Source organism: Leptodactylus fuscus, chromosome 3, assembly GCF_031893055.1.
Source record: "Leptodactylus fuscus isolate aLepFus1 chromosome 3, aLepFus1.hap2, whole genome shotgun sequence".
Classification (NCBI taxonomy): domain Eukaryota; kingdom Metazoa; phylum Chordata; class Amphibia; order Anura; family Leptodactylidae; genus Leptodactylus; species Leptodactylus fuscus.
Genome location: NC_134267.1, coordinates 201,738,164 through 201,810,252, shown reverse-complemented (window position 1 = coordinate 201,810,252; position 72,089 = coordinate 201,738,164). Strand labels below are relative to the sequence as shown.

Below are 72,089 nucleotides of genomic sequence, written 5' to 3'. Positions count from 1 at the left end.
AAGCAGTGATCAGCCGAAATTTTTTTTAGAAAAAAGTAAAAATAAAAAAGTTTAAATAAGTTTAAAATAAATTAGAAATAAATAAAGCCCCAAAAATTCCTTTTTCCCCATATAAAATGTTTTATTGTGTAAAATAAAGAAAAAGAGAAAAAAACATTACATATTTAGTATCACTGCGTCCGTAATAACCTGAACAATAAAATGAAAACATTATTTAACCCAAACGGCAAACGGCGTAAAAAAAAAAACAAACGTAGAAAACTGCACAAAATAATGATTATTCACCACCTTTCCCTTACAAAATGTTCAATAAAAAGTAATCAAATGGGCAGATGAAAACCAAAATGGTACCAATAAAAAGCAGAGGTCTTCCCGCAAAAAATAAGTCCTCAACCAGCTCTGTCTACCGAAAAATAAAAATGTTATGCCTTTCAGAACATGGCGATGCAAAAATAATTGATTTTTTTCCCTACATTGAATTTTATTCTGCACAAATAGCAACGCATTAAAAAATAATATAAATGAGATATCGCCGTAACCGTACCGACCCGCAGAATAAAGGTAACATGTTACTTATGCTGTATGCTGCGCGGGAAAAAAATTAAATGCTAAAAAGCAATGCCAGAATTGATGTTTCCTTTTACATCCCACCCAGAAAGAGTTAATAAAATCTAGTCAATAAGTTACAGGCCCCAAAATGGTGGCATTGAAAAGTACATCTAATACGGCAAACAACAAGCCCTCATTTGGCCACATTGAGAGAAAAAAAAAACTAGCTTGTACAATGTCAAGACAAAAACCCCAAAAGTCACCAAATGATTAGGACATAAGTGGCTGCGACTAGAAGGAAATGTATAAGCTGTGCGAGCGTTTTCAGGGGACCTCCCATATTTAGAGCTTATGAGAGAGAAGACACCAGCGCTGATCCCCCAGAATGCCCCTCTTCCCCGTCCGTGTCATAGGAGCTAGTGGGAAAATAGAATGGGATTTGGTGTACCCAATTTACTCTGCACAGCTTACATATTCATTTCGGGGTTACTAATGCTACTACATCACTTGATAAATTCTTTGAGGGGTGCGGTTTTCAAAATGGGGTCACTTTCTAGAGGTTTCCACTGTTTTGACTCCTCAAGGGCTTTGTAAATGTGACATGGTTCCTGAAACTGATCACAGCCCGATCTGCCCTCTAAAAGCTCCTTGGCGCGCCTTCCCTACTGCGTCTCGCTGTGCGTCCATATATCAGTTTACCCCAACAAGTGGGGTACTATGGTAGTCCGGAGAACTTGCATAACAAATTGTGGGGGGCGTTTTCTCCTTTAACCCCTTGTGAATATGCAAATTCTAGGGCTAAACGAAAATATTAGTAAAATAAAATCAAATTTGAAAATTTCACCTCCATTTTGTATTAATTCCTGTTAAGCACTTATAGGGTTAAAATACTAGGTATATGTTGTTTTGGCTTATTTAAGGGGTGCAGTTTTGAAAATGGGGTGATTTATGGGGGGGTTTAATACAAGGGTCTTTCAAAATCCCTTCATAAATAGATTAGTCCCTTAAAAAAAATGAGTTTTGGAAATTTCTTGAAAATTTTGAATATTGTTGTTTCACTTGTAAACCTTATAATGTCTGTAAAAAATAAAAGGGTGACTAAAATTTGATGCCGACATAAAGCAGAGATCTGGGACATGAGATTTAGGATATAATTTTGGCGGTCTGTATGCAATGCACATCATTTAAAACTTTATAAAATGCATAGTTTTCAAAATTTCCAGCAAAATTTCCTATTTTTTTCATACTTAAACACAAAACATATTAACCAAAATTTACTACTAACATAACGTACAATGTGTTATGAAAAAAACAATCTCAAAATCACTTTGGTAAGTTAAAGTATTCCAAAGTTATTGCCACATAAAGTGACACATGTCAGTTTTGAAAAATCGAGCTTGATCAGGAAGTCAAAAAGTGCCATCGGCGGGAAGGGGTTAAGGGTTTCATTAAAGTGACTGGTGGCATCATCTTTATTCATAAAGTATCAACAAATTTTGCACATTAATAAGGAAGCAGCTTACACACAGGGTGTAGTCCCAGATACACCTGTCCTTCCAGTATTAGTTTGATACAGTACTATCTATACTAACAGTGCTATTTGCTTCATTCATACAAACACACAGCGTTAGGATTTGATGTCAGATCTTCCAGCAACAACTGTGAGAGATCTAAGAAACTAAATACTATTTCTGAGGTATGTAGAAACTGAGCTGTGGTGTAAAACCGCAAGATTGGTGATTGAAGATTTGTTACATAAAGCATATTTACCTAGAATGATGCACTCTATATTGATGACTATAGAAGAGTGAGGCTAAGGCATCATGTTGTGTTGTGGAAAATCTGCTTTTTTGTGCAATTTTTTGAGCTAAACCCAAGGGTGGCTTCAATAGGAATGGGATATATAGGAGAAGCTCTTATACAGTGGGGCAAAAAAGTATTTAGTCAATCACCAATAGTGCAAGTTCCACCACTTAAAAAGATGAGAGGCGTCTGTAATTTACATCATAGGTAGACCTCAACTATGAGAGACAAAATGAGAAAACAAATCCAGAAAATCACATTGTCTGATTTTGTAAGAATTTATTTGCAAATTATGGTGGAAAATAAGTATTTGGTCAGTAACAAAATTTCATCTCAATACTTTGTTATATATCCTTTGTTGGCAATGACAGAGGACAAACGTTTTCTGTAAATCTTCACAAGGTTGCCACACACTGTTGTTGGTATGTTGGCCCTTTCCTCCATGCAGATCTCCTCTAGAGCAGTGATGTTTTGGGGCTGTCGCTTGGCAACACGGACTTTCAACTCCCTCGAAAGGTTTTCTATAGGGTTGAGATCTGGAGACTGGCTAGGCCACTCCAGGACCTTGAAATGCTTCTTACAAAGCCACTCCTTCGTTGCCCTGGCGGTATGCTTTGGATCATTGTCATGTTGAAAGACCCAGCCACGTTTCATCTTCAATGCCCTTGCTGATGGAAGGAGGTTTGCACTTAAAATCTCACGATACATGGCCCCATTCATTCTTTCATGTACCCGGATCAGTCGTCCTGGCCCCTATGCAGAGAAACAGCCCCAAAGCATGATGTTTCCACCCCCCATGCTTTACAGTAGGTATGGTGTTTGATGGATGCAACTCAGTATTCTTTTTCCTCCAAACACGAAAAGTTGTGTTTCTACCAAACAGTTCCAGTTTGGTTTCATCAGACCATAGGACATTCTCCCAATACTCTTCTGGATCATCCAAATGCTCTCTAGCAAACTTCAGACGGGCCCGGACATGTACTGGCTTAAGCAGTGGGACACGTCTGGCACTGCAGGATCTGAGTCCCTGGCGGCGTAGTGTGTTACTGATGGTAGGCTTTGTAACATTGGTCCCAGCTCTCTGCAGTTCATTCACTAATCCACCCCCCCCCCCCCCCCGCGCGTGGTTCTGGGATTTTTGCTCACCGTTCTTCTGATCATTTTGACCCCATGGGGTGAGATTTTGCGTGGAGCCCCAGATCGAGGGAGATTATCAGTGGTCTTGTATGTCTTCCATTTTCTAATTATTGCTCCCACAGTTGATTTCTTCAATCCAAGCTGGTTGCCTATTGCAGATTCAGTCTTCCCAGCCTGGTGCAGGGCTACAATTTTGTTTCTGGTGTCCTTTGACAGCTCTTTGGTCTTCACCATAGTTGAGTTTGGAGTATGACTGTTTGAGGGTGTGCTCAGGTGTCTTTTTATACTGATAACAAGTTTAAACAGGTGCCATTACTACAGGTAATGAGTGGAGGAAAGTGGAGACTCGTAAAGAAGAGGTTACAGGTCTGTGAGAGCCAGAAATCTTGATTGTTTGTAGGTGACCAAATACTTATTTTCCACCATAATTCGCAAATAAATTCTTACAAAATCAGACAATGTGATTTTCTGAATTTGTTTTCTCATTTTGTCTCTCATAGTTGAGGTCTACCTATGATGTAAATTGCAGACGCCTCTCATCTTTTTAAGTGGTGGAACTTGCACTATTGGTGACTGACAAATACTTTTTTGTCCCACTATATGGCTTTTTTATTGGAACATTCACTCCAGACTTTGGCTCCAAAATTTACAGCAAAATCTGCAACAACAAAGCAGCTTTTATGCAATGTGGGGAACTCCCATGGAAGTGAATGGAACATATTATTATGATGATGATGATGATGATAATAATAATAATAGTAATAATGATAATAATAATAATAATAATAATAATAATAATAATAATATTTTTTAACCCTTAAGTACTATCATGGTGTCTATCATACACCACTACCATAGACATATCATTATGATAGAAACCATGATAGTACTTAAGTGTTAATGATAATCATTATGTTACTATTTACACAATATTTTAATTATAGTAAAAACTAATTTTGTTTTACCTGGTTTAGGTTCTGGCAGTTTTTTTTTTTTTTTATATGGACATCAGAACTTTTCACATGCTTTGTGCTTATTTATTCAAACAATTCTTTCCATCTTGTTTTCTGATAAATAAGGGTTCATGTTTGTGCTGTGTGTAATACGTATCTGCTTTATCAGCATTGTGTGGATCCATGAGTATAACAGGGTGCTTCACTCCGGGGTAGTCTAGTGTGACAGGTGAGCTGGAAGGGAGTGCAGAAGCAAAGTAACCCTTTTATGATTGCATCTAGGTTAAAGTGTGCGTGGTGAGTAAAGTGTATGGATAACCCAACAAATTGGTATACAGTGAGTGGATATTTAATGGCTGACTCCAATCTGTGACATGATGATAACATATGTTCAGCTTGCCTGCTCCCAGCTTCCATTTATCCACTTCCAGTGGATACATCTCATTCATGTGATGGATACACAGTTGCATTGCTCTTATTACTGTGCTGTGACTGTGCAGTTGCTGTGTACTTGTATGTCCATCACTTGACCATGGACTGTCTATCACATAAACATATCTTCAGATTGCCTTCACTTAGCCAAAACTAAATGTACTTTGTTTCAGTACAACCAGTGGCGTAACTACCGCCATAGCAGCAGAGGCAGCTGCCACAGGGTCCGGGACATTAGGGGCCCGGTGACAGCCGCTACTGCTGCTATCATTATACTCGGTGGTCTTTTCGGGCCCCCGAGTATAATAATTGGCGGACCGTGAGAGGTAAGAAACATAAAAAAACACTGTTACTTACCTCTCCATGATCCTGCCAGGCCTCCATCCTTACGTCCTGTCTGACGTCACATGAACCCGGCCTGCGTCCCTGGTCAAGTGACGTCCGACGTCATTGAACAAGAATGGCAACGGAGGCCGACAGCGTAGGAGCTGGGGGACAGGTAAGAAACAGTAGTTTTTTATGTTTTTATTCCTCTGGGTCTCTGATTATTATACTCTGGGGTCTTTTCAGACCCCAGAGTATAATAATTGTTTATGGGTGTCCATAGTGGGGCATAATACTGTGTGCAGGGGCCACTATTGGGGATAGTACTGTTTGCAGGGGCCACTATGGGGGATAATATTATGTGCAGGGGCCACTATGGGGTATAATACTGTGTGCAGGGGCCACTATGGGGCATAATAGAACGCGCAGGAATGCATAGGAGGGGGTCGGTCGAAGTCGTCGGCGTCGGTTGGGAGGGCCCATGTCAAAAGTTCGCCACGGGGCCCCGCCATTCCTAGTTACGCCACTGAGTACAACAGTACATCAGTTATTTCTATAAAAGATTTTTTCTCTGTATGTGCAAGACAAAAACAAAAATACCAAGACCACTAGGAGAAATAAATAAAAGAATTTCATTTTATTAGTACACCAGAATTACAACGCAACATATAATAAGGGGAGCAAACTATGCCATGATGGTGACAAGGAGGAATGGCGAGCAATCACAGCATAATAGTCAGGAGGAGGAGGCCACTATGAGCAGGACCCAGGCTAGGTAAGTGACGCCGCTGGCCCCACAAACACTATTGTTATACTCAGGGGTCTGAAAAGACCCCCTAGTTTAACTATTGGAGGCCCAGGGGAGGTGAGGGAACATAAAAAACAGTGTTACTTACCTCTCCAGGCTCTGGGCAGGCTTCAGGCCTACTTATGTGACGTCCCTGACATCACATGACCGGGGCCTACGTCCTTATGCGTTGAGACACAGGCCCCGGGTCACATGAAGTCCTTGAAGATGGCTGACATCAGCGGGGAGCGCAGCAGAGCCAGGGAGAAGTAAGTAACAGTGTTTTTTATGATTGTATTCCCTTTGGGTCTCCGATTATTATACTCTGAGGTCTGAAAAGACCCTAGAGTATGATAATGGTTCATGGGTGTCCACAGTGGGACATAATACTGTGTTCAGGGGCCACTATGGGCATAATACTGTGTTCAGGGGCCACTATGGGCATAATAGTGTGTGCAGGGGCCACTAGGCCATAATAGTGTGTGCAGGAGCCACTAGGCCATAATAGTGTGTGCAGTAATGCAGGTGGGGGAGATTCAGTCAGTTGGCATCTTCGGCATCGGTTGGGGGGCCCCATTTCAAAAGTTTGCCACAGGGCCGTGCCATTCCTAGTTACGCCACTCTACACACGTGTTTGGCATGGTATTGTTTCACATTGCAGACCTTGTGTAATGCTCTTTCAACCGAGCAGAAGAAGATAGATACACACACACACACACACACACACACCATCACCAGCTAATGCTGTGTCCTTTTTAGATTGCATATCAGATCTACACAATATGAAGCCACTGAGGTAAATATTTTAGGACTGGTCTTCATAATCCCTTCTCTGGAGGAGGATGCACCTGACTATTGATGACGGGCCCACTACTGATACTGAAGGCTAACCTGACTATGAGGATATATGCACATGCATCAGATTTGTTGCGATATTTCATATGAATGGATTTGCAGAAATTCTTGACTTTCACGCCCAATAGTCCAATCCACTAAAACAAATATGTCAGGAGTGGTGCCTGATCCTTTTAAAACTTTTAAAAATTCATAATTTTATCTGACCAGCCACTCTTACTATTAACCATTCATGTATATATGGTATATATCCGAACCTTCACTTAAAAATCTAGTATGATTAATACTAGATAATAGAGATGAGCGAACACTGTTCGATCGAATTGATATTTGATCGAATATCAGGCCGTTCGAGGTATTTGATTCCAATCGAATACCACGAGGCAAACGCACTAAAAATTTGTATCCCCTCCCACCTTCCCTGCCGCATTTTTTGCACCAATAACTGCGCAGGGGAGGTGGGACAGGAACTACGACAACGGAGGCATAAAAAAAAAAAAAAAAAAAAAGGAAAAAGTAATTGGCTGGCTAAATCAGGTGACCTCCAATTTATACGAATAGTGGATTTAACATTCAGTTAATTTGAGACTGTGAACTATGTGACTGTGAGACAGGGATAGATGTACAGGCAGGGTAAGCTAGGGATTACCTTTATTTAGGTGGGAATGTCACTCACACAGCTCTTTGGGGCTCTGTCTGGTCGGGATCCCTTTCAGCTTGCGAGCTGACTTTTTCCCAAAGGAATGCATTGACCAGCGTTGATTGGCCGAATGCCATACAGAGTACAGCATTCGGCCAATCAACGCTGGTTCTGCCGGAGGCTCGTCTGTGAGGAGGCGGAGTCTAAGATCGGACCAGAATGGAGACTGCTGTGGACCAATCTTAGACTCCGCCTCCTCCGGCAGTACCAGCGTTGATTGGCTGAATGCTGTACTCTGTATGGCATTCGGCCAATCAACGCTGATCAATGCATTCCTATGCCGAGATGTAGCAGTGCTGGCCGTGCGCTCAGCTCAGCTGCTCCAGAGATGCAAAATGACATGTCTCCTGTATTCTGTGTTTCATTATGATTCCTGGGATACCAAATTTATATAGTTTTATTTAAATTTTAACCCCTGAAAAAAATTCAAAACTGTGTTAAAAAAATTTTTTTTCTAAAAGTCGCCATATTCTGACAGCCGTAACTTTTTTATACGTCCATGTACGGGGATGAATAGGGCATCTTTTTTTGCGGGGCCGGGTGTAATTTTTAGTTCTACCATTTTTGGGAAATGCTATTGCTTTGATCACTTTTTAATTCAAATTTATATCAGAATCAAAACCATGAAAAAACGGCGGTTTGGCACTTTTGATTTTTTTCTCCCCGCTACGGCGTTTACCGTACAGGAAAAATATTTTTATAGATTTGTAGAGCGGGCAATTTTGGACACAGGGATACCTAACATGTATGTGTTTCACAGTATTTAACTACTTTTACATGTGTTCTAGGGAAAGGGGGGTGATTTGAATTTTTAATACTTTTTAAAAAAATGCATATTGTTTTTACTTTTTTAAAAAATATTTTGCATTTATTAGACCCCCTAGGGGGTCTTGAACCCCAGGGGGTCTGATCACTAATGCAATGCATCACAATGCTAATGCATTGCAATGCATTGCAAACTACCGGCACTTCTATTGCAGGCTATGTAGCATAGCCTGCTATAGAAACAATGTATTGACAATCCGGGGAGCCTTCACAAGGCTCCCGGCTGTCATAGTAACGTGACGCCGGCCCCGGAGCTTACTCCAGGTGCTGGCGATCACCAGGAAAATAGCGGCGCCCACACGCCACCAGGAAAATGGCGCCTCGGTAAGCTTTGACTGTGGTGCTGGAAGAGTTAATTCCTCCGATCAGTCCCACAGACATTAGCGCCAATTGTCTACTGCATAAAGCAGTAAACACCTGGCGGCGGGGCGGCTGCCATAGTTACACACCCGGCATTCACCGTACTAGTTAAAAAAGGTTTTAGTTAGAAAAGGTTAATACGACTTGACTGTGTACTTTTGTCTTATGCTCAATCCACTCCTGGCAGCAAAATCTGTAACAAAAAAGTTGAATTTCTACAATGTGGAGCCTCAACCTCAAGGGGGCACATTTATCAATACTGTCTATCTTTGCACTTGTCGTATGGACCTTTATAAATACGAATGGTTTCTAGAAGCTCCAAAGTTCTGACTCACTATGAGATAAATATTTAGGGTCCATTCACAGGAGGAAAATGGTGAGGAATTTGATGTGGAATTTTCCACATGGAAAAAAAAGCCTCCCATTGATTTCAATGGGTTCTGCTAGCTTTTTTTCTGCTAGTGGAATTTTCTGCTAGTGGAAAATTCCACTAGTGGAAAAAAAAGTTAGCAGAACCCATTTAAAACAAAGGGAGGCTTTTTTTTCCATGTGGAAAATTCCACATCAAATTCCTCACCATTTTCCTCTGTATGAATGGACCCTAAGGCTCAGGCCCCAAGGGCCATATCCGCAGCACTAAAGCACTACGGGAAGAAGCGCTGCGTGAATGCATTGCGGTTCTTTCCACAGCGCTTTTAAGAGAAAGTTCACAGAGTTTTCCTCTGTGGACTTTCTCTTAACATTATATCTAAGGGAAAGCCGCTGGCGTTTCCGTAGCTATAATTGACTTGCTACGATTTGCAAAGCCGCAACGGCTTTGCAAATCGCAGCGTGCCTGGGCTGCGATCTTTTCTGCAAAGTGGGGATGGGATTCGCATGAATCCCATTCACTTTGCCTGCACTGTACAACACCGCAATTTTTCCCGCAGTGTCTCCGCTGTGGGCAAATCGCGGCGTTTCCGGTCCATGGGGCCTTGGCCTTAGGCTGCGTTCACACAGAGTTTTTTGGTCAGGAATTTGGTCAGGAAAAATCCACTTCAGGAAAATTCATGAGGAGTTTTTTGAAGCGTTTTTCAGGTGATTCCGCCTGAAAAAAATGAATGAAAGTCAATAGGAGGTGGAAAATCGGCCTGGCATTTTTTGAGGCGTTTTTGCCTCCCATTGACTTGTATTGATTTCCTGAGGCGGAATCCGCCTGAAGAATGGACATGTTCGTTCTTTTTTCCGCTAGCAAGTGTCGGACTTGGATTGATAAATGTATTCCTATTGATTAAGTTGTTGGAATAAGTGGATGATTTTCTTCCTTATTTAAGTATCTTCTTTTTCCTTTTAGTAATAACAATTTGAACTACACGTATTGAAAATTCATGAAGCATATAGATTCATTCTTGAACTTGCTTGCTAATACTTTACCAAAAATGAGTCCCTTTGAAATAAATGTATTGTGTAGATTCTTTTCTATTGCTGCATCTAATTCAGTAATAAGTTCTCCAGGTCTTTAAAGGTCTCTTTAGCATAGAATAAATCATTGGGATCAGGACTATTCTCATTTTCTCTAATCAGCAGATTGTAAAAACTATGCATGGTTTTAATTAGATCTCTCTGGTCTATCTATAGGAACTGATGTAATGTCCCAGAATGGCCATTATTTCTAGATACATTGGGCCTTCATGTGCCACTGGCCAATGCTCTGCATAGGGATATTAATTAGTGCTGTCACCTTAAATAATAGAGTGCAATGGCTTCATATTGGCAGTACATTATACTACATTATAACACATTAGGTTTATTGTATTGCTGCCACCTAATAAACAAAATGACACATCGATCTGTCTGCATAAATATTGGTTTATTTCTTGCTTGTAATGGTACGTGCCAAAAGTCTGTCACATGATCCTTCCAGCCAATGGCATCTGTTGATGCCTCTGAAGGTTCTGGAATCTGCTAGATTTGCACCCCTCCCTCTTAAGCGATTGTGTGGCCCCTTCAGTAGTGAGTTTGGGCCTGTCCTAAGGCGGGGCAACATCCCCTCATCATCGCCTCAGACTACTACTCTGCTCCTCCACTGCATTGTTCAGCTGCCAAGTCTTCTCCAGTAGTCCCGGCTGAGGTGTTTTATAAGGGTATGTTCACAAGGCGGAAACCTTTTCCACAGTGTTCCTTTTCCATGCAGCTCGAATATATGACCTGCTCCAAGCAAAAGTTACCATAGGAGAATGTGAACAGACTATTGCATGTATCTTCCACTGACTGTGCTTACATCTGAAGTGACTTTTCCTCTGCACATCTATGTCTGTATTACAGTTGTTTTCTGCACAATCCTCCAGTAAAGAAGTGTTACCTGGTTTACTCTAAGCTTTTATCCAGAAGTCAATTGCCTGCACATTGCACACGGGTATTCCAGAAGAATATAGGGTTGTGGGACACCAGAAACACTAGGGCTGCATATATTCTGCCATGTGACCTTACCTACTCAGCCAGCCTAAACAGTGTTACCCCTGCTTACCACATACTTTTATGGTGTTATGAACAGGATAGAAGTGTGTGCATATCCAAAATCTTCAAGTTTTCTACTTAAGGAATTGTCTTTCCTCATAACTTGCTGTGCATCATTCATTGTGACGTTTGCCACTGCAGCAGCATTGACCAAGTCCTTCACCTCAAAGTTGCTCTAATTCCTACCAGAGTGCTTGTTACAAAGAGAGGGGGCACTAAGCTGGACTGTGAGCTGAGTTGTGCAAAACTGATATTGTGCCTTTAAAACACCCGCCATGGTGACTGGCTCCTGAAAATCATCCTTGCACTGCTTTGAATTACCCACTCGCGCACCAAAGTCCCAGCTCCACCCACTGCTACAAGTCTAGTCCAGCCCCCTGTTACAGAGCAAGAGGAAGTTTTCTGCAGTCCCTGTGTTTCAGAGGGGACAGAGAAGGCAGCTCAAGAAGCGGGAAGCTACCAAAACACTGCTGTCATGCACCACTATGCTACTGCTGCCACAAGTTGCTAGCATACGTTCCAACCGTCCCAATTTCCACGGGACATTCACGATTTCAGTGTCCTGTCCCGTGGTCCCAGTCGGCGGGAGGTATGTCCCAATTACAACTCAGATCTGTGTTCTCCGGACGCAGATCTGAGTTGAATACATACGCGACTAAAACAAGGAGCTGTCACAGCTCAGCTCCTTGCTTTGCCGTGGCGCTCCAACTAGTAGCTGTGTAAGCGCGATGTTTTTATAATTTTTTATAATTTTCTCATCTCACCCACCTTAGTAGTCTGGGTGAAATGCACACCCCCTCCATTACCTGACCAGCCATCGGCTTACAACTGTATGCTGTAACCATCCTGCAAGGCTGCTGTAGCATCTGTTGGCATTGTGTAATAAAAGTTATTTGGTTTACCCCTCAACCGCTGGACGCCTGAGTCATACCTGCATCACCACCAGATTTGGATGTGCAAAATCATGCATTTTATTAAACACCACTTGTGTGTATGGTAGAGCAGAGTAAAACGTTTTTTGGGCAACTATTGACCTTCATCAGATTCTACAATGTTTTCAAGGACAGGCATACCTAAAGAGATACTGACCGACCAAGGCACACCATTCATGTCAAAGGTGATGAAAGAGCTATACAAGATGTTTAAAATTACGCACATACGGACCTCTGTGTATCACCCACAGACAGATGGGTTAGTGGAGCGCTTTAATAAGACTCTCAAGCATATGCTTAAAGAGGTGGTAGAAAAAGATGGTCGTGACTGGGATTGCCTGTTGCCATACCTGATGTTCTCTATTAGAGAGGTTCCACAAGCGTCTACAGGTTTTTGCCCTTTTGAATTAATCTATGGTAGACACCCCAGGGGCTTACTAGATATAGCCAAAGAAACCTGGGAAACTGAGGCTTCCCCATACCATAGTGTCATAGAGCATGTAGCTCAAATGCAGGATCACATTTCAACAGTCATGCCAATTGTAAAATAACATCTGCAAAGAGCACAATAGGCCCAAAGCAGAATTTATAATTGTTATGCCAGAGTCCGAGAGTTTAACCCAGGGGACAGAGTCTTTATTTTGGTGCCTACTGTGGAGAGCAAGTTCTTAGCGAAATGGCAAGGCCCATATGAAATTGTGGAAAAAGTAGGGCCAGTCAACTATAAGATTCACCAACCAGGGAAAAGGAAGCCTTTTAAGATCTACCATGTGAACTTGATTAAGCCCTGGAACCAGAGGGAATCCTTATTCTTATTCTTATGGTAGAGTTGGAAGGGACCTCAAGGGCCATCGGGTCCAACCCCCTGCGAGTGCAGGTTTTCCTAAATCATCCCAGATATATTTTTATCCAGATTCCGCTTGAAGATTTCCATTGATGGAGCACCCACCACCTCCCGTGGCAGCCTATTCCACTCTCTCACTACCCTCACTGTCAGAAAGTTTTTCCTAATGTCTAATCTGTATCTCTTTCCCTTTAGTTTCATCCCATTGCTTCTTGTACTTCCTTGTGCTAATGAGAATAGGGTAGATCCCTCTGCACTGTGACTACCTTTCAGATATTTGTAGACTGCTATTAAATCTCCCCTCAGCCTTCTCTTCTGCAAACTAAACAATCCCAGTTCTTTTAGCCGCTCCTCATAGGACATGGTTTGCAGACCTTCCACCATTTTGGTTGCTCTTCTCTGGACTTGCTCCAATATATCGATGTCTTTCTTGAATTGAGGCGCCCAGAACTGTACACAGTATTCCATGTGTGGTCTGACCAGGGAAGAGTACAGCGGAATAATGACCTCTCTTGATCTAGATTCAATGCTTGTCTTAATACATCCCAGAATTTTATTAGCCTTTTTTGCAGCAGCACCGCACTGTTGGCTCATGTTGAATTTGTGATCTACTATTATGCCCAAGTCCTTTTCCCCTATGTTATCACTTAGTTCTATTCCTCCCATACTATATTTGTTTTTTACATTTCTGTTACCCAGATGTAGAACTTTGCATTTGTCCCTGTTAAATACCATTTTGTTCACCTCAGCCCATTGTTCCAGTGTGTCTAAGTCCTTTTGAATACACTCTCTCTCCTCTCTAGTGTTGGCTATTCCTCCTATCTTCGTATCATCTGCAAATTTTATGAGTTCCCCAATAATTCCATCGTCCAGATCATTTATAAAGATATTAAAAAGTACTGGGCCCAGAACAGAGCCCTGCGGCACCCCGCTTTTGACTTTCTTCCAGTTCGATGTGTAGCCATTTAGTATTACTCGTTGTGCCCGATCATTAAGCCAGTTGTGAATCCACCTAACTGATTTTTTGTCAAAGCCATACGTAATCATTTTTTCAATAAGAAGGTTATGTGATACTTTATCAAATGCCTTACTGAAGTCAAGATATACTATGTCCACAGCATTCCCTTGGTCCAACCATTCAGTGATTTTGTTGTAGAAGGAAATCAGGTTAGTCTGACAAGATTTATTGGTCATAAAGCCGTGCTGGCTCTGGTTAATTAATGCCTTCCCATCCAGGTACCGAAGTAAATGTTCCTTGACAATTTGCTCAAAGATTTTTCCTGCTATCGAGGTCAGACTTACCGGCCTGTAATTTCCTGGATCGTCCCTTTTCCCCTTTCTCCTTGGTGGCCTCAAATACAGAGGTGGGTGATTCATTGCCACCAATCCCTCCAGTCCGTGTGAATGAGACCCTCTAAGTGCCCCAGCAACAGGAGGCAAAAGAGTTCCTGCAGAAAAATAGACGCAAGTTCTCTGGCCTACCAGGGCGTACACACCTGATAGAACACCATATAGAGGCAGAACCTGGGAGAAATGTAAACTTCAAACCCTAAAGAATACCAGAGGCACGTAGGGAGGTGGTGTCAGCTGAGGTTAAACACATGCTTGAGTTGGGAGTGATTGAGGAGTCCAAAAGTGAGTGGTCTAACCCAATTGTATTGATACCAAAGCCCAATGGTACTTGGAGGTTCTGCAATGACTTTAGAAAATTGAATGAGATTTCAAAGTTTGACGCTTATCCCATGCCCAGGATTGATGAGCTGATTGAGAAGTAGGGAAACAGGGGTGAACCTGCCCTTTTCGCTGCCCGAGGCGGACGACAGAAAGCCGCCCCCCTCCCCCGGGAGGAGGGGGCGGAGTGGAGGGGGCGTGGTGGAGCAAAGGGGGCAGGGCTTAGTGGCGTTCGCAGGCAGAGAGAGGACCCGCTCTCTGCCTGAGCGCGAGGGGAGGCCGCTGGATCAGCGCTGCTCCAGCGGCCTCCCCATTCCACCGCTCGGTGCTAAGCCAGTCCAGGACAGCTTGTCCTGAACTGGCTTAGGTAAGCAAAAATGCTGCCCTCCCTGGGGCCTTGGCATAGCGCCGCCTGAAGCGGTCGCTTAAGGTCGCCTCATGGGAGGTTCGGCGCTGTTGGGAAATGCCAGGTACATAACCACACTGGACCTCACAAAAGGTTTCTAGCAAATACCTTTGTCTAAGGAAGCCAAAGGGAAAAATGCCTTTGTTGTTCCCAAAGGGCTGTTCCAGTAAAGGGTTATACCATTTGGTTTACATGGAGCTCCTGCTACCTCTTAGAAGTTGATGGACCAGATCTTGCGGCCACATCATGACTACGCAGTGGCTTACCTGGACGATGTGGTCATTCATAGCCCAGACTGAGGAAATCATCTCTGTAAGGTGCAAGATATGTGCTTTAGGGCTGGAGGAGGCCAAGTACCTGGGCTATGTAATTGGAAAAGGGGTAATAAAGCCACAAATCAATAAGGTGGAGGCAATACATAACTGGCCAAGACCACTGACCAAGAAGCAAGTCAGGACATTTCTTGGCATTGCTGGCTACTACCGGAGGTTTGTGCCAAACCTCTATTGCGGAAGTCAGTGATGATCCACTGGACACCAGAGACAGAGGAGATGTTCCAGAGGTTAAAGCAAGGAGTTCCTGGTGCAGACAGATGTCTCAAATGCAGGTCTAGGAGCAGTGCTGTCCCAGGTGATAAATGGTGAGGAGCATCCAGTGATGTACCTGAGCAAGAAGCTATCCCATGCAGAGAAAAACTACGCCATTGTGGAAAGGGAATGCTCGGCCATTAAGTGGGCACTAGATGCCCTGAGGTATTACCTGCTGGGGAGAAAGTTTAAGTTAATAACTGACCATACTCCTCTTACATGGATGAAAATGAATACGGACAGAAATGCTAGGGTTACCAGATGGTTCCTATCCTTGCAAATTTTTTCTTTCAGTGTGGAGCATAGACCAGGGAAATTATCGGGAAATTCTGATGCCCTGTCACGGGTCCATTGTATGATGGCCACAAATGCCCAGCCCTCTGGTCTGGAGAAGGGGGGGGTGATGATATGTAAGCCAATGGCTGGTCAGGTAATGGAGGGGGTGTACATCTCACCCAAACTACTAAGGTGGGTGAGATGAGAAAACTCCAGAAAGAATGTTTGTTCTCAGCAGACACTTTTCGTCTGCTGAGCATTTTTGTAGTTGCTCAGTATTGGGCTGGATTTTTGGGAATGTCAGGTAGGTTGGTAGTGGGACCTGTCATTCCATCCCCCTCCAGTCCACACTTTGGGGATGTTCCGGCAGCGACTCTGCTGCAGAGAGTCTGCTCATCAAGGGAGCTTAAGAAGCCAGCTCCAGCAGCAGACTTCGGCAGAGCTTGGCTTGAGATCCAACAAAGAGGTCATATTTTTCGAGCTGTGTCCTGAATGATTCTACTGGCTTTTGGATTTCAGTTATTCTAGGTGAGGTAACCTATTCTATGTTTAGTTTAAGCCTAGCCAGACCTACCATTCCAGTGAAAACAGTGCTTACAGGAAACTTCTCATCGCTCACATTTCCTGTCTTTTCCCTTTGGACCACCATGAGCACTTCTTCCAGCTGTGACTTGTCTCTATAAAGCTTGCAACACAGACATCTTTGACTCCTCTCTTCTTCACACACCTGACATAAATATATGTATATATATTAAGATAAGATATTCCTTTTAATACTCCCACAATGGGGAAATTTCAGTGATACAGTTTCATAGATGGTACAGTAGTATATAACAAGAGAGAAACACATAGAAGCTCATGGCAGATAGAGAAATCCTAGGAATCATAGCAACTAAAAAAGAAAGAAACACAGACACACTGCAGGATCATTTAGTTCTCTGTGCAGATTGATGTTAATAATAATAATAATAATAATAATTAATAATAATAATACAGCCAACTTGGTTGTAGGACACGAGGAGGGGGGTCACAGCATGTGGATATAACAAGCAGAAATTTTTGCAGAGGTGGGGGACATATGCAGCTATCATGATAACATGTGGTAGTTCCTTTGGTAGGTGGTGAGATCTCCTGCTCACAGCTGATAGTTTGGTATCTTGTATCAGTACTATTGTCCTTTTAACCACAAAAAATGCCCCAAATGTCCTTCATCACAAGCCGTCCTCCTCCTCCTTACCACAGTGTTCTACTGCCCCAAGGAAGTCAGAGACCATCCAGGTATACATGGTGCTGCTCTCTTGCCAAGCTTCCATAACTCCTGGGGTAGGTGGGTGATGGTTCCCAGGTTGTAACAGTGTCCCACGTGTCCACAGTAATAGAAAGAAATACCAGTCAGCTGTAGCATCTTCACACATCAGCAATTGACGCCAGAAATCATCTCCTTGAACGAAGAAGTCCACATTTCCATGTAGGTTTCTCTTCCATGCCGCATGTTGAGCCATGCTGTCCTAGCTGGGGGGATGGTAACAGGCACATGTGGAAACCAGCTGAACCAGGTCTTGAGTCCATGCTTTACAATGGAAACAAAAGGAACAAAAAACTCCACAGGGTCTTCCATTCCATATTAGCAAGAGAACCCGGCTTTGCACGGGTATATTTAATTTTTATTTGTGTAGTGGCCCCATAAGAATTGTCCAATTTTGCATTGGCATATATGTATATCGTTTGTGTGTCCCCATAAGCGTCATGTGATCATTTGTATCTCATTTCGAATATCAGTGAAAAACCTGCGATTGGTTGTTATGGAGTCTTGGAGTAAAGCTGTGTGTATGTGACCTTGTGTAACAGTGTCATTCACAGCACCCTGTCCCTTTAAGGCTGACATAAAGTAGTGAAGAAAAATGACTGGGTTGCTATGGAAACCTGGAGTAAAACTCTAATATTTGGTACTCTGTTAAGAGCCATGCATCTAATCCTCCGACGTGTGGTACTGTGTGCAGACGCACGTATCTATTCCACTGGCATGTGGTACTGTGTGGAGTGGTGCGTATCTAATCCTCTAGCGTGTGGTACTGTGTGCAGTAGCACATATCTAATCCTCACCTGGATGGTATTGTGTGCATTGGTGTATATCTAATCCTGTGGCGAGAGGTATTGTGTGCAGTGGCGCATATCCAATCCTCTGGCGTGTGGTATTGTGTGCAGTGGCGCATATCTAATCCTCTGGCGTGTGGATTTGTGTTAAGACGCGTGTATCTAATCCTCTGGCACTTGGTACTGTATGCATACATGCGTATCTAATCCTCTGACTTGTGGTACTGTGTGCAAACATGCGTATTTAATCCTCCAGCGTGTGGTACTTTGTGCTGACTTGTGTATCTAATCCTCTAGCGTGTGGTACTGTGTGCAGACACGCGTATCTAGTCCTCCGGTATTGTGTAAAGACGTGCGTATCTAATGCTGCGGCATGTGTAACTGTTGTGAGAGAGTGAAGGGTGTAGTCTGGGAATACAAATATATTCCAGCCAGGCACCTAAGGGGTGTATGGTAAGACCCACACCAGGAAGATCAGCTGACTAATCAGGCCCTAATAACAGTCTGAGTGTGAAGACTAGCAGGGTGGCACCACACTGATAGAGTTTAACTGTCCAGACCGGACCTCCAAAGCAGATACTGTGCCACCTGTTGTTGTTGTTGCTGCCAAGGTGGGAGGCGTATCTAATCTTCCATTATGTGGTATTGTGTAAAGACGTGAGTATCTAATCCTCTGGCATGTGGAACTGTGTATATACGCATGTATCTAATCCTCCAACGTGTGGAACTGTGTGAAGACGCACGTATCTAATCTTCTGGCATGTGGTACTGTGTGATGACTCGTGTATCTAATCCTCCAGCGTGTGGTATTGTGTGCAGTGGCGCGTTTCTAATCCTGCGGCATGCGGATCTGTGTGCAGACGTGCATATCTAATCCTCTGGAATGTGGTACTTTGTGCAGACACATGTATCTAATCCTCTGTCATGTGGAACCATGTGCAGGCGCGCATATCTAATCCTCTGGTGTGTGGTACTGTGTGCAGTGGCACATATCTAATCCTCCCCTGAGTGGTATTGTGTGCATTGGTGCATATCTAATCCTCCGGTGAGTGGTATTGTGTGTATTGGCGCATATCAAATCCTCCGGCATGTGGTATTGTGTGCAGTGGCGCGTATCTAATTCTCTGGTGTGTGGATTTGTGTTAAGACGCCTGTATCTAATACTCTGACGCTTGGTACTGTGTGCATACGCGCGTATCTGATCCTCTGGCTTATGGTACTGTGTGCAAAGATGCGTATTTAATTCTCTGGCGTGTGGTACTGTGTGATGACTTGTGTATCTAATCCTCCAGCGTGTGGTACTGTGTGCAGATGCGCATATCGAATCCTCCGGTATTGTGTAAAGATGTGCATATCTAATCCTCCGGCATGTGGAACTATGCGCAGATGTGCGTATCTAATGCTGCGGCATGTGTAACTGTGTATAGATGCACATATCTAATCCTCCAGCGTGTGGAACTGTGTGCAGATGTGCGTATCTAATCCTCTGGCGTGTGGTACTGTGTGCAGATGCATGTATCTAATCCTCTGGCTTGTGGTACTGTGTGCAGAAGTGTGTATCTAATCCTCTGGCATGTGGTACTGTGTGAAAATGCGCATATCTAATCCTCTGGTGTGTGATACTGTGTGCTGACCTATGTATCTAATCCTTCAGCGTGATACTGTGTGCAGATGTGCATATCTAATCCTTTTGGTTGTGGAACTGTGTGCAGACATGCATATCTAATTCTCTGGCATGTGATACTGTGAGCTGACCTGTGTATCTAATCCTTCAGTGTGCGGTACTTTGAGCAGATGTGCGTATCTAATCCTCTGGTGTGTTGAACTGTGCGCAGACACGTGTATCTAATCCTCTGGCATATGGAACTGTGTGCAGAAGCGCATATCTAATCCTTTGGTTTCTGGAACTGTGCATATTTACTCCTCTGGCGTATGGAACTGTTTGCAGACGCACGTATCTAATCCTCTGATATCTGATTCTGTGTGCTGAACTGTGTATCTAATCCTCTGATGTGTATATCTCAGTTTGTATATCAGTGTTGGATCGTACATGTGGAGTGACCGTGTGTATTGCAGTTGGAATATGAGTGAAAGACTTGCAGTTTTATTTGGCTAATGGGGGGTCAGGCTGTTGGGAAGCTGTATCTCCGGAACGGTACTTCTGAATGAGTTGGATTCTCATCTTAAATCTTCCCAGACACCTGAAGTATCTGTGTGCCAAATTTGGTGAAGATCGGTCCAGTCGTTTGGTCGCGCAGACAAACAGACAGACAAGAATCATTTTTATAATATAGAGATGTATATACACTATGTGATCAAAAGTATCTGGACACCTGGCTGAAAATGACTTACAAGTTTGTGGCGCCCTCCATCGGTAATGCTGGAATTCAATATGGTGTTGGCCCACCCTTAGCCTTGATGACAGCTTCCACTCTCGCAGGCATACGTTCAATCAGGTGCTGGAAGGTTTCTTGGGGAATGGCAGCCCATTCTTCACGGAGTACTGCACTGAGGAGAGGTATCGTAGGTCGGTGAGGCCTGGCACGAAGTCGGCGTTCCAAAATATCCCAAAGGTGTTCTATAGGATTCAAGTCAGGACTCTGTGCAGACCAGTCCATTACAGAGATGTTATTGTTGTGTAACCACTCCGCCACAAGCCGTGCAGTATGAACAGGTGTTCGATCATGTTGAAAGATGCAATGGCCATCCCCGAATTGCTCTTCAACAGTGGGAAGCAAGAAGGTGTTTAAAACATCAGTGTAGGCCTGTGTTGTGATAGTGCCACGCAAAACATCAAGGGGTGCAAGGCCCCTCCATGAAAAACACGACCACACAATTACACCACCGCCTCTGAATTTTACCATTGGCACTACACACTCTGGCAGATGACGTTCACAAGGCATTCGCCATACCCACACCCTGCTATCGGATTGCCACATTGTGTACTGTGATTCGTCACTCCACACAATGTTTTTCCACTGTACAATTGGTCCAATGTTCTTTACACCAAGCGAGTCGTCATTTGGCATTGACCTGCGTGATGTGTGGCACCCAATCACCTGACCACGTTCGAAGTCCGTGAGTTCCACGGAGCGTCCCATTCTGCTCTATCACAATGTCTATTGAGGTCGCTGATATGAAGTACCTGGCAGTAGGTGGCAGCACAATGCACCTAATATGAAAAACGTATGTTTTTGGAGGTGTCTGGATCTTTTTTTTTTTTTTTTTTTTTTTTTTTTTTTCTCCTCTATCAGTATGTCTTTGGAATATGGGATGGAAATCCATGCAAACACGGAGAGAACATACAAACTCCTTGCAAATGTTTTTTTGCACTTGGCGGGATTTGAACACCAGGACTCCAGCACTGCAAGTCTTCAGTGCTAACCACTGAGCCACTGTGTGGCCCCTTGTGTGGATACTTTTGATCACATAGTGTATATAAGATAAGATAATCCTTTAATAGTCCCACAATGGGGACAACCAGCCAGCCACTCAGGGGGCGGCGCCAGGAATTACATATATACATATATATATATATATATATATATATATATATATATATATATATACTATACATTCTATACATACTATATATTTTTTGTTTGTGTAGTGGCCCCATAAGAATTGTCCAATTTTGCAATGGTGTATTTTGTATGTCATTTGTGTGTCTCCATAATCGTCACATGATCATATGTATCTCATTTTGGATATCAGTAAAAAACCTGTGATCAGTTGTTATGGATACCTGGAGTAAAGCTGTGTGTATGTGACCTTGTGTAACAGTGTCATCCACAGTGTCCAGCTTCTTTAAAGCTGACATACAGCGGTAAAGAAAAATGGCTCGGTTGCTATGGAAACCTGGAGTAAAACTTTAATGTGTCGTACTCTATACAGAGCCATCTATCTAATCCTCCAGCGTACGGTACTGTGTGCAGAGGCACATATTTAATCCTCCGGTGTGTGGAACTGTGTGCAGATGTGCGTATCTAATCTTCTCCTATGTAGTACTGTATGTAACCGCACGTATCTAATCCTCTGGTGTGTGGTACTGTCTGAAGATGTGCGTATCTAATCCTCTGGTGTATGAAATTGTGTGAAGACGCACATATCTAATCTTCTGGCATGTTGTACTGTGTGCAGATGCACATATCTAATCCTACCTCGTGTATTACTGTGTGTAGACGCAAGTATCTAATCCTTGTTGGTGTGGTACTGTGTGCAGATGCACATATCTAATCTTCCCCCGTGTGGTATTGTGTGAAGAGGCGCTTATCTAATCATCTGGCAAGTGAAACTGTATGTATGTAATCCTCTGGCATGTGGTACTGTTTGCTGAGATGTGTATGTAATTCTCCGGCGTGTGGTACTGTGTGCAGACGCAGGTATCTAATTCTCACCTATGTTGTATTGTGTGGAGAGGCGCGTATTTAATCCTCTGGCGTATGGTACTGTGTGCAGAGGCACGTATCTAATCCTCCCCCGTGTGGTATTGTGTGCAGTGGCGTGTATCTAATCCTCCGGTGTGTGGTATTGTGTGAAGACGCATGTATCCATTCCCCCGGCGGGTAGTAATGTGTGTAGACGTGTGTATCTCATCCTCTGGCGTGTGGAAATGTGTGCAGACACTCTTATTTAATCCTATGGGATGTGCTACTGTGTGCAGATGTGCGTAACTAATCCTCTGGTGTGTGGAACTGTGTGCAGATGCGCATACCAAATCCTCCTGCATGTGGTACTGTGTACAGATGCATGTATCTAATACGACGGCATGTGGTATAGTGTGCAGATGTGTGTTTCTAATCCTCTGGAGTGTGGTACTGTTTGCAGATGTGCATATCTAATCCTCCCCTGTGTGGTACTGTGTGTAGACTCGCATATTTAATCCTCTGACGATGGTAATATGTGAAGACATGCATATCTAATCCTCTGGCGTGTTGAACTCTGTGCAGATATGTGTATCTAATCCTCCCCTGTGTGGTGTTGTGTGAAGAGGTGCGTATCTAATCCTCCCCCGTGTGGTACTTTGTGCAGACACACGTATCTAATCCTTCAGCGTGTAGAACTTTGTGCAGACGCACATATCGAATCCTCGGTCATGTGGTATTGTGTGAAGAGGCGCATATCTAATCCTACAGCGTGTGAAACTGTGTGTAGATGCACGTATCTAATCCTACGGCATGTGGTACTGTGTGAAGACATGCGTATATAATCCTCTGGCGTGTTAAACTGTGTGCAGATGTGTGTATCTAATCCTCCTCTGTGTGGTATTGTGTGAAGAGGTGCGTATTTATTCCTCCCCCATGTAATACTGTGTGCAGATGCGCATATCTAATCCTACAGTGTGTGGTACTGTGTGCAGACATGCGTATTTAATCCTATGGTGTGTGGAACTGTGTGCAAATGTGCGTATCTAATCTTCTGGCATGTGGTAATGTATGCAGACGCATGTATCCAATCCCCCGGCGTGTGGTACTATATGCCAACGCTCTTATCTAATCCGTCGCCATGTCAAACTGTGTGCAGATGCGCGTATCTAATGCTACAGCATGTGGTAGTGTGTGGAGACGCGTGTATCTAATCCTATGGCGTGTAGAACTGTGTGCAGACGCGCGTATCTAATCCTCCCCCGTGTGCTACTGTGTGCTGAGACGCGTATCTAATTATCTGGCGTGTTGTACTGTGTGCAGATGCACATATCTAATCCTCGGTCGTGTGGTACTGTGTGCAGACGCGTGTATCTAATCCTATGGCGTGTACAACTGTGTGCAGACACAAGTGTCTAATCCTCTGGCCTGTGGAGATGTGTGCAGACACGCGTATCTAATCCTACGGCATGTAGTACTGTGTGAAGACATGCATATCTAATCCTCCGGCGTGTTGAACTGTGTGCAGATGGGCATATCGAATCCTCCCCTGTGTGGTATTGTGTGAAGAGGCGCATATCTAATCCTACGGCGTTTGGAACTGTGTGTAGATGTGTGTATCTAATCATATGCCATATGGTACTGAGTGCAGATGCGTGTATCTAATCCTATGTTGTGTACAACAGTGTGCAGACACGTGTATTTAATCCTCTGGCATGTGGAAATGTGTGCAGGCGTGCGTATCTAATCCTACAGCATGTGGTACTGTGTGCAGACATGCGTATCTAATCCTCTGGTGTGGGGAACTGTGTGCAGATGTGCGTATCCAATCCTCAGGCATGTGGTACTGTGTGCAGACGCATGTATCCAATCCTCTGGTGTGTTGTACTGTGTGAACACGCGTGCATCTAATCCTCCCTCATGTGGTACTGTGTGCGGAGACACATATTTAATTCTCTGGCATGTGGTACTGTGTGCAGAGGCATGTATCTAATCCTCCCCCGTGCAGTACTATGTGCTGAGACGTGCATCTAATTCTCTGTCATGTGGTACTGTGTGCAGAGACATGTATCTAATCCTCCAAAGTGTGGTACTGTGTGCAGACGTACGTATGTAATCCTCCCCTGTGTGGTATTGTGTGAATAGGCGTGTATCTAATCCTACGGCGTGTGGAACTGTATGTAAACACGCGTATCTAATCCTACAGAATGTGGTACTGTGTGAAGACGCGTGTATCTAATCCTATGGCGTGTGGTACTGTGTGAAGACATGCATATCTAATCCTCCGGCGTGTTGAACTGTGTACAGATGTGCGTATCTAATCCTCCCATGTGTGCTATTGTGTGAAGAGGTGCGTATCTAATCCTCCCCCGGGTGGTACTTTGTGCAGACACGTGTCTAATCCTTCAGCGTGTGGATCTAATCCTATGGCATGTGGTACTGATTGCAGACATGCGTATCTAATACTCTGGTGTGTGGAACTGCGTGCAGATGCACGTATCCAATCCTCTGGCATGTGGTATTGTGTGCAGTCGCATGTAACCAATCCCCCGGCATGTGGTACTGTGTGCAGATGCACGTATCTAATCCTCCGCTGTGTGAAACTGTGTGCAGATGCGCATATCTAATCCTATGGCATGTGGTACTGTGTGAAGACATGCATATCTAATCCTCCGGCGTGTTGAACTGTGTGCAGATGCGCATATCGAATCTTCCCCTGTTTGGTATTGTGTGAAGAGGCGCGTATCTAATCCTACGGCGTGTACAACTGTGTGCAGATGCATGTATTTAATCCTCTGGTGTGTGGAAATGTGTGCAGACGTGCGTATCTAAGCCTACTGCATGTGGTACTGTGTGCAGACATGGGTATATAATCCTCTGGTGTGTGGAACTGTTTGCAGATGCGCGTATCCAATCCTCTGACATGTGTTAAAGACCGGTCCAGTCGTTTGGTCGCGCATAAAGAACAGACAGACAAAGAGGCAGACAGACAGACAAGAATTAACTTTTATAAGATAGAGAGATAATGCCCCTTCTATTCATTATGTCCCCTAATGAAGGTGTTTATAAATGTCACTTGGACGTGGAATTATGCCCCACAGCGGCGGCCCCTGCAACCTCTATTATGCCCCACAGTGGCCCATTCAACCTCTAATATACCCCACAGTAGCACACCCAACCTCTATTATGCCCCACCAACCACTATTATACCCCATAGTAGCCCACCCATGAACGATTTTTTCAGACCCCAAGTATAATAATCAGGGGAGATGAAGAAACATAAAAAACACTCACCTCTCCTGGATCCAGTGTTAATTTTAGCACAGACCTTGGGCCTTTATGGTAATGTCCCAGACATCACGTAGACAGTCCAAGTGACGTTTGGGACATTACCATAAAGGCCCGAAGCCTGTTAGGATTAACAACAGATCCAGGTGAGGTGAGTAATAGTGTTTTTATGTTTCTTCACCTCCCCTGAGACTTCGATTATTATACTCCGGGTTCTGAAAAGAGACGCTTCTGCTCCCCTCTTCTGCATCCTATAGCATAAGGGGAAGCGGGGGCGCCATGAGCAGGACTGGGGATAGGTAAGGAAATAGGCCATTCATTACCTGCTGGGGATATTCCAGCAGGTAGCAGACTAGTAAAAAAAAAAAAGGCAATTCTCACTCACCTATCTGCGATCCCAAGATGGAAATGATGCCTCTGTGCCACCACCGCCTTCTCTTTTTCTCATGGCCGCACATAAAATGTCTGCATCTCAGTGCAGGAGGCATGATGATGTCTTACCATCACCACCTGCGCTGATCCATAATGCACAGGATCAATTCACTGACAGGTATTCTACTCAAAATATTTTGTATAAACAGCTGAGGGAGTATAAATAAAAATAAAACATAACTTTTATTTTTTAATATATTAAAATTGTGCCCATTATAGCATAAAATATTCCAATAGGGAGATTCACTAACCAGTGAAGAGATTAGGTAGATATGGCTTCTATCTCTTTGATAAAGTGAAACTCTCCCCTTTATCTTTCCAATTAGCAGGAAAAAATAGATAAGTATTCCATTTGTTCAGCAGGACTTGGAGGAGCAAGAGTTAATATGCAGCATTAGCTCCCAACAGTACTCAGAGGTCTGACCAGGTAATGATATAGCCAGTATACAATGGATAAGCAGCAGTCCTATCTATCCTCTGGTTCAATTTAAATGTATTGTAAGTCCCTGAACTATTACATGGAGAAAAATCTATTTCCTAATACCCTCTATACGTATTTCACTAGCTGATATTCTAGCTCATCAGGAGGTTTTTCTAAGGAAAGATGAAAGCTGCAGTGAAAACTGCACTTCCCACGTCCTTGGTGGTAGGACGTGGTATTAGGTTAGACTGCCAGCAAGCGTGCCAGCAGACAAGCCTTTTAAAGCTTAACCACACCCCCAGTCAACGCCCATGCAGGCATCACGTGATTCCAAAGGATTACACCCACGTAGATGTCATATGACGCTCAGGGGGCGTGGAGGCACTCTCATTAGTGCTCCTATGGACATATGCAAGTCTAGCTGGAGAACCACAAGTCCCAGCTAGAGAATAAATGTTTTCTATTAGAATCTCTTCAGTGTATTTATTAATACTAGGTCATCCATGATACAGAGAGGGGGTAGTAATCATATAGCAACATTGATATTAAAACTGCGGCGATATTAACCTATTGTGAGACAATTAGAGGCTGCAAAAATGGAATATCTATAGTAAAACACATAGGGGCTATAAATAAGTCTATAGTGAGTTATGGTATATATATACACGAGTTCTCTATTCAGATCTATATTAATTTTATCAAAAACCACAAACCACAACACTATACCCCATTTTTAACTATATAAAGCAACTATAATTGATATTCTCATTAAGCCCTAGTGGAGTCAAGGTTTTAAGTCTATATGTCCACTCTGCCTCTTTTTGTAAAATCTTTTTATCCCAATCCCCCCCTCTAGGATTCGCCTGTACTACTTCGATCCCTTGAAAAGACAATGTTTGAAGATTCCCATCATGAACCTCCCACATATGACGGCTGAGGGTACGGTCCTCCCGCCGTCTAATATTACCGATATGGTCTAAAATGCGCCTGCAAAATTTGCGGCGTGTTTTCCCGACGTAATTCTTAGGACATCCACAGGTGGCCATATACACAAGGTCGGAGGTCTGACAATTAATAAAGCTGCGGATATCGTACGAATTTTTTGTAGTGACACTAGTAAAAACAGAACCTGCTTTGATAAAGTCACATGCTTTACAATGTCCACAACGGAAGTTCCCCGTTGGGATATGCTTATTAAGCCATGTAGTGTGTATTGTTGGGGACAGATGGCTATGGACCAATCGGTCCTGGAGGTTTCTACCCCTGCGATATGTTATAGAGGGGGATGGTCCTCCGGCCTTGTGTATATGGCCACCTGTGGATGTCCTAAGAATTACGTGGGGAAAACACGCCGCAAATTTTGCAGGCGCATTTTAGACCATATCGGTAATATTAGACGGCGGGAGGCCGTACCCTCAGCCGTCATATGTGGGAGGTTCATGATGGGAATCTTCAAACATTGTCTTTTCAAGGGATCGAAGTAGTACAGGCGAATCCTAGAGGGGGGGATTGGGATAAAAAGATTTTACAAAAAGAGGCAGAGTGGACATATAGACTTAAAACCTTGACTCCACTAGGGCTTAATGAGAATATCAATTATAGTTGCTTTATATAGTTAAAAATGGGGTATAGTGTTGTGGTTTGTGGTTTTTGATAAAATTAATATAGATCTGAATAGAGAACTCGTGTATATATATATATACCATAACTCACTATAGACTTATTTATAGCCCCTATGTGTTTTACTATAGATATTCCATTTTTGCAGCCTCTAATTGTCTCACAATAGGTTAATATCGCCGCAGTTTTAATATCAATGTTGCTATATGATTACTACCCCCTCTCTGTATCATGGATGACCTAGTATTAATAAATACACTGAAGAGATTCTAATAGAAAACATTTATTCTCTAGCTGGGACTTGTGGTTCTCCAGCTAGACTTGCATATGTCCATAGGAGCACTAATGAGAGTGCCTCCACGCCCCCTGAGCGTCATATGACATCTACGTGGGTGTAATCCTTTGGAATCACGTGATGCCTGCATGGGCGTTGACTGGGGGTGTGGTTAAGCTTTAAAAGGCTTGTCTGCTGGCCCGCTTGCTGGCAGTCTAACCTAATACCACGTCCTACCACCAAGGACGTGGGAAGTGCAGTTTTCACTGCAGCTTTCATCTTTCCTTAGAAAAACCTCCTGATGAGCTAGAATATCAGCTAGTGAAATACGTATAGAGGGTATTAGGAAATAGATTTTTCTCCATGTAATAGTTCAGGGACTTACAATACATTTAAATTGAACCAGAGGATAGATAGGACTGCTGCTTATCCATTGTATACTGGCTATATCATTACCTGGTCAGACCTCTGAGTACTGTTGGGAGCTAATGCTGCATATTAACTCTTGCTCCTCCAAGTCCTGCTGAACAAATGGAATACTTATCTATTTTTTCCTGCTAATTGGAAAGATAAAGGGGAGAGTTTCACTTTATCAAAGAGATAGAAGCCATATCTACCTAATCTCTTCACTGGTTAGTGAATCTCCCTATTGGAATATTTTATGCTATAATGGGCACAATTTTAATATATTAAAAAATAAAAGTTATGTTTTATTTTTAGTTCTACTCCCTCAGCTGTTTATAATGCACAGGATGAAGCACTGATATCAGAGTTCACCTGTGGTTTGGGGGTATGCAAGCAGGTTACAGAACATACAGGCAGGTTTTAGGGTACCTCAGATTTAAACATTATACAGACTCATGTAACAGAGTATACCTTAGACTTTGGAGTGTACATGATCTAGCAGGTCTCAGAGTGCAAAGAAATTAGGCAGGACTGAAACCAAGAGGTAGAAACCAAATATGAAAACATGACTTACAGATCCAGGTCCAAATATCAGGAACAGGATAATCCAGGAATTCTATTTTCCAGAGGCTTCAGCTTTTGCAGTGTACATGAGACTTCATAAATAGAGATGAGCGAGTAGCACTCGATTAAGTCGGTGTTCGATCGAATACTACGGTATTCGAAATACTCGTACTCGATCTAGTACTACTAGCAGTTCAAAGTTAAGATTCGATGCAGAACCAGCGTTGATTGGCAGAATGCTATACATTGCTCAACCCTGGTTCTTCTCTTACCTTTAGAAGTCTTCTCCCTGCGCAGCTTCCCCGCGTCCTCTTCCGGCATCGGGCCTGGGCAGAGCCGACTGCGCATGTCGGCTTGTAGTGCGGGCATGTGCCCTGCCCAGGGCTCTGCCCAAGCCCGATGCCTAGCAGAGTGAATTCATAGCCGGAAGAGGACGCGGGGACGCTGCGCAGGGAGAAGAATCCAGCCCGACCCTCACTCATGGACTTGGTAAGTAGAATTTGATCGAATGTTGCAAACCCCTGAAACGAGCATTTCCCCCCATAGACTATAATGGGGTTCGAAACCCGTTCGAACAGTCGAACAGTATGCGGCTGTTCGAATCGGATTTCGAACCCCGAACATTTTAGTGTTCGCTCATCTCTATTCATAGAGTCCTTTCTTTTTTTATAGTAATATATTATTATCTGAAGCAATAATTTATGTATTTTTTTTCTTCCACAGCTTAAGCACTGAATATTACAACTATGTTGAAACACCTAAAGATTCTCACTTTTGTGCTGTGTGTGGCAGCAATAAGTTTCTTCACCAAAACTTTCTTGAATCAAAACAGCTCCTACATATTAAAGTTCCTCATTTCTAAAGGTACTTTGTCAATCACAGAAAAATATTATTACCGAATTTTCAAATCAGAAAACATACCTTCTTATAATATAAGTCCAAGCGATGTTCTTCAACAAGGAAATGGTATCTTTTTTTTGGAAACCACGGATAGGATGGAGGAACCATCCTTGGTTTTGTGCTCAATTGAATCAGCGGCTCGGCTATATCCAGATAGACCAGTGGTCTTCTTCATGAAAGGACTAGATGACATTGTCAATGTGGATGATGAGAGGAAAGCCCGCGAACGTTTCCCAACTCTGTCATTTTATAAGAATATCTACATTTTCCCACTGCGATTGGAGAAGGTATTCGCTGACACCCCACTTCTTGCTTGGTATAAAAAGGTAATGGTTGGAAAGTACAGAGTTCTATTTTATAGATAATAATAATAATAATAATAATAATAATAATAATAATAATAATTAATAATAATCAAAATATAATAATCTTACTAATATTATAAATATGAAAGTTTGGATGTTTGTATGTTTGTTCCTTTGTAGATACAATGCTATGTAAACACTCAGCTAACCCTCAGTCCATTTTGTACATGCATTTGCATATTATCTGATCTACTCCAGGTAAGGGGGGGAATCTAATTTGTTGCAAAATTCTAAAACAATGACAGCTATGAAGGTAGCCAGAAGTCACAGAGTTCTCCTCAAGCGTGGTTGAGGGGGATCATCGATGCCAACAACACACTTATTATATGGTGTTCCAGCGAGTTGCTCAGATGCCAGAACAATCATGGGCTCAGTGCGAGGAACGAGTTCAACAGCAGGCCAGCTTGACAGCTACCGAAACATCGGAGCAGGCGGATCATCGACACTAACAATACGCTCATTATATGGCTTTCCAATGAGCTGCTGAGATGCCAGAACAATCATGGGCACAGTGCAAGGAACAAGTTTAGCGGAAGGCTAGCTTGACAGCTGTCGAAACGCCAGAGCAGGTGGATTATCAATGCCAACAACACGCTCATTATATGACTTTCCAGTTAGCTGGTGAGATGCCAGAACTATCACAGGCACAGCGCGAGGAATAAGTTCAGCGGCAAGTCATCTTGACAGCTGTCGAAATGCCAGAGCAGGTGGATAATCAACGCCAACAAAACTCTCATTATATGGCGTCCCAGCGAGCAGCTGAGATGCCGGAACAATCACAGGCACGGTGCAGGGAACAAGTTCAGTAGCAGGACAGTTTAAGAGCTGCCAAAACGCCGGAGCAGACAAAACTCCGACGGCAGCAAATTGCTGAATATAGGCGGATTATCGACGCCAACAACACACAGACAAAGTCGCGGGCAGAGGCTAGTAATATAGTAAGCAAGTAAAGAAAAAATGTGTCTAAATCTTGTAAAAACTAGATGACATCAATTTCAAGCTTTTCATTCTTAATAGAGATGAGCGAACAGTGTTCTATCGAACTCATGTTCGATCGGATATTAGGCTGTTCGGCATGTTCGAATCGAATCGAACACCGCGTGGTAAAGTGCGCCATTACTCGATTCCCCTCCCACCTTCCCTGGCGCCTTTTTTGCTCCAATAACAGCGCAGGGTAGGTGGGACAGGAACTACGACACCGGTGACGTTGAAAAAAGTAGGCAAAACCCATTGGCTGCCGAAAACATGTGACCTCTAATTTAAAAGAACAGCGCCGCCCAGCTTCGCGTCATTCTGAGCTTGCAATTCACCGAGGACGGAGGTTTCCGTCCAGTTAGCTAGGGGTTAGATTCTGGGTAGGCAGGGACAGGCTAGGATAGGAAGGAGAAGACAACCAACAGCTCTTATAAGAGCTAAATTCCAGGGAGAAGCTTGTCAGTGTAACGTGGCACTGACGGGCTCAATCGCCGCAACCCAGCTTTCCCAGGATCCTGAATGGAATACACTGTCAGTGTATTCCCGTATACCCGATATATACCCCCGATACCCGTTCCAACGGTGTGCCCCCCCACCTTCACCCCAGAAATACCCTGCAAGTCCCCTAGCAATAGAATTGGGGCTATATACACCCACTATTTTTGCTACTGCCATATAGTGCCATTGTCTCACTGGGAATTCAAAGAATATATTGGGCTTACATATAACTTCAATTCCAGGGAGAAGCTTGTCAGTGTAACGTGGCACTGACGGGCTCAATCGCCGCAACCCAGCTTTCCCAGGATCCTGAATGGAACACACTGACAGTGTATTCCCGTATACCCCATATATACACCCCAAATCCCCGTTCCAACGGTGTGCCCCCCACCTTCACCTCAGAAATACCCTGCAAGTCCCCTAGCAATAGAATTGGGGCTATATACACCCACAATTTTTGCTACTGGTATATAGTGCCATTGTCTGACTGGGAATTCAAAGAATATATTGGGGTGACGTGCACCCACAATTTTTGCTACTGCTATACAGTGCCATTGTCTCACTGGGAATTCAAAGAATATATGGGGGTTACGTGCACCCACAATTTTTAATACTGCTATACAGTGCCATTGTCTGACTGGGAATTCAAAGAATATATGGGGGTTACGTGCACCCACAATTTTTAATACTGCTATACAGTTCCTTTGTCTCACTGGGAATTCAAAGAATATATGGGGGTTATGTGCACCCACAATTTTTAATACTGGTATACAGTGCCATTGTCTGACTGGGAATTCAAAGAATATATGGGGGTTATGTGCACCCACAATTTTTACTACTGGTATACAGTGCCATTGTCTGACTGGGAATTCAAAGAATATATGGGGGTTACGTGCACCCACAATTTTTAATACTGGTATATAGTGCCATTGTCTGACTGGGAATTCAAAGAATATATGGGGGTTACGTGCACCCACAATTTTTACTACTGGTATACAGTGCCATTGTCTCACTGGGAATTCAAAGAATATATGGGGGTTATGTGCACCCACAATTTTTACTACTGGTATACAGTGCCATTGTCTGACTGGGAATTCAAAGAATATATGGGGGTTATGTGCACCCACAATTTTTAATACTGGTATATAGTGCCATTGTCTGACTGGGAATTCAAAGAATATATGGGGGTTACGTGCACCCACAATTTTTACTACTGGTATACAGTGCCATTGTCTGACTGGGAATTCAAAGAATATATGGGGGTTACGTGCACCCACAATTTTTAATACTGCTATACAGTTCCATTGTCTCACTGGGAATTCAAAGAATATATGGGGGTTATGTGCACCCACAATTTTTAATACTGGTATACAGTGCCATTGTCTGACTGGGAATTCAAAGAATATATGGGGGTTACGTGCACCCACAATTTTTAATACTGCTATACAGTTCCATTGTCTCACTGGGAATTCAAAGAATATATGGGGGTTATGTGCACCCACAATTTTTAATACTGGTATATAGTGCCATTGTCTGACTGGGAATTCAAAGAATATGTGGGGGTTACGTGCACCCACAATTTTTGCTACTGCTATACAGTTCCATTGTCTCACTGGGAATTCAAAGAATATATGGGGGTTATGTGCACCCACAATTTTTAATACTGGTATACAGTGCCATTGTCTGACTGGGAATTCAAAGAATATATGGGGGTTACGTGCACCCACAATTTTTAATACTGCTATACAGTTCCTTTGTCTCACTGGGAATTCAAAGAATATATGGGGGTTATGTGCACCCACAATTTTTAATACTGGTATACAGTGCCATTGTCTGACTGGGAATTCAAAGAATATATGGGGGTTACGTGCACCCACAATTTTTAATACTGCTATACAGTTCCTTTGTCTCACTGGGAATTCAAAGAATATATGGGGGTTATGTGCACCCACAATTTTTAATACTGGTATACAGTGCCATTGTCTGACTGGGAATTCAAAGAATATATGGGGGTTATGTGCACCCACAATTTTTAATACTGGTATACAGTGCCATTGTCTGACTGGGAATTCAAAGAATATATGGGGGTTATGTGCACCCACAATTTTTACTACTGGTATACAGTGCCATTGTCTGACTGGGAATTCAAAGAATATATTGGGGTGACGTGCACCCACAATTTTTAATACTGGTATACAGTGCCATTGTCTGACTGGGAATTCAAAGAATATATGGGGGTTACGTGCACCCACAATTTTTAATACTGCTATACAGTTCCTTTGTCTCACTGGGAATTCAAAGAATATATGGGGGTTATGTGCACCCACAATTTTTAATACTGGTATACAGTGCCATTGTCTGACTGGGAATTCAAAGAATATATTGGGGTTATGTGCACCCACAATTTTTAATACTGGTATATAGTGCCATTGTCTGACTGGGAATTCAAAGAATATATGGGGGTTATGTGCACCCACAATTTTTAATACTGGTATACAGTGCCATTGTCTGACTGGGAATTCAAAGAATATATGGGGGTTACGTGCACCCACAATTTTTAATACTGCTATACAGTTCCTTTGTCTCACTGGGAATTCAAAGAATATATGGGGGTTATGTGCACCCACAATTTTTACTACTGGTATACAGTGCCATTGTCTGACTGGGAATTCAAAGAATATATTGGGGTTATGTGCACCCACAATTTTTACTACTGGTATATAGTGCCATTGTCTGACTTGGAATTCAAAGAATATATGGGGGTTATGTGCACCCACAATTTTTACTACTGGTATACAGTGCCATTGTCTGACTGGGAATTCAAAGAATATATGGGGGTTACGTGCACCCACAATTTTTAATACTGCTATACAGTTCCTTTGTCTCACTGGGAATTCAAAGAATATATGGGGGTTATGTGCACCCACAATTTTTACTACTGGTATACAGTGCCATTGTCTGACTGGGAATTCAAAGAATATATTGGGGTTATGTGCACCCACAATTTTTACTACTGGTATACAGTGCCATTGTCTGACTGGGAATTCAAAGAATATATGGGGGTTACGTGCACCCACAATTTTTAATACTGCTATACAGTTCCTTTGTCTCACTGGGAATTCAAAGAATATATGGGGGTTATGTGCACCCACAATTTTTACTACTGGTATACAGTGCCATTGTCTGACTGGGAATTCAAAGAATATATTGGGGTTATGTGCACCCACAATTTTTACTACTGGTATACAGTGCCATTGTCTGACTGGGAATTCAAAGAATATATGGGGGTTACGTGCACCCACAATTTTTAATACTGCTATACAGTTCCTTTGTCTCACTGGGAATTCAAAGAATATATGGGGGTTATGTGCACCCACAATTTTTAATACTGGTATACAGTGCCATTGTCTGACTGGGAATTCAAAGAATATATGGGGGTTATGTGCACCCACAATTTTTAATACTGGTATACAGTGCCATTGTCTCACTGGGAATTCCACAAATAATTTGGGGATTCATTCACCCTACATCTCAGGCTCTTGCCATATTCACCCAGGTTGTCAGTGCTGCACCAGCTCGTTCCCAGACAGCTCGGCCCGAAAAACACGTTACCTATATAGAGGATTTGGACAATGAAGACAACATGTTCTAAATCTAATGTCTGCACCTTCTCCAGAATTAAAATAAAGGCAGCGTTTAACTTTCAAATAGCACTGCACAAAGGAAGAGCTTATCAGCTTGTCTCATGACATGCTACTGAAAAGTTTCATTTGTGTATCTTAATGTAAATATAGTTGTATAAGCTTTTTGGGTTTTAGGCACTGCCAAGTTATTTATTACCACCCGCTCCCTTATAATGATGATGACGCCAAAGTCACTGTGGGTGTTCAGAGCTCACAGCTTTGGGTGACATTTGTCTTGCTCTCTGTCGGTACCAGCTGTCTTTTTGGATACCGTAAAGTTATGTTGACTTTATTAACAGCTATAGAAGCTTTAGCCAGGTTGTGACGGTGTGTAACCCTAACAACACTAAGTGGGATACACATTAATAGTCAGTCTATGTACGCTAAACGTATCACTGAAGTAATTTTTTTTCCCTCTCCCCTAATATAAGAAAGGAACAGACATTAGACCTAGACCGGGGTTCGAGGCTTGAAAAAATCCAGTATTATTTGTTCTTCATGATGTGAAATATGTGTTGAAAAGCAACCCAAGATGAAGTCAGCCATGTGTGCCAGTGTGTTACTTGGCATGCCTTTGCTGGCCCCAACTGTAAGGGTCACTCTCCATTTCCTCCATTTTCCACTCCCCTTCACACCATTTGTGGTGAAGCAATGGGATGCACTGAAGTGCACCCTCTAGCCTCGTGTGGGATAGGGACATCAGATGCCACTCCAACCCCCTCGTCTTCCTCCGCCAGCCAACGGTGCGAAGATGAGAGGAGTGTGCTCTGAATGTTTTCTGCCTAGCAGAGGCTAGTTCTCACTTACGAAAATGGCCCCACTTTGACCTGTATATCAGGCACAATGGTGTAGGTTTCAAAGAAACATGGCACCAACAAGTTGGAAAACGTGGGCCATGCGTGGACCGTGTTTGAGTCTGGCAAGCTCCAGATCTGCTACCAGGTTCCAGCCATTATCACAGGCGCAAAAATGCCAGGCCCCAGGTGTAGCAGGGAAAAAAAAATGCCATCTCAGCCAGGATGGCATCCCTGACCTCGGAGGCACTGTGCTGTCTGTCCCCCAAGCTGATCAGTTTCAGCACGGCCTACTGACATCTCCCCATGCCAGTGTTACAGTGTTTTCCGCTAGTAGCTGGGGTGGAGGTTGCAGCTTCGTAGGGTTTCAGTCTACTCCTGCCATGAATTTTGGCCTGGGAGAGGAGATAGGCCACCCCAGTTTGCACCCGGGGAACAGACTCCACCACATTCACCCTGCCTGTCATTAAAGATAAGCACTGCAGCATCCCTGACCACAGGCGCTTGTCCATGTGTCGGTGGTCAAGTGGACCTTGCAGCAAAGCGCAGAGCTCTGGGCCCGACTGATGTTATGGGACACATGCAGGCGCAAGGCAGAGACAGCACACCAAGAGAAGTAGTAACGGCTAGGCCCAGCATAGGGAGGTGCCCCAGCTGCCATCTGCTGACGGAAGGCCTGGGTCTCCAGAAGCATAAACAAACACCAACATCTCCAGGGCCAGCAGTTTATCGATGAGGCTGTTACAGGCTTGGGCATGGGGGTGGGTTGTATTGTACTTCTGCCTGCAATGAAAAGCTTGGGAAATGTGGAGTGGCTGGGAAGAGGCGCATGATGGTGCAGGCCAAAAGGGCGCATGAGGGTGAACTCCCCAATGTGTCAGAGATAGGTGTGTAGGTGTCCTTGCATCATATACTTGCACCATATTTGGCTTTGGAAGTTAATTTTGTGCCAAAAAGTGGTTAAGACAGCGATCCCTCAGCTACTCCCGTTACACTGTCTATTGAAGTTACCATCTGTGGAAGTGGACCACCATTTCTAAGATCCCAAAGGAAGCAGGCAAGAGATGTGCAGTTCAGAAAAAAAGATGAGAAAATAAGTTTAGGCTGTAGAGCACAGAGGGATCGGAGAGGACAGAGCTGGTGTCGGCCAGGTATTCCCACAACATGCGCCTATACTTGTCCCTCCTGGTGACACTAGGCCCCTGAGTGGCAGTAATTTGTCCAGGGGGGCCATTAACGTGTTCCAGACCTAGGAATAAGTCTTCCAACAGGGTAGAGTTTTGCATGCCTTTGCTTCTACCCACTGTTTTTGCTGCTTAGCTTCCCTCCACATCTACTCTGCTTTCACCCCTAAACATCACCCCAGTTTATGCCTTTGCTTCTACCCAGGTTTTTTGTTGATTTAGCTTCCCTCTACATCTACACTGCTTTAGCCCCTAGACATCACCCCTGTCCATGTGGGGTCGGTGGCCTCGTCATCCACCAACTCCTCTTCCAATTGCGCACTGCCCCCTTACTGCAAACCGCACATGACCACAGCTTGCCTTGATGGCAACTGTGTCTCATGATCCCCACTTAGGTCCAGACAAGTCGGTGGCGGGTCCAAAACCCCAAAATTGGAAGGAAATGGCAGATGCTGCAGTATTTCTAACACCTGTTCCTGGTGCTCGGGCCTGGTCTGTGTTGTACCCTGCACCCTGCTTAACGCATCTGCCATATCCGAAGTTGTGCTGAGCGCATGCTAATGTTTCGTGTCCAGTGCAATGGATGGGATGGGATTTCACATAAGTCTGCCACCCATGGCCACTCATGGTTGAGCAACTGAGGGAGTTGACTTTGACGAACCCGAGGGTTTTGGAGTTGGAACTACATCAAAGGTCTGTGCTGCTCACACACTCTGCTCAACACATGATATGTTTAGTGCCAGCAGTGTGGAGACGTCGCACAACAGCCGTTGTTCCAGCAGGTACAGGCGTTGTAGGAGTGCATAGAGGCTAGCAGCGGCAACTATACACTTTAAAAACTATCCGCACAAGCGCCACACTTTCACCAGTAGCTCAGGAACATTGGGGTACCTTTTTCAAAAGATTAGCAGCAATGAGTTAAAAACGTGGCCCAGGCATGGAATATGTTGCAGGCTGCCAAGCTACAGAGCCAATCCCAGGTTACGGCCATTATCACACATGACAACATGCCTGGGCCCAGGTGCAGTGGCAAAAACCACATTGCCGTCTCATCGAGGATGGCATGACTCACTTTGTAGGCAGTGTGCTGTCTGGCCCCCAAGCTGATGAGCTTCAGCACGGCCCGCTGACGTCTCCCCACACCAGTGTTGCAGCGTTTCCAGCTCGTAGCTGGGGTCAATTTAACAGCGGAGGAGGGTGGTGTTTCAGCCCTCCTCCCAGGAATGTTGTGTGGGGAGACAAGTCAGGCCACCACATTTTGCGACCCGGTCCACGCCTCAACTACATTCAACCACTGTGCCCAAATTGAAAGGTAGCGTCCCTGTCCGCATGCACTTGTCCATTCGTAACTGGTCACATGGAACTTTAGGGCTAAGCGCTGAATTTAGGGACCGCCTCATGTTTGGGGGAAAGTGCTGGTGTGGACGGCACAGTGCGGTGGCGCAGTAGACACTCTGCCCAAAAAGGGCAGAGTGTCCCCCAGCCGGGATTCCAACATCTCCTGGGCCAGATTTCTTGAGATGAGGCCGTTGAAGCCTTGGGCATGTGGGTGGGTTGCGCTGTACTTTAGCATGAAATGAAAGGCTTGGGAGATGGGGAGTTGCTGGGAAGAGGCGCATGATGGCGCGGGCAAAAGGAGAAATGGCAGGAAAAGGTGAGGATAAGGGTGAACTCCCCAAAGTGTCAGAGGCAGATGTGGAGGTGTCCTGGCTCCTGGTCTGGACTGCAGCGCCAGCCCTGTCAACAGTGGAAGAGGCAGTGGCCGCCAGGCCAAACGACGATTATCCTGCGCTTGCTCTCACCCACTGAGCCCAGGGCTTGCCTTCCAAATGATGGCACCCGCAAGAGGTGGTGAGATTCCTCTCCGCAGATCTCCAAACCATCTTGGACTTGCAAATTGCACTAAATTTGTCATGTAACTGACATGTATATGATGAGTCTATCCATTGTCTGTTCATTTTGGTGAAAGTCAGCCTGTCAGCTGACAGACAGCTGTGCTTGTCAGTGATGATGTCACCGGCTGCTTGTACCCCCAGTTTTTGCTGCTTAGCTTGCCTCCACATCCACACTGCTTTTGCCCCTACACATCACCCCTATCCATGCCTGTGCCTCTAGCCATAAGTCTGCCACCCATGGAAACTCATGGTGCAGAAAGTGAGGGAGCTGACTCTGAGGAACCCTTGGGTTTTGTAGCTGGTACTCCATCAAAGGTCTCTGCTGCTCACACACCCTGCTGAACATACGGTATCTAGGGTTAGAGCGTGTGGTGACCTCGCACAACAGTAGGTGCTTCAGGCAGATGTAGGCCTTGCTGGAGTGTATTGCGGCTAGCTCCAGGTACTGTAGACTTGGGAAAGTGGGTGTCCAAGTGCCGCACTTTCACCCTTAGCTCAGCTAATTTGGGGTATGTTTTTAAAAATCATTGCACCACTACATTGAACATGTGGGCCAGGCATGGAACGTGTTGGAGGCTGGCAAGCTCCAGAGCCCTCCAACAAGCTAAAAAACCTGGCCCCAGGGGCAGCGGGGATAAACAAATTGCCATCTCATCCAGGATGGCATCCCTGACCTCAGAGGCAGTGTGCTGTCCGTCTCCCAAGCTGATGAGCTTCAGCCCAGCCTGCTGACGTCTCCCCACACCAGTGTTGCAGCGTTTTCAGCTCGTAGCTGGGGTAAATCTAACAGCGGAGGAGGAGGAGGGTGGTGTTTCAGCCCTCCTCCCAGGAATGTTTTGTGGGGAAACAAGTCAGGAAAATTCTTGAAACGGGAGAGTTTTGCATCTTTGCCCTTGCTGCCTATGGACATCCCTTTGCCTCTAGCCACCATTTTCCCTGCTTTGCTTGCCTCCACATCCACACTGCTTTTGCCCCTAGACATCACCCCAGTCCATGCCTTAGCTTGTACCCCCAGTTTTTCCTGCTTAGCTTGCCTCCACATCCACACTGCTTTTGCCCCTAGACATCACCCCAGTCCATGCCTTAGCTTGTACCCCCAGTTTTTCCTGCTTAGCTTGCCTCCACATCCACACTGCTTTTGCCCCTAGACATCACCCCAGTCCATGCCTTAGCTTGTACCCCCAGTTTTTCCTGCTTAGCTTGCCTCCACATCCACACTGCTTTTGCCCCTAGACATCACCCCAGTCCATGCCTTAGCTTGTATCCCCAGTTTTTCCTGCTTAGCTTGCCTCCACATCCACACTGCTTTTGCCCCTAGACATCACCCCAGTCCATGCCTTAGCTTGTACCCCCAGTTTTTCCTGCTTAGCTTGCCTCCACATCCACACTGCTTTTGCCCCTAGACATCATCCCTATCCATGCCTCTTCCCCTAGCCATAACTCTGCCACCCCTGGAAACTCATGGTGCAGAAACTTTGGTTGCTGACTTTGAGGAACCCTTGGGTTTTGTAGATGGAACTCCATCAAAGGTCTGTGCAGCTCACACACCCTGCTCAAGATATGGTATTGTAGGGTTTCAGCGTGTGTGAATGACGGACAACAGCCTGTGTTTGGACAGATGTAGGCCTTGCTAGAGTGTTTTTAGGCTAGCAGCGACTCCTGTGCACTTGCAAAAGTGGGCGCACAAGCGCCGCATTTTCAACAGTAGCTTCGGTACATTTGGGTATGTTTTTAAAAAACTTTGCACCACTAGGTTAGACGTGGGCCAAACATGGAACGTGTTGGAGGCTGGCAAGCTCCAGAGCCGCTACCAGGTTCCAGCCATTATCACAGGCGTAAAAATGCCAGGCCCCAGGTGTAGCAGGGAAAAAAAAATGCCATCTCAGCCAGGATGGCATCCCTGACCTCGGAGGCACTGTGCTGTCTGTCCCCCAAGCTGATGAGCTTCAGCACCGCCTGCTGACGTCTCCCCACACCAGTGTTTTAGCGTTTGCCGCTAGTAGCTGTGGTGGAGGTTGCAGCGTCGTAGGGTTTCAGTCTACTCCTGCCATGAATTTTGGCCTGGGAGAGGAGATAGGCCACCCCAGTTTGCACCCGGGGAACAGACTCCACCACATTCACCCTGCCTGTCATTAAAGATAAGCACTGCAGCATCCCTGACCACAGGCGCTTGTCCAAGTGTCGGTGGTCAAGTGGACCTTGCAGCAAAGCGCGGAACTAAGGGCCCACCTGATGTTGAGTGACACGTGCTGGTGCAAGGCGGGGACGCCACACCGGGAGAAGTTGAGACGGCTAGGGACGGCATAGTGAGGTGCCACAGTTGCCATCAGGTCCGGGAAGGCGGGAGTTTCAACAAGCCGGAACGCCAACCTCTCCTGGGCCAGCAGTTTAGCGATGTTGGCGTTCTAGGCTTGCGTGGGTGGGTGGTTAGCGGTGTATTTCTGCCGGCGCTCCAATGTCTGAGAGATGGTGGGTTGTTGTAAAGAAGCGCCTGATGGTGCCTTTGATGGTGCAGGAGAAGGAGATAAGACAGAAACAGGGGAGGATGAGGGAGAAGTCAACAAAGTGGCGGAGGCAGATGAAGTGATGTCCTGGCTCGTCCTCTGGAGTGCATCGCCAGCACTGTGAGCAGAGGCAGTGGCATGAACGGCGGGCGACGTTTGTCCTGCCGTTGCTGCCTGCCACTGATTCCATTGCTTGGATTCCAAATGACGGTGCATTGAAGTGGTGGACAGGTTGCTCTTCTCAGGGCCCCTACTCGATTTCGAGAGGCAAATTGTGTAGACGACACTATATCTGTCCTCGGCGCATTCCTTGAAAAAACTCTACACCTTCAAGAAACGTGCCCTCGATGGGGGAGTTTTTCTGGGCTGGGTACAAAAGGGAACATCTTCGGACATTCCGGGTCTGGCCTGGCTTCGGCAAAGCAGCTGACCTCTGCCTCTGGACATGTCTCTGCCTCTAGCTACCCTTTTTGGTGCTGCACCTGCCTCAACATCCACACTACTTTCCCAGCTTGACATCTGCCTTGTCCAGGTGGGGTCGGTGTCCTCGTCGTCCACCACCTCCTCTTCCAACTCCTGTCTCGCCTCCTCCTCCTGCACAATGCGCATGTCAACTGGCTGCCCTGACAGCAACTGCGTCTCATCGTCGTCGATGAGGGTGGGTTGCTGGTCATCCGCCACCAAATCGACCGGAGATGGAATGGAGGAGACTCTAGTGTTTGAGCATCTGGACACAGATACTCGTCTGTTAGGTCCGTGGAATCGCGAAATGGAGGGGCAGGTTGCGGTACAGTCAAAGGAAGGGAGAACAGCTCTGGGGAGCAGGGACAGTTGGGGTTATTGTTCTGAGAAGATTGGGAATTTTGGGTGGAAGGAGGACAAGACTGTTGGGTAAGAGGAGGTAGAGGCTGACTGGCTGGTGGACAATGTGCTTTAAGCGTTATCCGACAGCCATTGCAAGACCTGTTCCTGGTTCTCGGGCCTACTAATCTTTGTACCATTCAGCCTAGTTAATGTGGAACTTTTGTGCAAAGCGCAGAACTTAGGGCCCGCCTGATGTTAAGGGACACACGCTGGTACAAGGCTCAACTCACCCTAAGTGCCAAAAACACTGCTGGTGCAAGGCTCTACTCATGCCAAGGGCCTCAATCTCTGCTGGTAGCTCAGCTTAAGGTCATGTAACTTTGTTTGGAAGGGCTCATGTTAAGGGCTAGAAAAGTGAATTTTGGAAGGTCTTACCACATCACACACACACACACACACACACACACACACACACACACACACACACACACACACACACACACACACACACACACACACACACACACACACACACACACACACACACACACACACACACACACACACACACACACACACACACACACACACACACACACACACACACACACACACTGACAGTTAAGGGTGAGGGCTTTTGGAATTCCCATTGCCTATTCCATTTGTGGTTGTCATGGGGAACGTGATTTAAAGGGGTGGTTGTTACTGTTTGTTGAGCTTAAATTGGGGTTTGTGTCCATCCATTTGGGGAGTAAAGAAGGTTTCCAGGTATTTTCCCACTTTGATAGAGGTTTTTTTGAATGTGTAAAGTGTGTAGTTGTTAGGCAGTGATGTTGGGGTAATAGAGGGTCTTTGGTGTGTTAGATGCCCCCAGGCATGCTTCCCCTGCTGTCCCAGTGTCATTCCAGAGGTGTTGGCATCATTTCCTGGGGTGTCATAGTGGACTTGGTGACCCTCCAGACACGGATTTGGGTTTCCCCCTTAACGAGTATCTGTTCCCCATAGACTATAATGGGGTTCGAAACCCGTTCGAACACACGAACATTGAGCGGCTGTTCGAATCGAATTTCGAACCTCGAACATTTTAGTGTTCGCTCATCTCTAATTCTTAACAATCCAAGGGGAACAAGTGGAAAGAAATAACCCTGCTTTAAAATGGCAGTTAACTATAATTGGAGATAATTCTTTTCTGACCTATAGCTATCTAAAAACACTTTCTGCAGGTTGCATATTTATGTATAACTGTATATCTGAAGAAGAAGCCAGCGGAAGCTTCGAAACGTCATATTCTGTCATCATTATGAGTTAGCCATTAAAAAAAAAAGGTATCACCTACTGAAGACTTGCAAGTTTTTTGATTTTTTTTTATATTTCATAACCACTGGCTAACATGGTACAAAAACAAACACTGACCTCTGCTGGCAGACACACAGACCTTGGTCAACTCTGTATATTATCAGCTTCCTGACATCCACAATACTATTATGGAAGATGTCGGGTCTCTGAATAGGTCACCCACCTGGTAAGAATGCCCATGATGACAGTTCACTCTGTATGTGGCCATTACTTTCTTCTGAGTACCCAAGTTCCCCTATAGAGATGCCAAGCACAAGGTAGATAAACTAATACCATGAAGCCTTATGAAGGCTCCCAGGCCTGTCATAGGAATTTAGCTATTGAGACTTGCCTATGGCAGGCCTAAATAGCTAAGTAGTGAATTTCCCATAGACTGTAATACAATTCTATTCTATGGCTTCTGCAATATCTCCGTTACCTGTGGCTTTTGGCTTCTGTTTCTGTTACCTGTTGCCTTTGGGCTTCTGCTACCTAGCACTTTAAATTAGTAAATCTCCCCCAATATCGTGTTGACTTTTGACACAGCAGACTCTCATTGCTTGCTATAATTTAACATTTTTTTACACCCATTTATTGTAAATTCACCCAATAAAGATCCATTTATGGTAATTATACAGATATGTAGATTTCCTCCCAGCTCAAATTTGGATAAAGGCTTTAATTTTTTTTATACAACCAATGTAACTTATTAAAGACACAGTTTAACCGTAGTAACTTTTCTCATTTTATATTTTGCCACATTCTGAGAGAATAATTTTTTGTAATTTTTCTGTCATTGTTGGTGTATGAGGACATTACCAGATGAGTTGTATATGTAAATGGCATCACCTATTGATGCTTATAACATAATGACTACATTTTATTAACAATTTTTGGGAGGCATTGTTTTCTTTGCACTTTGCAGTTTCGTACTATCTAACACATAGCATAGGTAAAGTTAGCTTTATTCTTTGAGTCAGTGTACTTAGAATGATATCAATCAATTCCTCAGAGTTTTCTAGATCTCTACCTGCTGTCATTTATTCTGTTACTTCTAGTGAATAAAAGTTTGTTCATGGAGATGTGATATATAGTCCATGGTCATGTGATGGACAGACAGGTGCACAGCTCGTTACCAGCTAGAGGTCTGATTACTGTACTGTGTTAATGAACAGCACCTGGGTGTTCATCACATGACCATGGACTGTACATCACATGACCATGGACTGTACATCACATGATCATGGTCAGAATTTCATCTGCTAGAGGTAAGCAGAATAAATGACAGTCACCAGAAATCTTGAAAACTGGGAGGAATTGACACAGAAAGTATATTGGAAAATTGTATAACTTTTTATTATACAATTAATAGCATTTGTCTCTAAATATTGGTCTGAAAGTGGACAACCCCTTTAAATGCTGGAAAGACCAAGGAGACAGTAGTGAACTTCCGCAAGTGGAGATATGCTCCATAACCAGTGGACATCCAGGGGATGGGCATTGAGATAGTCAAGACATATAAGTACCTGGGTGTGCTCCTCAATAATTATTATAGTAAGTTGGACTGAACTGATCACATGGATGCGCTGTACAGAAAGGGCTACAGCAGACTCTACCTACTTAGGAGGCTGAGGGCCTTTGGAGTCCAGGGGCACTTCTTAGGGTCTGTTTTTTACTCTGTAGTGGCATAACCATCTTCTTCGTAGTGGCCAGCTGGGGGAGTAGCATATCAACCAGGGATAGGAATAGGCTCAACAAACTGATTAGAAGGGCTAATTCTGCCCTGGGGAGCCCCCTAGACCCAGTAGAGGTGGTGGGTGACAGAAGGATTCTCCGTGGTGAGTTCCATGCTGGAGAATAACTCCCATCTCATGCATGAGACTGTGATAGCACTGAGCAGTACTGTCAGTGACCGACTGCTTCACCCTAAGTGTGGGAAGGAATGCTATCGGAAGCCTTCTCTGCTGCGGTTAGAGTGTACAACCAACACTGAGCTAAGCAGAGATCATTCCATGCAAGATACTGAAAGATCTTTAAGTTATAATATCCCTTCTACTACTTTTCTACCTTTATTTTTTTTTATGTACCTACTGTCACTGTAATGCCTCTACCATGGAGCTTTTGTATTTATATTATCTATGCTGCTGTGACACACTGAATTTCCCCATGGTGGAACTATTAAAGGTTTATCTTTTTTTTTATAAATTCTTTATTTATGAAAACAAGGTCACAGAGGAGAGAAAATAAAAGATGTATGAATCAAAAACAATCACATAACAAATTAAAGGTTTATCTTATCTTACCTTATCTTAAATACTTGTTTTGATAGCTTTTGTATGAAGTAAACACTTTTTCTTTAATAGTTTTCTGCCACTCTTAAGTGTTTCAATTTGCTATCAATAGAGCTATTTGATCACTTTTTATTACATTTTTTTAAAGTAAGGTGACCCCACAGCGGAATATCTGGCATTGTTTTTTTCTTTTTTATTCCAGCCCCAATAGAAGTCAAAACAAACTTTTCCTTGCTAGTGTAATACATTGCAATATTATGGCATTGTAGTGTATTATGTCTATCAACATAACACAGCCAGATTTTCTATCAAGACCTTTGGAAGGCAGGACCTAATAGGTGTATCAAAATGGTAAACCCAAAGGTCTTTATCAGGTCACCCTCAGCTATTACAACACATCATCACCAACTGATTGTGTAGTGAGAGAACAATGAGGAGGCAATGATTGTGATGAGCCTCTTAGGTATTAGTTTACCTGCAGTTGCATCTCAGTTTTGTGGTCATCATAGGGAAAGAGGACATTTTTCAAATGCCTTACATCATGTACAGTGTGTCATAATGTTGCGTAGGGAGTATGTAAAGTGCTCATGAGCTTTCATCAATGAAACTTTTTCCTATGTAAGTAAGATAAGCTAATTGTGACTGTGACATCTGAACAGTTCCAAAGATGGAAGTTCTCTAATAATTCACCTCCCATGTAATAGTGGGGTGCTAAGAGGTTCTCATGGTGCCTGGAAGAGAAGTGAAGGTACCCAGGGCCACCATATTTGTGTATTTTTTTAGCACAATGCAAATGTTTTACAGATTTACAAGCAATCAAAGGATCACATACTAATGTCGTAGTCGAATTGACTATATCTTGGATCAATCAGTCAGTCCAAATTAAATGAGCATGTTTGTGCACAAATCGCTAATAATGAGACAGACACAGAGTTCCGTATCAAACCAGCCATGCTCTTCGCCCACCTCAGCATTACTGACTCTTTATTGAAAGTACACACACTTAAGAGACAAAGAAAGGAGGGGTTAATGCATCCTTTGGAATTCCTGAGTGTTGTCCATCTCTCATTGGCTTCAGACCTCTGACATCCAGCTGGGCACCACCTCCTCTGACCTAAAGAATTCCACCATGAGGCATGGCAAACAAGAACTAAGCTCCATTTTGGATTCAAAGTCCTTTGTCTCAGAGTTGTAGGAAAAATTAGTATTTCCAAAACACATCATACATATAAAGTATATGAAACTTGATTCATGTTCTCAGACTTGACACTAATACATAATAATAATAATAATAATAATAATAATAATAATAATAATAAAAACAGCATCAAATTATTTATCGTGCACAGTGAATGAGAAAAGATTTAAATTGATGGTTTTGTCATTTTGCAAAAAAATAAAAAAGTCATTTTCGACTAAAGGTTTTTATATTTGTATAGTGTGAAAAAGTGAAGGGTGTGGTTTGAGAGAATGGAGGATTATGTAGATAATCTGTTTTCCCTTAGTTCAAACAGCAGCACAATATATGGGTATTCCTGCCCCTATGTGCTGTTTAGGACTGGTGGAACCTTTAATAGGTCAAACGTCAGGTCAGAGTTCAGAGTACCTCCCTCCCCCCCCCCCCACCCCGTGTTAGTTATAAAGAACGACATTCCGAAAAATATTCAGAAAATATAGCAATAGAGTTTAAGTGGATTCTATCACTCAAATCACATTTTTTCTCGATCACCTGTAGGAATAGCCTTAAGAAAGGTTATTCTTCTCCTACCTTTAGATGTCTTCTCCACGCCGCCATTCGGTAGAAATCCCGGTTTTCGTCTGTATGCAAATGAGTTCGCTCACAGCAATGCTGCAAGAGAAATCGCCAACTCTGCCTCCATCTTCTTCTGGAACGCCATCTCCCTGCGTTTTCTGCTGCCCTGGGTTTCAATCTGCTAGGCATGTGCAGTCGGCTCTGCGTTTGGGCCTTCAGCCGACTGTGCATGCCCGGCAGCCACAAGAAAATGGCCGATTATACAGTAAACTGAGTAAGCGACCATTTTCTTGTGGCCGCTCACACAGTAAGCTGTGTAAGCAACCATTTTCTTGTGGCTGCGAGGCATATGCAGTCGGCTCGGCTCAAGGCCCGAAGGCAGAGCTGACTGCGCATGCCTAGAAGATTGAAACCCAGGATGGAAAAAGACGCAGGGAGAGGCTATTCCTGAAGAAGATGGAGGCGGCGCTGGAGATTGGGGATTCTCCCAGTACTGTTTGAATGCTGGGGCCCACCCCCAGTGCTGTGAGAGAACTCCTTTGCATACAGATGAAAACCGGGAATTCTACCGAACGGCAGCGCAGAGAAGACATCTAAAGATAGGAGAAGAATAGCCTTTCTTAAGGCTATTCCAACGTGTGATCGAGAAAAAATGTGATTTTAATTATAGAATCCCTTTAACGGGAGGGTAGCTTGTGCTAAGGGACTAAGGGAAAACAGTTTATCTACATAATCCTCCATTCCTGCTATGTCCAACAGCAGCACAATATATGGGGAGAGAGAAAGAAATTCCCCTAAGGAGGGACCTCTTGGCAATGTGCAAAGGCGGTAGCCTCCGTACTATGCCAATCTAATCTGTAGTGCCTAACAAAAGTTAAATGTGACTTCCAGGTGGCAGCAGCACAAATCTGTCCCAAGGAGACCGAGTGTCTCTCTGCATAAGAAGTTGCAACTGCCCTGGTAGAGTGGGAACGCACAAAATCTGTGATGGATAGAACTTGAGTGTAGAAGGAAACAGAAATCGCTTCCTTCAACCATCTGGACAAGGTGGTTTTGGAGACTTTTATTCCTCTATTATGTCCGGAAAAATTAACTAACAAATTTTCAGATCTCCTAAAGGTACTAGTGTACTGTAGGTAAATGAGCAGGCACCTTACCAAATCCAAGATATGTAACCTCTCCTCCTCTTGTGAAGAGGGAAAGGGAATAAAGGATGGTATAGAAGTAACGTGGTTGATATTATACATAGACGTAACTTTAGGGAGAAACCCTGGAAGGAATCTAAGCTGTACCCTATCAGGAAAAAAAGAAAGATAAGGCTCCGTGGCAGCCAGAGCTTGAAGCTCACCAACTCTTTTGGAAGAGGTGAAAGCTATGAGGAAGGTCACTTTGAAAGATAAAGATTTTAACTCTGCTTCCTCCAGAAGCTCTAACAGAGCCCCTGAAGGGGGCCCGCAGACAAGTCCCACTGTGGTATAGGGGCCCATATGCAAGGCCAAAGCCTGGCAGCTTCCTTAAGAAATTGGGCGACTAAGGGATCCTAGATAGGCGTCTGCCCTGGAAAGCTGATAGGGCAGCCACATCACCCTCCAGGGTAGCAGGAGTAAGACCCCTGTCTAGGCCGCTCAGTTCCAATCCAAGTCAATTCCAAAATGGTTTCCGTAGAGGAGCTAACAAGCTGCTTTTCTGAGCACCAATTCCGGAACACCTTCCCAATCCTTTGGTAGCTCCTGGTAGTAGATTCTGCTCTGGAGTGGACTAAAGTCTTCTGGACAGAGATAATCCTCTGTGTCTGTATAGGGGAGGTCAACCTCCAGGCAGTCAGGTTGCACCTCTTCAGATCCTGGCAGAGCTGAACTCCTTAGGTTACCAGGTTCTGAATTAGGGGAAGCCTCCAGTATGTCCCTCGACTCATCTGAATGAGGTGGGAAAACCATGCCCTTTTTGGCCAGAACGGAATGATGGCAATCACCGATACCTGGTCCTGTCTGATTTTCATCAATACCTTCGGTATCATGGGAAGTGGAGGGAAGATGTAGGTCAGTCTGAACATGCCTGGTATTGACAAAGCATCTACTGCCAAGGGATTGTCCTCTTGGTAGAGGGAGCAAAACCTTGGGGAGATCCCAATATCTGAGTGAGCTGAAGGAACACCTCCTTGTTGAAGGACCACTCACCTGACACAGTGAGACCTCTGTTGAGCTGATCCGCCAGAATATTCATGTGCCCCTTGATGTGCACTGCCTTGAGGTGAGTCAGGAAAATATGAGGATCATCTCCTTGAGAAGGGAGTACGATCTGGTGCCACCTTGTTTGTTTAAATAGAGGACTGTAGTTATGTTGTCCGAGCAAACCTTCACCACTTTCCCGCGAAGGAGAGGAGCAAAGTGTAGAAGTGCCCGACGTACTGCGCTGAGCTCGCGCCATTTGGTTGACTGAGTTTTCTCCAGCAGATTCCAAGTACCTCCCCCAGATGCACTCCCCATCCGAAGAGGGAGGCATCTGTTGTCAACAGGGACCAGACCAGCTGGACCATGGACATCCTGTCTCTGAGATGAGACCACCACTCGAGTGATCGGCGGGTTCTGATGGATAACTGAATAGGCTTGTCTAGTCCCCAAGGGCTGTGGTCCCAGACTCTCAGGATATCGTTCTGCAGAGGGCAACAGGGCACAAGGAACTGCCTCCACAGCTGCAGACATAAGTCTTACAACCTTCATTGTGGTCCGGATAGTGACCTGCCGAGCTACGAACAAATGGTGGACCACCTGGCTGATCTTCTCCTTGCATGTAGGAGGTAGAGAGATCTCCATCCTGAGAGAATCTAGGACAAATCCTAGTTCTATGGCATTATCCACTGCAGCTATGTGACCTCTGTGACTAAAATCATGGAGAGCCAATAACACTTAAAAATATAATATTTGTTCTCTCCCCTTCGAGCCAGAAAGGCTTTTTGGGAGGGAACTGGATTTCATTATGGAGGGATTAGCCAACAGCAAGGGAAGTTTCTTCCCCAGTCCCTCAGGGGTAGGCCAGGTCCTTCCTTTAGTGGAATAGGATTCCAATGGCAAGCCTCGTCCAGGGGCAAGTATCAGAGACACCCGGGGGGCCAAGCTAGAGGCTCTGGCCGCCATTTTACTTGAGATACCAAGAAGAAGAAGGCGTCATTCAGACTTATCTCTGGCGGTTGGAGGTCAGCTGTCTCTTTTCCTTCCCGACTGCTGTCTCTCTATACAAGATCCGTGGGTTCTCCATCTTATCCAGTCGGGATACAGAATACCTTTTGTTTCTCCTCCTCTCGACAGTTTCGTGAAGACTCATCCGCTGTCTGGCCTCAAGCAAGTTTTTTTGGAAAGATCCGTCCAAGAGTACTTAGACACAACCGTGACACTTCTCCAAAGGAAAAAGGGGCCTACCAATATCCTCTGATTCCTCATCCGAAGAAATTTCATCCACAATATATAGATCCTCAACAGAGGGTACAGGACGCAGATGAGACTCCATACTCCATTGTATGTCCCTCATGGATCCTTCAATGTAATCCTTTACTCAGGACACCACCTCACGGATAGAGGTTTCCTCAGCAGGCGGACCTCTGCATTGGCGACAGCGCTGATAGTCATAGCCATTGGGAAGGGGGATCTCACAATCTTTCTCCTCAGATTCTCCTCTGTCATAGAGGATGAAGAAGAAATCTGAATTGAGAAGAGAAAAAAATGGTTAAAACCTTCATGCCTCCTGATAAAGGGGAATCAAAAAAAGTAGTAGAGTGCATGAATATCACAAGAAAGGCAAATAGATCGCCAAGGAACTTGGTCAGAAGAGCAATCACCTAACAGAGATAAGGAAGGGGCTTAAATAGACTAAAATAGACTAAAAGAGGAAAGAAGGAGGAAGGAGCTAAGCCAACACATGACCCCACCCTCTCACCCTCATACAGTAATAAAATTAAATGTAAGGCCAAAGACTTCAAAGATAGGCCTGCAGAAAAGAAAAAAAGCGAGCGCTAAACAAAGAATTAAAGAGAGGGAGATATATAGCAGCTTCTGAACGTGCTCCACGCGACCGGAAATTGACACGGGGAGCACCAAATAATTGTGGTGGCAGAAAAAGAGTCTGCCGATGCCAGTACCACTTAAGAAAGTGGAGTAAGAAGTTCCCCCCTCTCTGTACGGAGCGCACGAATACATTATAACACTATAGCGCATGAAGATGCCTTGATAGGAGAGGGGAATAGACAGAAACCAGGGAGCAAGCCCTGGCACTTCCTCCCCCTCTCCCAGGGAGCACCAAGGCTCAACAAAGAAGCCAAGGAGACCCCCAGGAGAAGAGAGGGTGAACATACCCAGGAACTTCCCCCACACAATGATAGGGGGATCCCAGGGAAAGTAAAACAAATGGGGAGGTAAGAGGAACCTCTGACCTCTTATCGGGGATGATTGATCTATTAAAATTTCCACCTGTCCTAAACAGCACACAAGGGAAGGAATACCCATATATTGTGCTGCTGTTGGCCATAGGGGGACATAGGGGGAACAGGTATGTTCCAGCCTGGCAGCTAAAGGGTGAGATGGTAAAAACCCACAGTGTGTAGGTCAGGTGACTAATTAAGGCCTGATATAGGCTGTATGTCATTACTAGGAACTGTGGCACTACACTGAGAAAACTGTCCTGTGTAATCTGTACCTCCAAACAAGGTAACTGCGTGTCACCCATTTGAATAGCCAGAGCAGGAGTCTGGCAGCCAGGCTCTTGTATGGAGAGGGAACATTTTGTTATAGTTAGTTCTCAGCCGAGAAGGTTTTGTTTTATTTGTGCCTTTGTAACTGTTCATGCACTTGCAAGTGAATAAATAGCAAACTTCAGTGCGATCCAGTCTCTTTGTCCCTGTTTCCTGCACAGCTACCAAGCATCTATCTGAGCAGTTGACCACAGTAGGCAGTAAAACAGCAAAAACTATATAAAGTTATGGAAGAAGATTCATCAAACTATAATTGAAAGACAATAGGCTGCCTACAAAAAGTTTTTCATAGCTGTGATACTTTCCAAATGGAGTGCTAAGTGATCGTAACCATGCAGGGTACCAAAACTTTAGCTTTTTTCATTTTTTTGTTGTTTTGAAAATGTAAAAGATGAAAATAAAGAATAGTTTTTATTTAAAAAAGAAAAGGAATGTGTCAACTTTAAGCTTAAGCCTTTTAGATATCATTTCATCTTCATCTTGCTTAACTGTGCAAAGTAAAAGTAATTTTGACCAGGGGTGCCCAAACACTTGTGTGCCACTCTCTGCCTATCTGTCTAAAAATGAAAAAAGTTCTGTGACAGCCTTCAAGATAATAGGAATAAAACCACTCCCTTAATTGCATGGCGGGACCCCATCTACCATTACAGGGGTTACTTACAAAGAAGAAAAGCAGTCCAGTCCTTCAGCAACCATATAACACATAATAGGAATTGTTCTTTATTCAAACAATAGAATCACACACCATGTATCAACCCCAGTATCTATCTATCTATCTATCTATCTATCTATCTATCTATCTATCTATCTATCTATCTATCCCTGATACAGGGTCAATGCATCAGGTACATGAGACATCAATATAGTTTGTCCTATTCTTTAATGGTAAATCTTGCTGTATATTGCAAGTCTTGCAAGTCTATTCTGCTCTACTTTTAGAGCGTCTTTAGATTATATTTCCACTCTAAGTGACAGGAAATGATTAGTATTTTTGTGACAAAGAACTTAACATTAGAGTAGCAAGTAGTGAAATATTCGATATTCGTTTCGAGTAGACCCTCAATATTCGACTATTCGACCAAATATTGAATCCCATTATAGTCTATGGGGAAAAAATGCTCGTTTCAGGGGAAACCACTATTAAGGAGAGTCACCAAGTCCACAATGACACCCCAGGAAATAATGCCAGCACCTTTTTTGGCTCTTGAGGTGACTTGAGCCTTGCACCAGCAGAGTTTTAGTTTTTGGCCCTTGGGGGGAATTGAGCCTTGTAGCAGCAGAGTTTTAGTTATTGGCTGTTTGGGTGAATTGAGCCTTTAACTAGCAGTGTTTTTGGCCCTTGAGGTGAATTGAGCCTTTAACCAACAGTGTTTTTGGCCCTTGAGGTGACTTGAGCCTTTCACCAGCAGAGTTTTAGTTTTTGGCCCTTGGGTTGAGTTGAGCCTTGTACCAGCAGTGTCTTAGTTTTTGGCCCTTGGGGTGAGTTGAGGCTTGTACCAGCAGTGTTTTAGTTTTTGGCCCTTTGGGTGAGTTGAGCCGTGCACCAGCAGTGTTTTAGGCCCTTGGGGTGAGTTGAGCCTTGTACAAGCAGTGTTTTTGGCCCTTGAGGTGGGTTGAGCCTTGTACCAGCAGTGTTTTTGGCCCTTTGGGTGAGTTGAGCCTTTAACCAGCAGAGTTTTCGTTTTTGGCAATTGGGGTGAGCCCTAAAACATTATTTTTCAGGCCCTTGGGGTGAGCCCTAAAAAATTATTTTTAAGGCACCTGGGGTGAACCTTAATGGGGTTATTTTAATTATTTTTTAATGGTGATGGTGGTGGTGTTGGAGGAGGAGAAGGACGAGGAGCTGGCACAGAAACATGGAACTGTGTCTCATCATTAGCACTGAGGAGAGGACATGCTGGTTGCGGGTCCACAGCCACTACATCGCCAGGAGAGGCAGACTGTTGTGTTACTACACGCCTGGAGGTAGTGCCTGACTGGCTGGTGCAAATGCCACTGGAAGCAATATCCGCTATCCACTGTAACATCGGTTCCTGGTGCTCGGGCCTCGTCAGCGGGGTACCCTGCACCCTGCTTGACATTGTGGATGAGGGCACTGCTGGCTGCCCCTCTCCAGTAGCCATTGGATCCGCAGTAGCTCGACTGCGGCCTGGATCCGCAGCTGGATTTCCACATCCCCGTCCTCGTCCCTGTCCGTTTATGATACCCTGACGCAATTTCAGATGTGTACAGGTGATGACAGTATTAAGCTTTCTTCTTACCCCTATGGGACAGTTAGAATGTATACCAGTTGTAATGAATTTGAGCCCTAAAAAGGACTTTTGTGAAATTTTGGCAGGTTGAGTGTATGTACGGTTGAGTATATACACTCTTCCTGCAGTGTAGCTCTGAAAAGAGCTATTGATTCAATTTTTCCTGCCTAGCAGTAGCTAAATTCTCTCTGACCCTCAGGAGTATGTCTCTCCCTATCTCACCAAACCACATCTGACATGAATATGGCTGCCACTATTCATTGCCTGGCTATGATTTAGCCAACCAATGATTTTTTCCTATTTTTTCCCCTACATTTTCCTGCTTCCTGTCCCACATTCCCAGCACAGTTATTGATGCAAAAAAAGTGCCAGGGAAGGTGGGAGGGGATACAAATTTTTACTGCGTTTACCGCGTGGTGTATTTAATCGAAATCGAAAATGTTGAATACCTTAATATTCAATTGAATACCCTCTACTAAACATATAACAGTGCTATGGGAAAGGAGAGAGAGAGAGAGAGAGAGAGAGAGAGAGAGAGAATTAGTGGGAATTGTACTACAATAAAGAATAAAACATATATATATATATATATATATATATATATATATATATATATTAATTATATGCTGTGACTCTCCTTTAACTTTAGTGTCTTGAATGTATTTATGTAACTCACTATTTACTTGATATTTTTCTTTCTCTCTTATCGAATCTTAGGTAGACCCAAAACAAGAAAATTACTGGACAAACGTTAAAGCAGATGCTTGCAGATTAGCCTTGATCTGGAAGTATGGAGGCATTTACATGGATACTGATGTCATTTCAATTCGACCCATTCCTGAAGACAATTTTCTAGCTACTGAGCATGCTACAGCTATCTGCAATGCCGCTTTTGGTCTCTCTCCACGTCATAATTTAATGTGGGAGTTTATGGAAAACTTTGTACAGAATTATAGAGGAAATGTATGGGGATTCCAAGGACCAACACTTTTTACACGTGTTGTGAAAAAGCATTGTGGAGTTCTGAATTTTACCTCCGTGGATCATCTCAAGTGTGCCAATGTCTTCTACTTTCATCCTGAACGATTCTATCCCATACAATATGCATCCTGGGGAAAGTACTTTGAGGTTTGGAAAGATTTACCAACTTTTAATAATTCTTATGCTCTTCACCTCTGGAACTACATGAATAAAGGAAGAAAGTTCATGATGGTCGGCAGTAACACACTAGTGGAACATATCTATCAACAATACTGCCCCTCCACCTATGAAAGCATTTTAAAGAATGTAACCAGTCACCATTAGTCTTTGTCATTCCAAATGGATCTCGGAAAATGTTCGTTGTTGTACCGTGTTAGCCAGTGGGTTGGAAATATAAAAAAAACACAAAAACTTGATAGTCTTCAGTAGTTGATACCTTTTTAATGGCTAACTCATAATGATGACAAATGGCTAACGTTTCGGAACGCTAGGCTCCTTTCTCAAAGTAAATTTAAAAACATTTTTGAAGAATGCATATACAGTCCTATGAAAAAGTTTGGGCACCCCTATTAATCTTAATTAGAGATGAGCGAGTACTGTTCGGATCAGCCGATCCGAACAGCACGCACGCATTGAAATGAATGGACGTAGCCGGCACGCGAGGGGTTAAGCGGCCGGCCGGCGTCAAAGCGGAAGTACCAGGTGCTTCCATTCATTTCAATGCGTGCGTGCTGTTCGAATCGGCTGATCCGAACAGTACTCGCTCATCTCTAATCTTAATCATTTTTAGTTCTAAATATTTTGGTGTTTGCAACAGCCATTTCAGTTTGATATATCTAATAACTGATGGACACAGTAATATTTCAGGATTGAAATGAGGTTTATTGTACTAACAGAAAATGTGCAATATGCATTAAACCAAAATTTGACCGGTGCAAAAATATATAACATATAACCCCCACCTGGAGACGCTGAGAGGTATCACACGCAAATTACATCCACTACTACAAAAAGACAACCGTCTAACATCCATATTTCCGGACCCCCCTCTCCTGTGCTACAGACAGCCACCAAACCTCAGGAATATGGTGGTCAGTAGCTCATTATCATCCCCAACTAACACAGGAACATTTCCATGTGGAAAAAAGAGGTGCAAAACCTGCCCCCACATACTGACCACTGACAGGATAGAGATACCTAACTCGAACAAGGAATATAACATTCCAGGTACCTTCACCTGCAGCACATCCAATGTAGTGTATTTAATTATGTGTACCAAATGTTCCACTGAAAATCTGTATGTTGGAGAGACCGGACAGCAGCTTAGACTGCGCATGAACACACATCGCCATACAATTAAAGAACAAAGGATTGACCTTCCTGTGTCAAAACATTTTTGCAGTGGGGATCACAACATTACCAAGGACATGAAAATTCTGGTTTTGAGAGGGAATTTCAGATCAAAGAGAGAACGGCGCATACATGAGTATAAATTCATGACACTGCTTCAGACACTAGAGTGTGGGTTTAATGCATCACAGGGGTTCATGTCTTTTTACAGTTACGTGTGAACTGATAAGGACCTGTAAGTGTTTACATTGTCTCTACCAATTACTAACAACCCCCCCTTCCTCCTGAACTCTAACACCTTTTGTGCCTGCTCTGTATATATATATGCATTCTTCAAAAATGTTTTTAAATTTACTTTGAGAAAGGAGCCTAACGTTCCGAAACGTTAGCCATTTGTCATCATTATGAGTTAGCCATTAAAAAGGTATCAACTACTGAAGATTACCAAGTTTTTGTGTTTTTTTTATATTTCCAAATGGATCTCATAATGCAAATATGTGTTGGCTTTGTTACACAACATACATTTACACTTTGTTAAAGGGATTTCCAGGAATCTGGTATTTATGGCCTCTCCTTAGCATGGATCAGCTGAAACGGGTTGCTTTCAATGTCCATACTGTACACAACACAGGGCTGGAAAGAGTCGGGTCCTTGATTTGTGTAGTGGTCGGGTGCTGGTACTGCAGCTCAGCTCCCATTAAAGTTAAAGGAAGCTGAGCTATAAGATATTTGTGGCCTGTCCTAAGCATAGGCTGTCAATTATAAGTTGCTGGATAACCTCTTTTAGCTGTTGAACCAAAAAAAAGCCACACCAGCAAAAGGGAGATTAGCAAAAATCATATAATTCATATCAGCCAGTTATCTCTTGACTCTCAATAGCGAAAAACATACCGTATTTTTCGGACTATAAGACGCACCCAGGTTTTAGAGGAGAAAAATAGGGAAAAAAAATTTTCAGGCAAAAAATGGTAAAATATTTAATATATGGGAGTTGTAGTTTTGGAACAGCTGCAAGGCCACATTGACAGGTGACCCTGCAGCTGTACGGGGATGTATAGGGCGTTTTTTTTGTGGGGCCAGGTGTACTTTTTAGATATACCATTTTGGGAAATGTTTATTGCTTAGATCACCTTTTATTTAATTCAGAGGCAAAACAGAGAGAAAAACCCGGCGGTTTAGCACTTTTGATTTTGACGTTCACTGTACATAAAAATATTAGTAGACCGGGCATTTTCAGACACAGGGATACCTAATGTGTATGTTTCACAGTAATGTTATACTTTTATATGTATTCTAGGGAAAGGAGGTGAACTTTTATTTATTTTATTTTTTATTATATTTTTTTAAGTGGGATTTTTTTTTTTTTTTTTTTTTACTATTTTAATATCCCCCGCCTAGGGGGCTTGAACCTGCAATCATTTGATTGCAAGTCCCATAGACGGCAATACAAGTGTATTGCCATCTATGGGAGATTCTATACATTACTATCACGGAGGGTCATAGACCAGCCGCGATAGTAATATATAGCGATGACAGGCCTGGGAGCCTTCATTAGCTCCCGGCTGTCATCGGAACAGGCCGGCTCCTGTTAGGCCTCGCCTAACTGACTGCCGGGACCTGCGGAGGAGGAGTGGGTTTGCAGCATGGCCTCGCTACTGCCACCGCTGGTTTTCTTCAGCGGTGGCAGTAGCGCGGCAATCTGCAGGCCCCGGCAGCTAAGACACTCCCCGGCATCTGCTCTAATAGACCGGTGGATGCCGGGGAGTGTCTTAGCTGCCGGGGCCTGCAGATTGTCACACTCCTGCCGCTGAAGAAAACCAGCGGTGGCAGTAGCGCGGCAATCTGCAGGCCCCGGCAGCTAAGACACTCCCCGGCATCCACCGGTCTATTAGAGCAGATGCCGGGGAGTGTCTTAGCTGCCGGGGCCTGCAGATTGCCGCGCTACTGCCGCTGAAGAAAACCAGCGGTGACAGTAGCGCGGCCATGCTGCAAACCCACATTCAGACTATAAGACGCACCCTCATTTTCCTCCGAAATTTGGGGGGGAAAAAGTGCGTCTTATAGTCCGAAAAATACGGTAATTATTAGAGGTAAGTGAATATGCTCAATTGAATACCTCCCAAATCAAATTTCCTGTTGCAAAAACTCTTCCGTGGCATCAAATTTTTACTGCCCCTCCCACCTTCCCTGGCGCCGGGAGCTATGCGGCCGAGGTGTTCAATCGAGCATATTCACTTATCTCTAATAATTCTGTCCATGTTGATCCATAAAATTACACTTTTTTCAGACTATAACATGTAATTTACTATAAGACACCGCCATTTTTTAGGTGAAAGGAAGTAGGAAAAATCTCATATTAATTAAACTTCCCTGGTGATGGAAACAAGTGTCAGGGTTAAATAAGTTGTCCAAACTTTCTCACATTCCACCCCAATAAGAACTTTATTTCCTTTTCAGAAATGCATAGATCATTTGTGGCTGGGTGTGGGGGCTTTACCTTCTAAGATCATACTATTCTAAGTCATGACTGTTGTATAATGTTACTACTGTTTGCTGTGCATAGATGGAAATTCGAATAAATTATAATACTAAAAGAAAATGAATAAAGTAAAACATATGTTCTCTATCAATCACTTTACCACAACTTCCCACTTGTACAATACTTTATTGATCTGCAACTAGAATGTATTTTTGAAGATAAGGATTTGCATTTTTCCTCTGGGTCCATTCACACGGAGGAAAATGGTGAGGAATTTGGTGTGGAATTTCAGTTCTGAAAAAACAAGCCTCCCATTGACTTCAATAGGTTCCTTTTTCCGTTTTATATGATTTTTGCTTATGATTCAGCGACAAAATCCTCGCCAAAAAACTCTGTGTGAACTGACCCTCAGATTGTTTGGAAGGCATGAGAAAATAATATTGGAACCTCAGTCATGAATTCTCTTTGCAACTGCAATACACATCACAAAATAAAATGTTTTCCATTCACCCTTTTGCATTGCTGGAACTTTTGATGTCCAATTCCTTACATACAGGAGGAAACCGATTGTTATGTAAACTAAAAAGAGATTGACTTAAATCGAGGAAACTTTGAGAAAGGGAGGTAGAAGATACTTGTAACTGCTATCAGTAGACAATGCCTTACCTTATATTGTCCAAAAAACTTATAATTTAGTCCATAGACTACAATTCCTTTATCCAATATCAAATATCAATCCTCCTAACTGTGCAAGGTGGAAATGATCCATAGGATATGATTCTGCCTGTATATCAGAAGTTATTAGATTGATGTATTAGCCCCTATTTACATACTGTAACATTACAATCTATATACAGTATATGAAACTCAAAATCTGTAGTAGTCTGCTCTATACAAATCCACAGTTCTCGTCTGATTTGGGTGAAATTTGGCACGCCCCATCTCCACCCACAGGAGCAGAATACTGCGCACGTTACATCTCGCGAGCGTCCTCCTGTCATGAGATTGGGACCCCCAAAGCTAGGCCCTATACTTATAATGAGGAAAAATGAAAGTGAAAGCGCTGAGGGGAAGACAACAGTCGTGACTGACAGGGATGGATTATAGCGACGGCGCAAAAGAGTTGCTGCTAAAGGGGCCGCACCTCCACACACAACACAAAAACATGTCACAAAGACCATATAATCATCACACAGACAGCACACATACACCAAACCCACAAGCACAACACGACACAAATGTCACAACACACCACACACACACCAGACCACTCTAGACAAACACAACACACACACACCACCCCACGAATTCCACAATACCACCCCACAAATACCACATGTACACCACACGCACGGACCCCACATGCACGCAAACACACTCAAATAGATGCACACTGCACACACGGACGAACAGAGCACATGCGTACTCACACACAACTACCGCACGCATGGACACTCTGTGCATGCAGAAACACATGGATCATACGCGACGCGCACATACATGCATACATATACACGGACCACACACGTGCATGCACACATGCATACATACATATGGATCACACACACACATATGTACACACACACACACGCATACTTATACATGGACCATATACACGTGCATGCACACACGCATGGATCACACACATGTACACGCATGCATGCACTGACAAAACATGTCTGGTATCCTTAGTGGCTGCGTGCACACTGCAGTATTTTCCATGGGCCTCCAGACCATGGATTTGGCGGTTCCATAGACTTCTTTGTGCACAAAGCTGTGAATTTTGCAGGCTCAATAGAAATCTATGGAGATGTAGAAACCACGGCCCGGAGACTGTAGTGTTACTATAGTCTGAAAACAGCCTTACTGAGCAGCAATATTGGTTAGGCAAAAACTGTCCCATAGTAAGATTGTCATTATTGCTTACTATACAGGGAGCTTTCATCACTGAAGCTCTACAATAGATAGTTGTGTAACTGTAAACCAATTTTACTCTTTTGTCTATGAACTACTTATAGATTACACTAGAGAGAGCGGAAGGGTTGCACTATGTTGTTAATTGGGTGTAAATCAGTAACATAACTAGAAATGAAGTGACGCCGTGGCGAACCTTTGACATGGCCACCCCCCGATGCTGAAGACCCCGACCGACCCACTTGCCCGCATTCCTGCACACAGTATTATACCGCATAGTGTCCCCTGCACAATGTATTATACCCTATAGTGGCCCCTTCACCCAGCATTATGTCCCATTGTGACCCCTTCACCCAGTATTATGCTCCTCTGTGGACACCCATGAACAATTATACTCTGGAGGCTTTTCAGAGACCCAGGAGGGATACAAACATAAAAAAAACACTGTTACTTACCTATCCCTGGCTTTGCTGTTCTTCCCGCTGATGGCGGCCTTCTTCAATGACATCTGGGATGTCACGTGACATGACGTTTATATGTTTGCGTAAGGTGCATAAATTTTAATTTTTGATAAGAAATAGTTTTAATAGTTTATACTACATAATATGTATAAAATCAATAAAAATGTTGAAATGAAAAAAAAAAAGTTGTTCACATCAATGTTAGGACAAGTGCCGAAATAATAAAAATTTAACGGGGAAAAAAAGATTTACTGTAGCTCTGAAAAATGTCAATTTCCGTGTGGCACCGAAAATTTTACTTTAGCTAGAATAACCAATAATTTAACATATTTTCTGCGAGCGAAGCCGTGGGTATTCTACTAGTACAATATATTCTGAAATTCAGTAATATGTTTACTGGGAGAAAACATGAATAGCAGAACACACAAGACTCTAAGTTTATAGACAGACTATTTATTGTTCGCAGACCTATTTTTGGAAACTGGGTTTTTCTTTGTAACTTCACCAATCTGTAAAGGTGTAAACTGGTAAAACAAATTTTTGACTTTGAATCTTGGCCCAATAATAAAACTATGAGCTATTGTTTAATGGAAGATCAGTTCATGACAAGATTATTTCTATTATTTCCTTCTGTTTTTGTCTTCTCCTCCGACTCCTGGGTTGGTTGAGTTTTGGGATTACTTGCTTTTAACATATTATGCATACTTTACAAATCTAAGGGTACAGACAATATCAAATATTACAATGCAATAAAATTATTAACATATCACACAATAGAAATAAGAGACCTGGACACAAGAGCTTACAATCTCTGGGGAAATAGAAAGTGTTGAGGCTGCCATCAGCTGGTATTTCTGAATGTATAGATACTAAGTGCATAGAATGCAGGATAACATTTATCAGGAGTGCTTAGGTTGACTGCTTTTTAGATTAAATTTTTGTGGACAAGTCAAAATAAAAATTTTAACTTCTTTTCCTTTGTATGGAATAAATATTGTTATGTGTGTAGAGTTCGGGATGGACATGGAGATATCTAATGCATTTGTTTATTTCCTTTTGTATGAAAAAGGGGTCTGATCACCAGTGCGATAGAATGTAATACAACTGCAGCATATGGGGAAGTCCATTCACTTCTACTATAGACTACATATGGCAGTATACTGAATACAGGTCAGGGAGTCTTGAATAGATTCCCAGCTGTCATTGAAACAGATTGCTGCCCCTAGATTCATGTTTGTTGAAGATTTCCAACGAGTTAATGCCCACTCCTAAGGCTAAGGCTCCACGTAATGAGCCACAGATGAAAAACTCTGCAAAAAGACTACCGTATTTTCCGGACTATAAGGCGCACATAAAAACCTATGATTTCCTCAGAAATCGTAAGTGCGCCTTATAGTCCGGTGCGCCTTATATATGGATGGAAGCGGCGGCAAAGTCTGCGTGCCGCTTCCATACATACATAAAAGGCACTGTAAGGGTGCATTCACACTACGGAACGCCAGCGTGTATCACAGCCGTACACGCCGGCGTGACAGCAGGGCTGCCGGACACTTCCCATTCATTTCTATGGGAGCCGGCATGCGAGCGCTCCCCATAGAAATGAATGGAAAAAAGCAGTCCATTCATTTCTATGGGGAGCGCTCGCATGCCGGCTCCCATAGAAATGAATGGAAAAAAGCAGTCCATTCATTTCTATGGGGAGCGCTCGCATGCCGGCTCCCATAGAAATGAATGGGAAGTGTCCGGCAGCCCTGCTGTCACGCCGGCATGAAACAGAACCCTGAAACAGAACGTGAAACTTACCGAGCGGTGCAGGGTGAGCGGTGCAGGGTGGGCGGGCGGGCATTCAGGCCTCCTCTTCCTCCGATGTCCTGACCACTTCCTCCGGTGCTCGCGAACTGATAATGGCCTGGGCGCATGCGCAATATCATAATGCTTCTACTACGGCTACTGCGCATGCGCCCAGGCCATTATCAGTTCGCGAGCGACGGAGGAGGAGGACAGAACAACGGAGGAAGAGGAGGCCTGAATGCCCACCCACCCTGCACCGTACGGTAAGTTTCACATTCTGTTTCAGGGTTTTATGTTAAAACGGGGGGTAGTTTGATATAACTTTTACGGTTGGGCTCTATCAGCATGATTTTGCTGATAGAGCCCCTCCTCGCCTGCCGAGCGCTTCCAATAGAAGCGGCTGGCACGCGGGGGGTTAAGCGGCCGCTGGCAAAGTCTGCCTGCCGCCGCTTTCAATAACATATAATGTGCACCGGACTGCGCCTTATAGTCCAGTGCGCCTTATATATGAACCGAGACGGACTATAAGGCGCTCATAGGCAATGTGCCTTATAGTCCAGTGCGCCTTATAGTCCGTAAAATATGGTACAGAGGAAACATATCACAATTCTTTTCTGCAGTCTTTTTCAAAGAAAAACTGCAGAGTTTTCCTCTGCGAACTTTCTGCTTTTATTATACCTATATGGAAAATTACAGCATTTCCGCAGCAGATTTTTTACTGCATTATGTGTATAGGATTAGCCACAATCCCATCCACTTTGCAGGTAATGTAAAACGCCACGTTTTCTCAGCGATGGGCCCAGACTAAAAGTGGTAAAACCACTGAAGCAGCAAACTGAGTGAAATTAAAATCAGTGTCGGTCTCAGAACTTTTTGCTATATCTGTATGTGTAAGTATCTGGTAATAATGTTTCTACTTGTCTTGAAATTAGTATTATTGTTTATTAGAGATGAGCGAGTACTGTTTGGATCAGCCGATCCGAACGGCACGCAGGCATTGAAATGAATGGACGTAGCCAGCACGCGGGCGGCCGGCCAGCGTCAAAGCGGAAGTACCAGGTGCTTCCATTCATTTCAATGCGTGCGTGCTGTTCGGATCGGCTGATCCGAACAGTACTCGCTCATCTCTATTGTTTATCTATATAGCACCAGTAAATCCATGTTGCTTTACATTATCATATTAATTCCATGGTGCTCTACATTAAGATAATCCTTTAATAGTCCCACAGAGGTGACATTTCAGTATGTTACAGCAGCATAGTAATAGATATACAGAATAATAAAACAGTAATATATTACAGAAGTAGACACACATATACTGAGAAAAAGAAGATATACTAGGAGTTCATAGCAGCAAAGTAAGAGACGAAAGAAGGAAGACTTCAGGGTTATTATTATATTAATTATTATATTAATTCTACAGAGCTGTACATTTTTATATTAATTCCATATTGCTACATACAGTATAAAAAATATTCAAAGCAAATATAATACTAATAGTGACCGACTGGCACAGTATGATAGAGGGCCCTGCCCACAAGGGCTTGCATTCTATGAGGGAAGAGGGATAGAGACAGAAGGTGAGGGGAGAGACTGTTCAGATGGTGGTGTGGCGATAGTAGCGTTATTGGAGGTTGTAGGCCTTCCTGAATAGGTGAGTCTTCAGGACCTTCTTGAAGCCTGTGACTGTGGGGGTTAGTATTATGTGTATTTGTAATGAGTTCCAAAGTATGGGGGATGCACGGTAGAAATCTTGGAGATGGTTGTGTGAAGAGCGGATAAGAGCAGAGGTAGGTAGTGTGGTCATGTAGTGGGAGATTAAGTTTAGTTTAAATTTAGACATACGGTATATGGAGGGGATAGGTTGTGGATGGCTTTGTATGTCAGCGTTAGTATTTTAAACTGTATTCACTGGGCAATCCAGTGAAGTGATGGCAAAGGGGAGTGGACGATGAAGAGGGGGGGGGGATGTATTACACGAGCAGCACAATTTATGGTGGACTGGAGGGGGACAAGAGTATTTGCAGGGAGGCCATGGAAGGAAATGTTACAGAAGCCTAAGCAGGAAATAATGAGGGCATGAACTAGCAACTTTGTGGTTCCAGGGGTGAGGAGCAGATTTGATGGATTTCCTGAGTTGGAGGTGGCAGGAGGTGTTGAGGGTTTCAGTGGTGTAACTAGGAATAGCTGGGCCCCGTGGTGAACTTTTGACATGTGCCCCCCCCCCCCCCGACCGACGTAGAAGACCCCAACGACTGACCCCCCCACATTCTTGCACGTTCTATTATGCCCCATAGTGGCCCCTGCACACAGTATTATGCACCATAGTGGCCCCAGTACACAGTATTATGCCCCACAGTGGCCTCTGCACACAGTATTATGCCCAGTGTGGACACCCATGAACAATTATTATACTGGGGTCTTTTCAGACTCCACAGTATAATAATCAAAGACCCATGGGGGATACAAATATAAAAAAAACGCTGTCACTTACCTATCCCCGACTCTGCTGCAGTCCTCGGTGGTGTCGGCCATCTTCCTTGACGTTCGGATGTCACATGACCCAGGACGCAGGGCCCGGTCATGTGACGTCAGGGACCTCACAGTAGTGGGTCTGAAGCCTGCCAAGAGCGAGGAAAGGTAAGTAACACAGATTTTTATATTCGCTTAACTCTCCAGGGCTTCCGATCATTATACTTGGGGGTCTGAAAAGACCCCTGAGTATAATAATAGTGTTTGTGGGGCCTGTGGTATCACTTACCAATCCCGGCCCCTGCTAGGATCGGTAAGTAAATAGGGCCCTTTCTGGCTGGAGTAACTCCAGCCGGTAACAGCCTATTAAGAAAAGAAAAAAGCAGCTGTCGCTGGACCACTAATGTCCCAGGCCCTGTGGCAGCTGCTACTCCTGCTACCCCAGTAGTTATGTCACTGGCGTGTTTGTATATGTGATTTGAAGGATAGGTCAGAGTCTGGGTTGTCCCAAGGCAGTGGGCCTGTGGGACAGGGGTAAGCGTGGTTCCATTAACTTTGATAGATGGGTCAGGTAGAGGGGCCGTATAACGTGGGGTGAAGATGATGAAGTCTGTTTTCTCCATGTTGATTTTGAGAAAATGGAAGGAGAGAAAGGAGACTACGGCTGCTAGACACTTTGGAACTCGGGCCAACTGAGTGGTAATGTCTGGTCCAAAGAGATATATTTGAGTGTCGTCAGTATAGCAATGGTATTGAAAACTATCAGATTTTATGAGTAGGCCAAGGCCGAGGGTATAGATTGAGAACAGGAGGGGTCCAAGGATGGAGCCCTGGGAGACACCTACAGAAAGAGGGCCTAGTGAGGAGGTGGTAGTGGGAGATGCTGTATGTGCAGTTGGTGAGGTACAGGAGATCCAGGAAAGGGCCAGGTCTGAGATGCCAAGGGATGAGATAATTTCTAACAAGAGGGAGTAGTCGACTGTGTCAAAAGCAGAGGAGAGGTCAAGGAGGAGGAGGACAGATGAGTGACACGTGACTTTGGCAGTTAGAAGGTCATTAGTGACTTTGGTGGAGTGACGTGGTCTGAAGCCTGACCGTAGTCTGTCAAAGAGTGGGAGAGAGATAAGATAGTTTGGAGTGGATGTGTTGCTCAAGCAGTTTTGAGGCGTACGGGAGCAGTGAGAAGGGTCGACAGTTGGCTGGAGAGGACGGGTCGACAGACGGTTGCCTAAGTATAGGAGTGACGGTAGCAAGCTTGAAGGTAGAGGGGAATGATCCATTGGTTAGGTATAGGTTGAAGAGATGGGTTAGGGCCGGAATAATGACATCAGTGAGTTTGGGGATAAGATGTGACTGGATCGGGTCAAGTGCACAGAGGTTAGGTGGGATTTAGAGATTAAGCTGGAGAGCTTTTCATCAGTGACGGTGGAGAAACAGGTTAAAGATGAAGAGCACTGAACAGTTGGGTAAAGTGGTTGCTGGGGTTGTAAGGTGAGACCACTTTTGATAGTGTCAATTTTGCTTTTGAAATTAGAGACAAAGTCGTCATCTTAGATAAGTGACATCAGAGGGGGCACAGGAGGACGAAGAAGGGAGTTGAAGGTAGTGAATAGCTGTTTGGGGTTTCAGGATAGGGCAAATAACCTTTGTAGAGGTGAGTGCATTCTTGAATGTGAGTATTGCCTCCCTATACCTGAGGAAGTCCTCCTGGGAGTGGCTTTTCAACCAGAGGCATTCTGCAACCCGTGAGGCACATCTCAGTTTTTAGTCAGGTCGGGGTGCCAAGGTTGCCTATTGATCGGTCGTGCTCTGGTGTTTGTGAAGGTGGCACAGAGTCAAGGACTGAAGTAATGGTGGTATTATAGAAGGCAGCAGTGGCATCTGCGTCCTGGAGTGAGGATAAGTCAGTGAGTGGTAGGAGAGAGTCTGATGTCAATGCGGTTAAGGTTCCTGTGGGGTCATGTTGGTTTAGGGGCGGTCTATTACAGAGGAGAGGGCTGAGAATGTTAGCAGATTGTGATCAGAGAGTGTGGACAGAGAGTTAGAGAGGCTGCATTGAGAGCAGAGGTGGGTGAATATGAGGTCCAGCATGAGCTACTTTGTGTGGTTGGCAGAGGAGGACCATTGAGAGAGACCAAAGGAAGCAGAGAAGGACAAGAAACTGGAAGCGGAGGGGTGGTTTGTGTTATCACCCATAATGATGGTGGGGTGTTTGTGTATAGGAAGTGTATTAGCCAAGTGGTGAAGTGATCAATGAAGGCAGCAGTAGATACTGGCGGTCAATATATCATGGCCAATTGGAGGGTGAGTAGATGAGAACAGAGTGCACTTCAAAGTAGGGAAGGGTAAGAGCAGGTAGAGGTAAGATTGGGGCAAAGGAGCAATTGTCAGACAGGAGTATGTCTACATCATCACCAGGTTTTTATTGTCGGAGGGGGTAGTGTGTGAGAAATGCACACATCCATAGGACAGGGCAGCAGGGAAGGCAGTGTCAGCCATGGTACTGTAATACCGAGAAATGAAAATTCATGAGAGATGAAGAGACACTTAGAGTCACACTTTGAGGTCAGAATGACCAGAGTCAAAATGACCTATGCAATTAGATTTATACAAACTAGCAAGACATTTGTTAAATGTGATTCAGGTGTAAATATGGGTGGAGAAACATAGAGATAGAATCAGAAGTAGAATCAAACACAAAGAACAATCTGCTGAGAAAAGGGGGAGGGAACAGCAAGAAACAGACTTCAAAGTTAATATACAATAAAGAATCCCACCGACAAACAATGGATCTTTTGCGTGATTGCTTTAATATTTGAAGATTTGTACACGGCTTGGTGAAAACAAAATAAACGTTTTCGGCCGGTATGGCCTTCTTCAGACTCTACAAATGAGCAAAGTGTAAGACAAGACAGAAGTGAGTATTCCACCAAAGCATCTCATGTGATAATATACAAAGAGATGACTTGACAATAAACCGACTATACCAAATATACAAAATGTACAAAATATACAAGATCATCACTTGAGCGTATATACTATAGAAAACCAGAAGTTCAAGTCTATATAACAGAAGATTTGTAATTAAGTTTCAAAGAGGTCCATTGCGTACATTGTGTACATGATTTATATTTGTTTTATTTGATGTAAAGTGAGATGCTGGTTTTAACTATTTATTGGAGAGCTGCAACCGCATATTGCTTAGACGTATGTTGTTGTGTTTTAATTGTAGAAACTAATACACCTGAGGAAGGGCGTAGTGTAACGCCCGAAACGCGTTGTGTGAAAGTTTGTCTGAAGTCAATAAAATCGTGTACTTTTAACCACTAAAATAAGAGAGCGCAGTTCCTTAATTTCGGATTCAGAAGAAATCTGAGCCATTGGTCCTTATACCACACAATATTACACCTGCGAGGTGTCAGGAACTTTGCTGCCTCGACCTAGGAGAAGGAATTTTACATATGCATGTACAAAAAGTGTTGTGATATTATCCACAACCCTCCAAGGTGAGCCTTTTTCATCATTTGAACATTTGCCTATCTAGAAGTTATCACACTACGGTTGGCTCGGTGTCCCCTTTTGTTTTTGAGACCTGCCTTGACAAGGTGACCTCATTCAGATAGGACCCTAACTAAATAAAATGTTTGAACCAAACCAGGCCTACAAATTTCAGGGCAAGCAGGACCCAGAGCTAACTCCATTTAAGATAGCCTTATGGCAGATGGTGGAATGACAGCTATATATAGTTTATTTCATTTTAATTGAGTATATATAGCTTTCATTATATGGTGACCCTTATGGTGTACCGGATATAAACTAGACTTAGGCCACAAGTTCGTCTCAAAGGGTGTCTCACTTATAGGCATGGCTTGTTTACAGGAGAGAGTAGGGTTATCCTCAAGAGGACCGTCAATGCTTACGTTAACATTTTTGTATTGTAGTTTGTATTAGTTGTTGGTCACATGGTGATGTGAGACGCACAGCCCTGGGTTACAACCTATTAATTCATGCCATCTTTTAGACAAGGCAGATTGTTCAGCAGCTTTATGTGTGTATCCCACTAATACCAGTACTGTCATGCAACATAATAGGGCCTATCTGCATCCTGCAAAAATATATTAATAACCATGAAATATTAGTTAGCCAAGTGCTTCCATTGCTGAAACTTCCTGATTGTTTGAACAACCTGAACTCTCCCTTGTTATAGATAAATATATTCTATCGCACAATATGTCTCTTACATTAGAAGCATTTACAATATTCATTGTTTCTTATGACTCTGATTACAAAAATAAAGCAATGAATATTACAACTGTTTCAATTCTTTGTCTATCACAACAAATGTATGGCATATTTTCTTTGTATACATATAAGGGTGAGGTCGTGAGTTTCAGTGTTAAATTTATATGTGCATATTTTATTATGACGCATTTTTAATAACTAATCCCATTATCTCTTCTAAATCCATCAACTATTGCATAATATAGACATAATCAGGACAAAGAAAATATTCAATGAAGTGAAGAAGTCTAGGTCACTGCCCTTCCTGTTCCTAATATGTGTCTGTCATTACTCATATTGCCAGGAATGGGTCCATTGCTCTGTAACTTTGTGGTAAGATGATTCCTGTTTTTAATCTCTATCAAGCAGGTATATAAATCTAAGGAGGAGGCGAGGATGGCTGCCAATATTTATTAATAAACATCTGTACATAAGACATCTATAATGGTTCACCAATGAAGTGCTCTCATCTTTCCATATATGAGGGCTTAACGTGGGCAATTCAAAAATAGATTTACCAATATCTGTTATATATTCAATATGAGATCTTGTGTGGTAGATTATGGGTGGATTGTAGAAAGGTTAGCATTTATATAGTCCATAGTCTTCAACACCCGCAAGTCAAAAATATTGTCTTTCAAAACACATTTGAGAGAATTAGGATGACAGGCCATCTGGAAAGTTAGGATTAAACAAAAATGAACTCAAAAAGACAGGGGTCCCAGCAACATAATATCTATCTGTACATATGAAGTTGACCTCAGCAAGACTAGAATCACATCTGCATTGTAGGGCTGCAGATTGTACCTAAAACCGGCAGAGAGAAAACTCCTGCAAGAAGGAAAACCTGCGGACCCCATTATAGCAAACGCAGTTTTCATGATTCTTCACTTACCACATATTGATTAGAGGTGATACGGGGTGCAGACTTTACAAAGCATAAACCGTATAGTAGATGGACGCGTTTTGAGGTCATAGCGCCCCTTA

General features: G+C 43.8%; 1 protein-coding gene across 1 annotated transcript; it reads left to right on the top strand.

Annotated features, from left to right (window-relative positions):
* Positions 1 to 30,145: 30,145 nt before the first annotated feature.
* LOC142196809 (alpha-1,4-N-acetylglucosaminyltransferase-like) lies at positions 30,146 to 56,678 on the top strand. The gene is made up of 3 exons (XM_075266788.1): positions 30,146 to 30,270; positions 30,337 to 30,625; positions 56,091 to 56,678. The coding sequence occupies exons 1-3, from the start codon at positions 30,146 to 30,148 to the stop codon at positions 56,676 to 56,678; spliced, it is 1,002 nt and encodes a 333-aa protein (XP_075122889.1).
* Positions 56,679 to 72,089: the final 15,411 nt, after the last annotated feature.

Excerpts from the sequence above, each read along its gene's own strand:
- LOC142196809 (XM_075266788.1), top strand. The coding sequence starts at position 30,146 with ATGTTGAAACACCTAAAGATTCTCACTTTTGTGCTGTGTGTGGCAGCA. Across the intron at positions 30,271-30,336 it reads CTCATTTCTAAAGGTACTTT|TCCAAGCGATGTTCTTCAAC; the intron begins GTCAATCACAGA and ends TTATAATATAAG. Across the intron at positions 30,626-56,090 it reads TTCTTGCTTGGTATAAAAAG|GTAGACCCAAAACAAGAAAA; the intron begins GTAATGGTTGGA and ends ATCGAATCTTAG.